At 37.6% G+C, this 72,089-nt stretch overlaps 1 protein-coding gene and 1 non-coding gene across 2 annotated transcripts; one reads left to right on the forward strand and one right to left on the reverse strand.

Moving 5' to 3' along the window:
- Positions 1-15,639: 15,639 nt before the first annotated feature.
- LOC149213612 (uncharacterized) lies at positions 15,640-18,859 on the forward strand. The gene has a single exon (XM_089389088.1). The coding sequence runs from the start codon at positions 16,772-16,774 to the stop codon at positions 18,857-18,859; it is 2,088 nt and encodes a 695-aa protein (XP_089245214.1). The 5' UTR covers positions 15,640-16,771.
- Positions 18,860-71,133: 52,274 nt separating this feature from the next.
- On the reverse strand, positions 71,134-71,236 carry LOC149213613 (U6 spliceosomal RNA). Its single transcript, XR_016251474.1, has one exon. It is a non-coding gene; the product is annotated as a U6 spliceosomal RNA (small nuclear RNA).
- Between the last annotated feature and the right edge of the window lie 853 nt (positions 71,237-72,089).

Below are 72,089 nucleotides of genomic sequence, written 5' to 3' on the forward strand. Positions count from 1 at the left end.
AACAGATTTCAAGTGTAATTTGTAATTTTGTTGAATGGTTGAAAATAACATAATGTATTATGTGGCATTAATTTTAATTAGAACATTGGTATTCACTTTTATGAGAATATTGGTGAGTTTAATTGGAATGGTTGTGATATGAAGTATTATGTAAAGTATCAGATCTAAAGTTCAAATCCCGGTGATTAGACCATAAGTCATTTGTGGGGGTGCTTATGGTTCACCTTAGGGTTATCTGGTTGGGGGATTGCAACATTTTCATTAGATTTTGTCAAAAGCACCAAGCCCTCTACATACCTTGATGTTAGTGGCATTGATTGTTGAACTCTGATGACCCTACTAAAATTGTACTCATCACTCACAATCTTGACTTAACATGCTAAGTTTTTTCTATCTTATTTTAAGGCTTAGAGTGTGATATTGACGATGAAGATCCCAATAAAATCAATGATTTTGATGATATGTAGGGTATTTGTTGTAGCATAAATTTTTTTGGATGTTAGAGGAGGGCTTGTTTGTTGATGTATTTTTGTTTCAGAGATGGATTTCACTTAATGCTATTTTGGTTATGTGCACCTTTCCATGCTATATAAATGAGAACTTTTGCTTATTTGTGATTCACAATTGAATATTTATGTTTTTCTTTAAAATTTAAATATTTATATATTTTTGGTTGATAGGTTTTTTGGTCCAGTGTTTCACTGGTTTTGGTCGATTTTTTTTTACCGATTCCTGTCTGATTCAGACTAGTAGATGATTCAGTTCTGACAACATTGATGTGTAATGAGGACCTTTTGTCCACTAATATAATAGGATTTAGAAGACAGACGGACGCCTAGTTAATTTAATAAACAATTAAAATCCAAAATAGTTTGGTTTTCTCATCAAAGCCTAGAAACTTGAGCCAATCTTTTCCCTTCATGCTATAGACTTAGGAGTGATTTGGAAAGCCCCTTTAGAACCAATGAAAGCATGTTTTCGTTGGTCCTTAGTCAATAATAGCGTGGCCTTAGGTCATTGTATGTCCCACTCTACACAAGGAATTGGACAGCTTGCTATATATGCTAATAAGAGACAAGCAAGTTAATAACTATCAACTATTTGTCGGGCAGGAGGAGATCAAAAGGATCAAGGAGATCAAAAGGATCCTTCAGGACATACAATACAATTTGGATGATTTAGACTCTAGGATGACCCAAGTGGAATGTTGTGTGGCTTTTAACTCAGACTATGGCTCGAAACCTCCTACTCCAATTGTCATCATCGCACTGACAAAAGATATTCCTCAAGGCAACGTTAATGAAGTTTCTCCAGTTATCAATGGAATTTCTCCAATTATTGTTTGTTCTAGATTAAATATCACTGCTCTTAATCTATTTTGGTCTATATTTTAGTTCTTTTCCTTTACTCAACAGTTATGGCTACTTAAACACTTAAACTTTCATTGTTTACTAGACTATAAATGTTCATGGTTTTGTTTCTGTGGTCAAGTCCCTAATATCCGGATATTTTGGAAAGACCACCTTGTATTATGCTACTATGCATATCCATTTTGGTTAGATGTGGACTACTTGAAACAAATAATAGGGAGTGGTATTACATTGCACGAAGTCCACACAAATTTTTCTCAATCTCATTATTGATATAAACTTGGTTTTCTTATAATATTAATTTTATCTTCTAGCTTTAAAAAATTAAAAAAAAAATTCATTATATGTCCCATCTGGGTGTGATTGTTCCTTGCGCTTTTTGTGTGGGTTAGATAGCGAAGAACATATTTTGCTTATTAAAAAAAAGCCAAGATGTTTAGAGGTAGGTTGAGTTACTGTATGGCCATTTACCCTTTTTCTGGTAACCTGGATTTCTGACCTCTTACCATCCATGGAAGACCATATTTACCAAAGCACGACAGAATGTGAATTGAAACGATAATTTTCTCAATAGCATTATCTTTTGCTTATCCATCAGGTAGTTTAGATTTTCCTTGGACCAACAATATTATGGCAATGAAAAATCTGTGCTTGCAAATTTAGTTCCAAGAGAAGAATGTTACAATCGAACTTCAACCACCTCAAACAGTTGTCTTTACATTTGAATATTGTGCCCTACCCTAAAAGCAGGGAGCGCAATGGAGGCAGGATGACACAACCAGCCTAATAACTCTCGATCCCCCTAGAGTCACAGCTGTTCCACCCTGAAATATTCCCATACTAAGCCACCACCCCCCACCTTCGTCTTAATTTCTTCTTCTACCAAATTCCTGCCACACAGGAATTCTTACGCCAACAATTTATCGGGCTTCGAAGGTGTCATGGTTCAATGGCTTGTGGGGAACAGAAACAATGCAGAGATGTTAGCGAGGGTGAGTGCGGGGATTTGGGGTTCGAAACCCCAACAGTATTTCATGAACAGCGGCAGATAGCGAGGTTTGAAAGCGGGTGGTCAATCAACGATGGAGGTATCCCTGTGAAATCGACGGCCTACATACACCACGGGGGATGGCCGCGAGGACTTATGCCCGTGTTCTTTATCTACAGTGGAGGTTCGGATGGTTGGATCTAACGGCAATCGTCCACCGCGGAGCCCCCTTTGGCAGGGGAGGTATGGAAAGGGTTGGTTAAGGAAAACCCCAAATTTCAACTCGCTTTTCGTTATGGTGCCCAATTCCGGCCATTCTTAACAAGAAGTCACCCAGCACCCATTGTTGGGTTGGGTGATGGGTTTAGTGGGTGATGTGCTTAGTGCACGGTCCTATGTTGTCTAATAATAAATGGGATAAACTACAATGTCTCAGGCTGAACGTCCCGTATTTCGTCCACCAATCTATTATGAAAATAATTGCTAAACTCTGATTTCGTTCAAACCGATCCCGAAATCCTCCAACACAACTCGAACCCCAAATTCAGCGAGGATTAACTCCTCTGGCCAAACCCCAAATATTTACGAAGCGCACTTCAAAGTTTGCACGGACCTCTTGCTGGCCGAACTCCCCTCCAAGCTTTGATTGGATTCTCTGAACCTTCGAGGCTCTGGCCTCTATAAATACCATGCAGAGCTCGTTATTAGTTATCACACATTCTAGCAGAGACACACACATAGGCCAGTTACATCAAATATATACACAAGTCCTAGCAAGGAATTGAACAGACAGGAGACATACAGGAAAACCTCAATGCAATCTGTTACTCAAATAGTGTATTTACAGAGAACTACAGAGTCTTCCCTCTCGAGCTGCTTGAGCTCTTGTGCTCTGCCTCGATCCTTCTTCCTCAGAGCTACTTGATCTCTGCTCCTATGCTGATCAAGCTCTACTTCTAAGCTGTTTAGATGCTCTATCTGTACACACCTATATAGCTTCTTACATTTTAAAAAATATCCTAGCAGAACAAAGACATATCGGACGTGTGTCCCAACTACTAGAAAACAACTTAGCACCTCACCCTGCAATTTTGTCACACTTATTACGTGCCACATGGCTAAAATGCTAACTCAACAAAACTTCCTAACATCCTAGATTCTCTCTAGACCCTGGACACACTTGTATTTACATCAAACTTTCCGACTTTTGGATTTATACACATTGTATTTGGGAGAATCTCTCTGCTTTTGGGAAAATTTCATGACCCTTTTGGGTCTAGGCAAAATGGTTGCCCAGAGAGTTGATTCTCCTGCATCAGACTACCCCGTTAGAAAATATATGACCTCCTAGTTACATGTCTTCAAACTATTCCAATCATCTTGGATCCCAAACCGATCCCAAACCTTATGATGATGTTGTCCACAAGCTTGTTTCAATTGTTCTGCTGCTGCTTTCGACACTCCTGGATCCCATACCTTGATTTGTTGTTGTCTTCTTACTTTGCTGATGCAATCCTTTATAGTTAGCCTGCTCACTACCTCCTTTCTTTGGTGGTTGCCATACTCATAAGTCTGCACAAATATCATGACCTGTTCCTTACTCATTATTGGTTCCATTTTGTCATCATTATGCAAAGGTTGGTTTTCAACCTTTGTCTCTTCTTGTCCTACCAAAACTTCCCGCCCTTTCATATGTTGTCCAAAACTCACTTCAATCATGATTTCGATTGTATTAGTCAAGGGACTTTGGAAAAACACTATTCCCACATACTCTTTCTGCAGGACTTCCACTATACCCATGCACCATCGATTTGGTGTGTCTTTCTTGCCACTTCCTCAAACTGTTACTTCATTTTCAGAAAGCTTCATGCTTGCACTAAGACAGAGTTGTACATCTCCTCTCAAGATACTGATTACAGTATCCTTTAGCCAGCTCAGAAGGCCTTCAAATTCCTGGTTTCTTTTTGAAATTCTCTGGTTTCCCTTCTCTTTATCTTCCCTTCCTTGAATCATTCCTCCTTTAGGCTGCCCTTAGATGAGTTATCTGTCTCATCTAATGCTATCTCCTCCTTTCCTTTACGGAGCTGACTTTTGTCTTTATCTCCTTCATTGTTTTCTAGCTTCCTGCAACTTTACACAGCCTCCATTTCTTCCTCAATTCTAGAATTGCATTGCTTCGTCCATATTTCTCTCTTGTCATGTCCTTCATTCTTTTGACTTTCCAAAAGATACTTGTTTTTTGTTAGGGTGCATTCTGGACTACATATGCTAAGCCTTCTGACTTTCATGGCAGCTTGTACAATCCTCTTTGCATGTATAGTTCCAGAAATACACAATGTGCTTTGATGTTTCCTCCACTGCCACTCAATGGAATAAAGATCTCCATTTTCACCATCTCGGTTTCTGCCTAGACTCGCTAGCCTCATTCTCTATCATCAGCCTTTTCTGTTGTTGAACTTAGCACACAATTCAGGAGGCTCTTAATAGTCCTCTCCACTAAAATAGCTTCATCTTCATATTCACCTTCTCCAAGGAATGTCCCTTGTTCTGGTTCACAAGAATGAATTCTCTCTTGCTCATCATGTTCTTCATCTCTGAACTGAGCATTCATCAGGTTCCTTAGCTTCTCCTTCAGATTCCTAGCATACAGTTGCCTAGTAGGCCACTTAATTTTTTTCTTAAGATCCTATCCTATTCTCTGGTTTTCATTCTCCATTTTTTGTAGCAGCATACTCACCACACAGTCTTTCCTTTAAATCAACCATTTATTTGTCAAACTCTTCATCATTCATCTTTATGTGGCTTCTTTCTGAACCCATCATATGACTATGCTCTGTCATCTCTTTTTCCTTCTCAATGAGCTTCTCCATGCTCATTTTGAGTTGCAAACAAGAGTCCACAAAACACCTCACCAAGCTTCTCCCCTCTGGGCTTTGGTCTTTTGGTATCACAAGTTCTCCTCCTCTAGATCCTTTCTTCTTGCCTCTGGGCTTGGCCTTTGGTATCACAGGTTCTCCTCCTCCAGAACCTCTCGAGCTTACTCTTCTCCTCTGGCTATTGCACATTGCTTACCTCTCAAGAACTTCGCTTTCTGCCTTGAGGACTTCCTATCTCATGCCCTCAGCTGGAACACTTCTCTATCTCTTTGCAGCTTCTCCGCTACAAGGTTTTTTTGCCACAGTTCTCTTCCCTTCTGTTGCTGCCTACAACCACCAATTTGTTCACTAGGTTAAAATAAAACCATAAGACCCGTTTTACCTGCCAGGCTCCTCATATTGAGATTTCAACCTCCTATATTCCTTGCTTTAAATGCTTTGATTGTCTTCAACTCTACTTCTTGACTAAATGCTCTGTCCGAATCCTTCTGTGTTCTGGTTCCTTCTCCAATCTCTGTCCTGAAATTATAATTCCTTGTTCTGCCTGTACTACTCTGCTCCTCTACCACCAACTACCCTTGGTTCTTTGACTCGCTCTCTCATCCATGAGAAGTCTTTTCAATTTTCTTCACCGGCTGAAATTCTTCCGTAACACAAATACTTTATATCAAAATCTGTTGTTAAAACAAAATGCCACTAATATCAGGGACCTTTTAGCTTCGATAGACATGGAATGATAGTAGATATGGAGATTGAGCCTTTCAATATTTTACTGGAATGAAATATTCACCACTAAAAGTGGGTAAGGAAATGAACGGAGGGCTGATTTAGAAATACGTCCCGTTACCTAAAGGTTTCAAGAGATATCTGAGCCACAACTGACCGCATGCAGGGCATAATAACAGCCAGTTAACCCTCAGAATGACGATGAATCGTTCCTCTAGCCATCTTGGAGAATGAATTCCTGCCCGCCACCAGAGGGAACTAGTCTCAACTGTAAATATCCCTATTTTATAGGACACAATACCCAAGAATGATGATGAACACCCCAACCTTCAAGAGTTTCAACACGGCGGAGGCGTATTTGCTTTCTGTTTTAATCTCGGCTCTAGGATAGTGGAGACTAAATGCTCTACAGAGCTTCAGAACTATGTAGTATTTTGGACTTTGTGATGTGTTTCCATAGTATTATCAGACATCAACAGCCTGGATAATTTAGGGAGTAGTCTAATAATTTTTGCCTTTCTTGTCTAAATTTTAGTTGTTTAAAAGGTGTTTTAAATGAATAAATAAATTTAATTTTAGTTGTTTAAAAGGTGTTTTAAATGAATAAATAAATTTAATTTTAGTTGTTTAAAAGGTGTTTTAAATGAATAAATAAATTTAACACTATAAAAAATTATCATATTTACTAAGATTATTTCCCCACTGCCATATAACAAGAAATCCAGTACAATATATGATCAGCATGATCTTTCTTTGCATTTAACATCTTATTTGAGGGATATGTCAAATTATAACTATCATTCTAATCCAGTATATTGATCAGCATGATCTTTCTTTCTATTTATGATCTTTTTGAGGGACACATCAAATTATAACTATCATTCTTTCTTTGCTCTGAAAAACCAAATAGGAAGTCAGAAATTTTGAGATGTTATGAAAATTCAGATATGTAAGCATCGTGACAAACCTCTTGATGGAGTTCCTTGTGCACAAAATTCAAAACAAGATATTTAGATGTTATGTTTTCCAGTTAACAATATACACTTCATTTCACAGTAAAGTAATTAATATCTGGGATATATATCATCTAATCTTAGATTACTTTAAATCTAATAATATATAATTCAATTTATATAATATTAATTCAACTTTTAAAATATTAATTACTATACCATGAACTGCATATAATCTTTGATGATCTAACTTCAAAAAATTTGTAGATCAGACTAGGTGAGGCCTGCCCATCTTAACCCAAGTATCCTTAGGTAAAGATCCTTGTCCCTTTTCTTTGAGAATAAGATGGTGTTAGTAATAGTCAGTTCGTTAGGGTTGTGAGTGAGTAGGCTAAGTTAGGAGAATGTGAGCCCTTTGTATTTGAGAATGAGTTAGTTATGTTGTCTCTTGATGATCCAATGGTTGAATGAACCAATGAACCCCTAATCACACTTTCCAAAATTGGGAAAAAAATTTTACATGAATATCTTACGATCACTATTACTCTGCTGTCATTGGCAATCAGACAATGAACTAGCACATCCTTATTGCAAGAGTTAAGCAGGAACACAGATGGTTGTCATGGAATGTGCTGACTTCCATTATCCGATGTTTCAAGAAAATCCATTTCATTGTCCTCCTATGCATTGAATACATTGCTTCATTACAGAAGACCCCTTAATCTTATCTTAATATTCTTTTTATAGTTGTTTAACTAAAAATGGGAAGATTAATTTGTCCTCAAACAGGATTTAGTGCAGAACCTATTGCATCCCTCTGTTAATGTTGGATGACACGTAACAGCATGGGAGGATGTGTCTCTTGGGCTTAATGGTAGATGACACCATGGGAGGATATGTCTCTTGAGTTTAATTAGCTTAGTGTTAATGTTAAATGACACTTAACACTATGGGATGTCATACAAAATGACACCTGACAATATGATGTCTTCTAGTTTAAGACTTGATTTTGACATTTAATAGGAACACAATCGTAGTCAGTTAACTTTGCTTCAAACCTATTAGATGACCAGAATCTGCAAGATGTTCCAAACCCATTAAATATCCAGAATCTACAATTGTAAATGTACTCAGTCGAAGAACCCAGTATGAAAACACACTGATTAATGCAATCGAGTGTATGCTTACTCTTAATCCAAATAATGAGGTTGAAAAGCTTAATAAATTGTCATAGTGGATATCAAAGTCATCGAAAATTAAGAATTCAGTCAACAAACCACATACATGCTTAGAATTCAATGTGCAAAATGTTTGTCATCGCCCATTTTGACCATAACCAATGAGATTTTTATTTTATACACCTGAAAAAGTGTTTTTTCACTAACAATGTCCACTGAGTTTCCTATAGTATGATAATGTGAAGATATGTTTCATATAGTTGGGGTTATTCATATTATACTATTCACATTTACAAATATACAATCTCAATGGCAAGATCACAGTATCATAGTCAGAGTAATGTCAAGGTCTTGGTACCTCACCATGATGATGGAAAGATCTTATCTAGTTATCTCAATCTAAATTCATAATGTTACTATAGTTATTATCTCGTTCTCGTGGATCTTGATGAAGGCTACAATAGTGATGAAGATCGTAATGGAGCAATCATGGTTTAGCAATGACCTAGTTGAAGGAGCAACAAGAGGATGATCTTGGCCGTGATCGAGGAAGAGGATTGATGGCTTGGTCTTGGAGAGGTAGATTGTGTCAATGGTCATGGTCTTGGCATTCGTCAATAGAATCTCTATAAGAAGAATTTACGCATGGGTTTTCCTCTCCAAGAGGGAGAGGTTTTGGCCTTGGCAGAAAGACAAAACATTTGTGTTCTTGTCTCTTTTGTTTTGATGGTAGAAAGCCAAAACATTTGTGTTCTTGTCTCTTTTGTTTTTATAGCAGTTTGATGAAGATAACATACTCATGCTAATAATGAAGTAAACATCAAGCTAAGATAAATTGTTTAAATACTTCACAAATTGTTATCATGTAACGAAGAATCAACTTAACTATGCATGCCCCAGATTCTTCAACAACAATTAGGTATAGGGACTTAACTTCATGTACAAAGTTAAATTGACATAGATTTTCGATACAAGTTGTTTCAAGTAATGTGGTTTTCCTTGAATAATGGTGATAATTCAACCTACATATATGCATAACAACCACAAATGGTTGTCCTTACTACACTAACAAGTGCCTTATGGTAGGTTTTGCAACCTTCTAAAAAAAGATAAAATGATGAGTTACTTTTCAAATACAACATAAGGGATTCATGGGTGATTTATACTAGTGTTTTTTGAATTGTATCGCATTTAATTATATATTATTAATCATTAGTATGGTCTTGCAAGGCTACATGTCTAACTCATTGATTTATAAGTCTAAAAAATAAACTCTTATACTTCTAAAAGTTATTGCTTAAGAATCATAAACTCTTATTTTCTTTTGCATGTTTTTTCCTTGCTTTTTTTTAGTCCAACTTAACACTTTATTGGGGGCTATTGGAACATTGATAACCAATAATGGCTAAGTTGTCACATTCACTGGATCCATAAGAGTCTACTCCATTTCCTTATTTGAATAATTCAATCTATGGTTTCTGCTACATGTGCCCCAAGAGACTTCCTACAATGGGAGGGGAGTTTCCTCAAAATTCATGATTGCGTTAGTGTTTTTCATGCTCCTTTAGAGAGGGAAAAATAATATTTGTTATAGTTTTCATTGAAATTTTGTTTGAGGTCTTGCTAGGTTATGTGTCATTGCATACCTTCAAGCCTTTCCACTAAGAGAGATTCCTATTTTGCCTTCATACTCTAGACAACAAGTATGATCATGACCATAATAGACTCTATGTCAAAAGGTGATATGTTTGTAGCATTGAAGTTATGTCTAATGTGGATCTTCATTAAAAAAAAATCCAAAACAATTTGGTCAAGAAGATCCTTGATTAAATCAAGATAAATACATATCAAGAGTGGTATCCACCCTAATCATCAAAGAAGCTAACCCTCTATTAACGAACCTTGTGTATATCCGACTTGGGACCAAAGAAACAACTTTATTTTCAAGGGAAAAAGACAACTTTTATTGATATAAAACATGTTACATGTTTTGTAGATAATAAGACAACACACTACCAAAAACAAAAGCAAACCATACAAACATAAACCAAGGGCATAAAATAAACAAAATACACCTCGAAGACTAAAACACCACGTAACTAGAGAAAGTAGCCCATAGAGGAACCAAAAGAGGATGCAACAAAATGGCAACAATGACCTAGATCTAACTAGAAAGCTACAAGAAAGATAGAAAGCCAAAATGAAACGTCAGATTCAATCAAAGACGGAAAAAACCAAATGCATGGGTTGTTCCCCGGATCCATAGGTTGTATTGAATGAAACCCATAGCTGACATTTCACCACACTTAGAAAACACATCAACCATTGAGTTATGTTCTTGATATATTCGGGAAAAAGAGATATTATTGAAAAAGAAACAACTTAGTGTCCCACTCCTTCCACAACTTTCCTTCCATGCAACCCTCCAACTCACCATGAGGCTACACAAAATAATTTCTTCTCTAAATATCATTAAACAAATGCCTTTAGCACCCCGACAAAAGTTAATCATTACCACCCTTTCTTGCTTCTCCAAATCCCCCCTTGTAATGGACTACAACATTAACAAGAACATATCTACAACAAATCCCCACCACGTCACGACTCTTTTCACTCACTACTCTACTTTTCATATCTACCACATTGAGTATAAGCATAAGGAAGTGTTCACATGCTCTCAAAATTTCTTCCTCCCCTTCAGGAAAATACTTTCCACCAATGCAAACATATCCCCTCCTCTACCTTAGCCCATTGCCATGCATGTGAAAATTATTTCTTCTCTATAATAAGTAGAGAATTGACTTGATGAATATGCAGTTAATCTTTCATCCCAATAATAGTGAGTATAAGAAAATATATGGATGTATCTCTAACACTCTCAAGTAATAGGGTTTATCGATAATGGGAGACATCTACGAATATTCATATTCAACACCCCACTATTAGTAACAAAAAGGGACAAAGGAATAATTAGATGTTACACTTGGAGTATGTAAAGGTCCAATGCCTCTTACATTGACAAGCCAATCAAAATGTTGAGCTTATTGATGTTGCTTTACTAGGATTTTGGAATTGTTTATGAGTAGGATGATGTATGTAATTCAAGTGATGTGATTGTAGATGGATCTATTGCAACAATGAGTTCAATAGAACAAGTACTTATTGATTACAAGCTATAAAGAATGGAAATGTTGTTGGAGAGATGTGATGAGTTGTACAATGGGAATTGAAAACTAAAGGAATGGGGAGCAAAATATTGATGCTTGATTGAGAACAATAGAGGTAATAGTATAAGGAATTTTGAATGTGGAAAGTGAGATAAAAGAGAAGAAGAAAAAACTAGCAAAGATGACAAAAGTTTGTATGATTGTAGAGACACAGGTAAATCATCTTAGTATGCACCTAAATGATTTAGATGCTCAAATTGAATGCTTAGGGGTAGAAAATAATTCCCTGTCAACTCACATGACTAATTCCTTTTACTGAATAGACATAGCACTACAAAAATCTAATAGACCACACATGCATAGTCTACATAGAGAAAACTAGAGAAATTGATACAAACCTATCCTCTCCTCTACCTTGAGCCTACTTTCACCAAAACTATACTAGCCATCCTTCCCTTTTAGAAAATTTCTCAATTAGACTCTTTCTTATTTCTACTTTGGATCCTTTCCGACTCTTAGTGACACAATTCCTAACTCCATAGAAGATTACATAGACATGCAATGTGAACCATTCATAACCAACAACTAGTAATCACGAAGTATAATTGAAAGAATAATAATCGTTCTTGCCAAAATTTGCTGGTGAAAGTGGTGTCTCGATCAGACACAATGGAAGTCAGCATGTCATGTAGTTTAAAGATTTGGTCCATGAAAACTTGAGCCCCCAATGTTGGGGTAAATGGGTTTGGTAGAGCGCAAAAATGAGCATATTTGGAAATATTGTCAACAACCACCGTGATGATTGATTTGTTTCCTAACCTTGGGAGACTTGTAATGAAATCCATGGAAACATCTGTCTAGATGGAAGCAGGGAGTGGAAATGGTTGTAAGGTTCCTAGTAGCTTGATTGTTTCCCCTTTGTTGCATTGGCATACATTGCATTCAACTATAAATGTAAGAATGTCGTCCTTCATGCCAGTTCCAAAGAAAGAGCGACGTGCTCATGCATAAGTCTTTTGAAAGCTTGAATGACCTGTAGTCAAAGAGGAGTGCAACGTTGCAGTGCTCTTTAGAGAATCATAATAGTAGGAGGCTTATTGGAAAAGCCATAAAATGATGTTTAAAGTGATGGAAGTCCATGGTAGCTGCAGGCTTCATGTAGAGAATCATCAAAGTAGCAGACTTAATAAAGAATCCATAAAATGATCACCATGGTGGTTGTGAGTTCAGCTTTCCAAAGAGTTAATGAGCCGAGATGTTTGCAGTCATCTCGGCTATAGCAAAAGGACTCAAAGCCTACATTGGACCATATCCAATGCGAAGTGCTTTGGAAAATTTTTCCAACGATATGTGGAAGTTCAGAAATGGGTTCCTGGATCAAAAGATATGGTCTGCTAAAGTTCAAGGTTGTGAAGCCTTAGGAAGGAAGGAATATTGACATATCAAAGGTCTGGGACATCGGAGTATCGACATATCAGAGATTTGGATACCAGAACATCGGGGATCAGAATGTTGGAGGTCAGCATATTGGCACATCAGAATATCAGAGGTCAGCATATTGACGCATCGAAATATTGGAGGTCAGCGTATCATCTCATCGACATATCAGAGATTTGGATACTAGAACATCAAGGATCGGAATGTTAGAGGTTAGCATATTGGCGCATAGGAATATCGGAGGACCATGACATCGGGGCATCAGAACTTCTCAACTGTGTTACACTAAGAAGTTATGATAGCATTAATAGTGTCGAGTAATGCCAAAAAAGATTAACAAAGGATTTTTTTACAAATTCTAGGGTTGACAGGCCTTCTTCTCTCTCCTCCTAATAGGGCACCTGGTAGCATGAGATTGGTTATGATAAGCTACAGTTTCATTTGACGTCAACATGACGTTACGATAGGACATGTGGTAGGTTGATGAACGATATTGGGTGCTCTAGTGTGCCATATAAAGGTGACACATGTCATCGCTATAAAGATGCCACGTGGAGTGATGATGTCATATTTGAGCTTGGCATATCGGAGGATGAAGACCTCAGAACTCTAGAATAGATGGTTGTTGAAAAGTTCCGATGGAGGGTACTTTCAATATTGGGTTGGCTCTTGGTCATGTAAATACAAAGAACCAACGACGCAGAGAAGTAGAAAAGGAAGATTGGCCCCTGACAAGAACAAAACACCTTAGCATCTCAATGCTAAGTTGTAGGTCACAACTCTCGATACTGTGGAGGAGAAACACTCAAGGAGATCAACATCAGAGGAGCTAAACACACTAGGACTGATAAGTTTCATAACATTGCACCATTGTGAAGTTACAACATGGAGTTTATCTGATAAGGAAGTATAAAGAGTTAAAGGATGTATGGGTTGGCAGTTGTGAAGTTGAATGCAGGCACAATAGAGTTGATAGTTGAAAGGGGTTAAACCCACAGCAGAATTTGTAACAAGAAATCAAGGACAACATTTCTGGCAGAGACTAATTCGAGAGAATGAAGGAAGCAATCGACTGCTTCGTGTGCATGAATGATTGTGCTAAATGAGAATAGAGCAGTCACTTTTGTGATCTGTTAAAAGATCTATGGTTTGATAAATGAAATTGGGGTTCTCAGAGGAGTGTGCAAGTCACCTGAGAATTAATTTCTCATCACAAAATCTCTATGCAGTTAGACTATGAAGAACTCCAAGTTCCATCTCTTTTTTGGGCACTATGACAAGAAACTATCAGAAGACACAAGAGCAGAAAGTGAATCCATGCCTAAGTACAGATTGGAAGCTAAAGAATAGAGTTGAGAGACTCCCTTGTGTAGAGTGCCTAAGTGGAACAAAACCATCGCCGACAAAAAAGATAGTAGGGGAATTGAGCATGTGTGTGTGTGTTGTGTTGTGAGACTGTGCATCGAAACAGAGAGGTTGAAGCACTTGTAGCACACTATTGAATACAACATCAAGAGCAGTGAGAGAGTTCTGCGGAGAATTTCAAGGGTAGTGATGAAGAGAATTCAGTGTAGAGCACTTGACAGAGAAGGTAGAGCGCAGTTAAAGTGTTGTTGTGAGCAGTGAAAAGAGACCTGCTCCAAGTGAGCACAGAAGGTAGAGTGTAGAAGTCAAATATGCAAACAACCATTGTTGGTATTTTACTTGTATAATTGTATGCCTCTAGTTTCAGTTTGAAAATTGTATGAAATAGTATAGCAGTGGCAAGAGCAATTTGGTGCTTGCATACTGAAGAGGTCGGTGCCTCTAGGAAAGTTGGTGCTTGCTAAACAAAGTGTTGAAAATAGCAACAGGAAATGCTAAATATAGAAGTGCTAAAAATAGCATTTCGGGATACATTCCAATTTTAGTTAGTCCCTGAACTAAAATTGAGAATTAAAATTCGAATTTGTTCTTAGCAGCTGTTTGAAAAATAATTAATTAATTCATCTTGAGTTAATTAATTGGAGAAAATCAAACATGAAGTCTATGTGAAGACATGCAACAGTTATCCCTTTGACTGAGGAAGTTATCCATTAGTTGAGGAGATAAGGATGAGTTGTACTTTGATTTGTAATTAGTTAGCTCAGTTAACTGAGTTAAGTCTAGTTAGATTAGTTCCAACATTTTGTGGAACTGATTGTGAGTTCAGTTATGTATGCATGCATGTAACTAGTGTACTTCAGATAACTGAATATTCCCTCATAAATAACTCATGCATGTCAGTTCAGTTGAAGACCCAGTTAAGATTAGAGGATGGGACAGTGTACTATTAGTTGCAGGAATATTCCATTAAGGATATATCTTGCATGCAGAAGGAATTCATTCCTTGAGGATAACGCAGTTATTTCTGAGTTTGGTGTGTTGTGTGAGAGGTGAATTCACATAGGTGGCAGCCAGAGGACCCAGGAGAAACTGCGTAAGGAAATAGGAGGCTTGGAGTACTGAGGGAAGGCATATGTTGTGTATATTCATTCTATGAGCAGCATTGAGGGATTGTACTGAGAGCTGGATAACTTGTGAGCTAAAGCTTTGTGTACCCCGGAGATATTTCCACTTGTATGATAATGTAGAGATCGAGGTTTTTAGCTAAGGCTTTACCCAGAGTATTCTTCTATGTTCATGTGTGATTGATTTATCATTCTTTGTTATATGTGTTCTATTTGATCTTGCTCAAAATCGATTAAGCTTTCGCAAGTTTGTTTGTAGAAGTAGATCAAGTATTTTTCTTTAGTATATTGCATTATCAGGTGATCTACAGTGAGAATTTCTACATGGTATCGGAGCAAAGGTGATCAAAGCAAAGAATAGTATACAAAGAAGGGAGAAGTTCTAAGGTTGAAGTTCTTGATTATAGAAATCGAATTCTTAACCAATGGCGGTCAACGATTTGAGATTCGAGTATGCTTCCAAATTCCTTTGGGAAGTTATGTAACCTCCGGCAGCTTAATTTAAACAATTGTGGTTCATTAACGGAGCTTCCAGATTCCTTTGGAAACTTGAGGAATCTCCAACAGGTTAATTTCTCCTACTGTACTTCATTAAAGGGGCTTCCAGATTCCTTTGGAAACTTGAGGAATCTCCAACAGGTTAATTTCTCCTACTGTACTTCATTAAAGGGGCTTCCAGATTCCCTTGGGAATTTAAAGAACCTCCAGCGTATTGACTTGTCTTCTTGCTATAAACTAGAAAAGCTTCCAGATTCCCTTGGCGAGTTAAATAATCTCCGGCGTATTAAGCTCCATTTTTGTGAAAAACTACAGAAGCTTCCAGATTCCCTTGGTGAGTTAAAGAACCTCGAACATATTGATTTGTCTTGGTGCCGAAACTTAAAATGTCTTCCAGATTCCCTTGGTGAGTTAAAGAACCTCGAACATATTGATTTGTCTCGTTGCGGTAACTTAAAGAAGCTTCCAGATTCCTTTGGGAGGTTAAAGAACCTCCGACATATTGACTTGTCTTTTGCCTTTGAATTAGAGAGGCTCCCAGATTCCTTTGGGGAGTTACAGAACCTGCAAAGTTTGGTTTTGCTCTATTGTCGAAAGGTGCAGATATTTCCTGAAACTCTTGGAAAGATAAGTTCCCTTGAATGCTTAGACATCTCAGATTGTCCGAAAATTGAAGTATGGCCTCCCCAAGTCTCACATAACCGGTCATTGCTAAAATTATTTTTATCTGGTACAAATTTAAAAGAATTGCCAAGTGCTATCGGAGAGCTAAGTGATTTGCAAGTTCTGCATTTAGGAAGCCAATTGAAACGTCTGCCCGATAACATCGGTGACTTAAGGAGCTTACAGGAATTGGAGCTTTCTGGTTGCATTCAGTTGAAACATTTGCCGGATTCCATTAGATTGTTGACCCAGCTGAGAGAGTTGAAAATCAAGAATTCGGGTTTAGAGTACTTACCACCATGCCTCGTGGAGCTGAACAGTCTTCAGCGGTTGGAAATAAAGGAGTGTCCATTGAGTGAACTGCCACTCAGAAAAGTTGAAGGGGGAATAGTGTTGAATAAACTGGACGCTTCCATTGTCAACTGTATGTTTGGGCTAAAATACTTAACACTGTGCCGGACAAACATTTCAGGGTTATCATTTTGTGAAGGCCTTTGCCCAAACCTTCAACATCTCAGCATTCTTAGATGTGGTTTTTTGGTGGAGGTTGTAGAATTGCCAGCAACACTTATAGAGCTAGAGTTGAGCGAGTGTTGTACATTGAGGAAAATAGGACTTTGTGGTCTTGAAAGGTTCGAGAAATTCCAACTCGTAGCATGCCACACAGTTGAGGAGCTGCCAGGTCTTGAAACGCTGGGACGTCTGAAGGAGCTGAAGGTTAACTGCCACTATCTGAAAAGAATAGACGGGTTGGCGCAGTTGACAGAACTTCAAGTGCTAAACACGGAAAAATGTTGTTCGTTAAAAGAACTTCCAGGTCTGGAACAATTGACTTTGTTGAGGGAGCTTAAAGCCAGTGGTTGTGGGAAAGTGCGGAGCATAGTGGGGTTGGCGCAGCTGCCAAAACTGGATGTGCTAGAAATGGAAGATTTCTCTGAGCTGGAAGAAATTCCGGGTCTCGAACGTTTGACATCATTGAGGCGGCTTAATGCCAGTGGCTGTGGGAAATTGCAGAGCATAGAGGGCTTGGTGCAGCTGACAGGACTTCAAGAACTAAACGTGGCAAACTGCGGTGAGTTAAAGGAAATCACAGGTGGTCTCCAGCATCTGACAAAGTTGAGGAAGCTTAATGCCTGCGGATCTGGAAAACTGCAGAGCTTAGACGGGTTAGCGCAGCTGACAGGACTCCAAGAATTAAACGTGGCAAACTGCTGTGAGTTACAGGAAATCCCAGGTGGTCTTGAACATCTGAAGTCGTTGCGGAAGTTTGATGCGAGTGGCTGTGGGAAACTGCAGAGCATAGAGGGGTTAGCGCAGCTGACAGGACTCCGAGACTTAAACGTGGCAAACTGCTGTGAGTTACAGGAAATCCTAGGTGGTCTTGAACATCTGAAGTCGTTGCGGAAGTTTGATGCGAGTGGCTGTGGGAAACTGCAGAGCATAGAGGGGTTAGCGCAGCTGACAGGACTTCGAGAATTAAACGTGGCAAACTGCTGTGAGTTACAGGAAATCCCAGGTGGTCTTGAACATCTGAAGTCGTTGCGGAAGTTTGATGCGAGTGGCTGTGGGAAACTGCAGAGCATAGAGGGGTTAGCGCAGCTGACAGGACTTCAAGAATTAAACGTGGCAAACTGCAGTGAGTTAAAAGAAATTCCAGGTGGTCTCGAACATCTGAAGTCGTTGTGGAAGTTTGATGCGAGTGGCTGTGGGAAATTGCAGAGCATAGAGGGGTTGGCGCAGCTGACAGAACTTGAAGACTTAAACGTGGCAAACTGCTGTGAGTTACATGAAATCCCAGGTGGTCTTGAACATCTGAAGTCGTTGCGGAAGTTTGATGCGAGTGGCTGTGGGAAACTGCAGAGCATAGAGGGGTTAGCGCCGCTGACAGGACTTCAAGAATTAAACGTGGCAAACAGCAGTGAGTTAAAAGAAATCCCAGATGGCCTCAAACATCTGAAGTGGTTGTGGAAGCTTGATGCCAGTGGCTGTGGGAAACTGCAGAAGATAGAGGGGTTGGCGCAGCTGACAGGACTTCAAGAACTAAACGTGGAAAACTGCAGTGAGTTAAAAGAAATTCCAGGTGGTCTCAAACATCTGAAGAGGTTGAGGAATCTTAATGCGAGTGGCTGTGGGAAGCTGCAGAGCATAGAAGGGTTGGAGCAGCTGACAGAACTTGAAGTGCTAAACGTGGTGAACTGCTGCGAGTTAAAAGAACTTCCAGGTCTGGAACATTTGAGATCATTGAGGAAACTTAGTGCTGGTGGGTGTCGGAAACTGCAGAGCATAGGGGGGCTGGCGCCGTTGACAAAACTTAGAATGCTTAACGTGAAAGACTGCTGTGAGTTAGAAGAACATGGAAATCTGGAACATATGGGGTTGTTGAGTGTGCTAGCAACAAAGCACTGTGGGAAACTGCAGTTGCTCGGTAGGGGAGGATGGAAGTACTTGCGGCAAGGACGGAAGAGTAGGGAAGCTGTTGCGACGCCGCTGGAAGAAACAGGCGCTTCAAAATGAAAGGTCAAGAGCAAATATTGGGATCAGAGTACGTCATTATTATAATGTTCACCGGTGGCCCCAGAATGGTCATTGCGGTCTGTGAACCGCAGCGAAACGAAGCCCTGTAATTGACATTTTCAACTATGCGTTGTTGTGATATCTCTTTATAGCAGCACTGTTAGTAAAAATGCTCTGAATCATACAGGTTATTGTGAACTTAAATCTTTGTTCTGTAATTTGCACTAGCAAATACCAAAAATTTTGGAAGACCAAATTTGAACGGTTATAAGGTGAAATTTGAAAGTTTCACATTCAAACAATATAAAGTTATAAACATGTTCAATTTCAATTATACATTACTAAGGATGATCAATAACATGTTCAATTTCAATTATACATTACTAAGGATGATCAATAAATTAGAGTGATTTTCTTCTTTCCTTTTTAAATGAAATACGTCATTTCATTGACATTTTGATGTATTTCAACCATTAACAGTTTCATTTACCTTTATTGAATTGTATATTTTTTTAATTGGTGTTTCATTTTCTTTTATGATATTTAAGATATACAATAAAATGTTTATATTTTTTATTAAAAAATATAATATATAATATAAATTATATAAATTTTTTATTTATTTATATTTTTTTCTCTTTTATTATAATGCTAAAAATAATTATTTAAATAAATTTAATATATATATATATATATATATATGAAAATTGAATAAATAAATAAAAGCTTTATAATAAACCAATTATATATTATATTTTTTTAATGATATCTTATTTTATATAATTAAATATATTATTTCATGGTTCACACAAAATGCATTTTAAAATAACAATATATTAAAGATATTATTTCATGGTTCACACTAGATGCATTTTAAAATAACAATATATTAATAGTTTTAATGTAATAAAGTAAAAAACAAAAAATGTTATTAAAATAAGTTTGAAATTAGAATACTTTGGAATGGGTGTTTTTTGAAACGTGGGGGAGTGGGTTGCATGGGTTGTCGATGTCCCACCTAGCCAAAGGACCAAGGGACGTGGAAGAACACCCCTATGGCAAATATGAATGTTTCAATCCAGTTACATGTCAATCATCATTCGAAACAATAATACTCTAAGCACCATGCACTTAGATCTTAATTGTATTCCCTGTAAAAATCTATCAATTGGGACTCCTCCTTTGTGAAGTCCTAGCCAATGGTGATTTTGGCTATGCTTCTCGCATTTTCGCCCAAATCGAGCTCAACTTCACAATAGATGGTGGCTAGCACAACTTGTCTATCTCGCCATTGGTGACCCGTGATAGCTTCAATTGTTGTTCTCTATTGTTATGCTCCTCGACACTCCGTCTTAGCAAAAATCGACATCACTTATTGGGCAACTACCATTTTAAGGGAGTTGCTCCTACTTTTTCTCTATGGCACTGCAATGCATATGGTAGTTTCCATACTTCCTGTAGCCTTTAGTTTATTTAGCACTTATCTTCCTCTTGTAGGTCAAACAACCATCCAAAAGCCTTTACACTTAGGCTCCTAGAAATTAGAGTTCATATACTCATTCCTACTAGTTGAAGTCTTTAGATGCAGCATCATTGGACTTCTCCTGACTTCGCAATATTTTTTGGATCCACACTTCGTCTTTGTTATGAAACTAGCTCACAAAAAAATAGAAAAGATAGATCAACGCCTTAGAAATAAGCCTCTTCGAGGGGGCAACCTCCTTTACATTACACAAATGAACCATTCTTAGATGATACAACTAACAAGACCTCCTTTCTATATAAAGGAGTTTAAGGGGTCATAATATAATTAGAGCAGAAATAACAATAATAATGTAAGGGCACAATAATAACAATATGGGAACTACATGGGCACAACAATATAATAAAGGGGTTGTACTAATAACAATAAGGGGTTACACTAGTAGTATAGGGACCTAACATGCCCCTCTCCTTCAAAAAGTGTTGTCCTCAACGCTTGAGTAGTTCTTGCTACTTCTGTATAGAGTTCTTGTCCTCCCATGTGGAATCTTGAGCGGGTAAGTTCTTCCACTTGATGAGATACTCTGAAATTGATCGATTTCGTAGTTGTCGGGTTCTTGTTTCTGTGACTGCTCCAGGTTCCAATATGATTTTTCCTTCCTCGTCAAGTTCTGGCAATATTGTTTGAACTGAGATCTTCTGCAACTTTTGAATGAGTGGCCACACTTCTTCGTCCTTCTTTCATTCATCCCTTGCTTCGTTTATCCAATCTAGTTGGATAATAGAAATAGCACAAAACAATGCTTCCACATCCTCATCCTTTCTTGAGAGTGCATCTGCAATGACATTTTGCTTCCCTTTTTTGTAGATGATTTCAAAGTCATGACCCAACATATTTGTGACCCATTTTTGTTGCTCTTCAGAGGATAATCTTTGTTCTAAAAAGTATTTAAGACTATCATGATCCGTTTTTACCTTGAAGTGTCTTCCCATTAGGTAAGGTCGCAATTTCTTAAGTGCATGTAGTATTGCCAACATTTCCTTCTCATAAATAGCTTTCTTGAGATGTAGTCGTAAAAATACCCAATCGCCTACATCAAAACTTCTTTCACTGTGATGTTGATCTACCTGTTGTTTCATTCGATTCTACACCGAAGTGGCATTATCCTTTAAAAGTTAGAGAACTTGTTGTTGATGCTCGATGTGATATTTCACTGCTTGAACCTTTTTCTTCTTGATATGTCCTTCTATCTTAAGAGTTTGAGGAGTGGTAATTTCTTACAATGCATTACAAGATATGGTCGGATTTATTTCTTGATGCTCGATGTGATGTTTCACTTCTTGAACATTTTTCTTCTTGCTATGTCCTTCTGTCGTGATAGTTTTAGGAGTGGTAATTCTTGCCAATGCATTACAAGATATGGTCGGATTCATTTCTTCTTTCTCAATGTGATCTTTCACTTCTTGAACCTTTTTCTTCTTGATATGTCCTTCTATCTTGAGAGTTTAAGGAGTGGTAATTCTTTCTAATGCTTTACAAGATATGGTCGGATTTATTTCTTCTTTCTCTGGGGTTGGTTCCTAGTGTATATCCTCTTCTTTTGATGTTTCTTGATCCTTTTCTTCCTCCTCTTCACAATCTATGTAAAATAATTTCTTCTCAACACACTTATGACCTTTAATGTATTTGTTATCACAATTGTAACAAAGCCCTTTTGCTCTTTTTTCTTCCAATTGTTGTGGTGTCAACCTTGTAGGTTGTTGAAGGCTAGGAGAAACAACACTTCCATCTTTATGGTTGTGAGGGGTAGACTTCCTTGTTGCCATAATTTTTCTTTCCACTTTTCTTACCAACCTGAATGCCTTGTCCAATGAATCAGGTTCTCAAAGATGAACCTCATGTTGAATGTTATCCTTTAAAGTCCCTATGGATACATCAATCCTCTGCTTCTCTGGAATATCATTTTCCTTTATATTCAATTTTTGAAAGTCCTCAATGTGCTTTGCCATTGAACAATTTTTTTTTTAGATTTATCAATTGGCTAAAGAAGGTGTTGCTCTTTGTATCCTCATAATGTGCTATCATTTCCTCCTTGAAAATTGACCACGTAACAAGTGGTTTATGAGAACAAAGCCCTTTATACCATAAAAATTGATCCTGTTCTAAATATGAAGATGCAATATGTACCTTTTGTAATAGTTGCACCTCATGTAAATCAAAATATTGCTCCATCTGTAGACTTATCCAATTTACTGCATCCTTGTCACCAAACTTCCTCATATCGCATTTTCTTGATTTTAGGATCTCGATCTTGAAACAACTGTAACTCTGTAATTTCAGATCTCCAAGTTCTGAAATTGCATCCTGCAGTAGCTCTCTGCATTCTCTTTCTAACCCACAAGTCTGAGCAATAGTGGATTCTGCAAGGAAGAGTTATGTCAAATTTCCCACGGTGGCCTGATTATAAACTAGTTCAGTAGAGCGCACTTATACAAAGTGCCACGTGTCATTGTTTCAACCTTAGGATATGAAAAATATACACAAAAAACTACAGTCCGTCCTCTTTCTATAACTTCTTATGAAATTTCAATATGATTCTCAGAGAGAAAGTTATGACGATTTTCCCAAGGTCACCTATTTAGAATGTAATTCGGGAGTCTGCAAAAACCCTAACTTCCTCAGATTATATCTCCAAAAATATAGCGATAAAAGATTTGAAATTTGGACCCGAGCATCACTAAGATTTCGGTTCAAATGAGTTTTAATTTCAGAGTCTGAACCTTCGCAGAAAAAATATTATAACGAAAATTCCACCATGACCTGTTTGAGATGAAATTATGGAGCTTGCAAAAACCCTAAATTACTCAAATCACATCTCTGACAATATAGCAAGACAAGATCTAAAATTTGGATGTACGGTTTAACGTTACTTTGTCTCAAATGTGTTTTTGTTGTAGCTTCTGAAACGTCGCAGAAAAAAAGTTATAGCGAAAATTTCACGATGACCTGTTTGGAGCAGTGAAACCCTAGAATCCAAAGCTCATATACCAAATGTTATGAAACCAGCTCACAAAAAGATAGAAAAGATAGATCAACGCCTTAGAAATAAACCTCTTCGAGGGGGAAACCTCCTTTACATTACACAAATGAACAATTCTTAGATGATACAACTGACAAGACCTCCTTTCTATGTATAGGAGTCTAAGGGGTCATAATATAATTAGAGCCGACATAACAATAATAATGAAAGGGCATAATAATAACAATAGTGGGCTTCTATGGGGCACAATAATAACAATATGAGGACTACATGGGCATGACAATATAATAAGGGGGTTGTACTAATAACAATAAGGGGTTGCACTAGTAGTATAGGGACCTAACACTCTTTCGTTCTCTGGTCTTCTTATTTTCCTTATGCACTTCTCTCTTTGTTTTGTTTTGATCGACCCTGCTCTTTGTAAGCTCACATACCATGGATTTTGCTTTGTGAACTTAGTCATCGGTCTATGTTGAAAATGCAACAAGAAAATCCTGATTTAATTTTCCCATGAATTAAATTAGGAATAAAATTGTAATTACATATCACAAGACAACTTGTATGAGTTAACTAAGTTAATTTGACTTAGTTGGTTCAATTAATTCGAGTTGAGGGTCTAACTAGAGTAATGTAGAGTGTCTCCTACTTTATAGGAGCCCTGGTTGAGTTTATTTTGAGTTGTAATTAATTAATTCAATTTAACTAAGTTAAAGTCAGTTAAATTAGTTCCAACTGATGGAGGAACTAGTAAGACATCAAACAATGGGGTGTTGCCTTCTGTGTTCAACCAATTAACTGATAATTCAACCATAAATAACTCATGCATGTCAAATCGAAGAGTTACCCAGTTGAGATTGGATTTCAAGGGCAGTGCACTATCAATTGTATAAATATCTGAATTATACAGATGGTGCATGTAGTCAGAGGAAGATCCTAAAGGGACTGCGCAATCCAATGGAGGAAAGCTCTTGTTACATAGGGGCCTAATTCCTCATTGATCAGTGCAAGGAAATAGGAGCTTGGCAAGCAACAGAATAGGCTAAGTATTGGCCAACGTCAACTTGTGAGGTAGTGAGATAGATTGTACTAGTGTAGAGGTTGCTTATGCTTAAGCAAACATTGTAAATATTCTTTATTTTTATGATCTAATTCAATATACATATAGGAAGGGGTTTTGAGTAGCGAGCTTTCCCCTTAGATAAATCTCTGAGAATATGTGATTGAATCTTGTCTCATGTTTATGTTGTGATTTTTCTATCGATTAATTGTTTCTGTTGATGAGTAGAGTAGATTCAAGTCTATTGTTTTAGTAAATTACAAATAGTAATTTGAATCTACATAGGAATTTCTACATGGTATTAGAGCTTTGAAATCACATTAGGACCAATCCTTGAAGTCCTTATGTACACTCATCATTAAAGAACTAATGAGTTGTTAGTAGGCAAAGTTATGGAGCCCTAGTTCAGGGCAGATCCTGAAGACCCTATATGCAGATTTCTTAATGGAGCTAGAAGGCTGCTAGTGGGCAGATCGGTGAGCCAATTTTTAGTGACATAAAAATTTGTGATCATTGATATTGGAAGAATGAGGAGCAGAGAGATTTCCCACAGGGAAATCGAGACTCAGAGGGAGTCTAGTTTTAGAGGGAGCATCCCTATGGAAGCTAGTAGTTTAGGATCTGAGGAGATCAAACTCATTATTGCAGTAGTTGTAGCAGCAATGCAAAAGAAACAACAAAGTAGTAGCAACAACAATATGATTAGATCATATTTTGCCATGCATGCAACCATACCCCCAAGAGTCAGGTGGGGCGATGTAGATCCTTAGTCACATAATTGTAGAAATTTGGGTAGGGTCCATTGAGGTGTTTTTGCCTCATGGACCATTACCTTGCTACGGGGGCCCACAGTATTTAGTAGCAGGATGATCAATGTCAGTCAGATAGTGAGGAGTGTAGAGCAAGACACTCAATAGAAGATTCAGCAGTAGCACAATTTTCCCAATAAACAGTGGCAGATTGATTCAATGATTATTTATGTTTACTATTCTCAGTTGCATATGTTGCAGTAGAAGCAACAATAGTGAGAGGTGTTGCATGCAATACATTCCAAAGGTACTCTATCGGGGTAGATGAGAATCCCTTTCTTGTTGAGAGGGAGTGTTGAAAATGCAACAAAAAAATCTTGATTTAATTTTCCCTTGAATTAGTCTAGGAATAAAAATGTAATTCCACATCACAAGACAACTTGTACAAGTTAACTAAGTTAATTTGACTTAGTTGGTTCAGTTAATTTGAGTTGAGGGTCTAACTAGAGTCATGTAGAGTGTCTCCTACCTTATAGGAACCATGGTTGAGTTTATTTTGAGTTGTAATTAATTAATTCAGTTTAACTGAGTTAAAGTTAGTTAAACTAGTTCCAATTGATGGAGGAACTTGTAGGACGTTAGACAATGGGGTGTTGTTTCATGTGTTCATCCAGTTAAATGATAATTCAGCCATAAATAACACTGTTATGTCATATTTGAGAGTTACCCAGTTGAGATTGGAGTTCAAGAGCAGTGTACTATTGGTTGTATAATTATCTTAATTGTATAGATGGTGCATACAGACAGAGGAAGAGCCTAAAGGAACTGCGCAATCCATAGAGGGCCTAATTCCTCATTGAACAACATAAGGAAATAAGAACTTCGCAGGCAACAGAATTGGCTAAGTATTGGCCAGAGTCAACATGTGAGGTAATGAGATAGATTGTACTAGTGCAGAGGTTGCTTGAGCTTGAGCAAGCATTGTAAATCTTCTCTATTTTTATGGTCTAATGCAATATACAGTTAGGAAGGGGTTTTGAGAAGCGAGCTTTCCCCTTAGATAAATCTTTTAGCATATGTGATTGAATCTTGTCTCGTGTTTATGTTGTGATTTCTCGATTGATTAATTGTTTTCACTGATGAGTAGAGTAGATTCGAGTCTATTGTTTTAGTAAATTACAGTTCATAGTTTGAATCTACAAAGGAATTTCTACATGGTATCGAAGCTCTAAAATCAAATTAAAACAAATCCTTGAAGTCCTTATGTACACTGATCATTGAAGAACTAATGATTTGTTAGGAGGCAGAGTTATGGAGCCCTAGTTCAGGGCACATCCAAAAGAACCTATGTGCAGAATTCTTAATGGAGCTAGAAGGCTATTACTGGGCAGATTGATGAGCCAATATTTAGTGACACAAAAAGGGGTTGTGATCATTGATATTGGAAGAATGAGGAGCAGTTATATTTCCCATAGGGAAATCGAGACTCAAAGGGAGTCTAGTTTTAGAGGGAGCATCCCTATGGAAGCTAGTAGTTTAGGATCTGAGGAGATTAGACTCATTATTGCAGTAGTTGTAGCAGCAGTGCGGAAGAAGAAATAGGGAAGTAGCAACAATAGTACGAGTGATCATATTTCACAATGCATGCAACCATACCTCCAGGAGTGAGGTTAGGTGATGTAGATCCTTAGTCTCAGAATTGTGGAAATTTGGGCACGGTCCATTGAGATTTTGTTGTCCCATGGATCATTACCTTGTTATAGGGGCCCACAATATTCAGTAGCATGATGATCAATGTCAGTAAGATATTGAGTGTAGAGCAAGAGGCTTAGTAGCAAATTCAGCAGTAGCATAGTTTTCCCAGTAAACAATTGCAAATTGATTTAGTGATTATTTTTGTTTATTATTCTCAGTTGCAAATGTTGTAGTAGCAGTAGAAATAGTGAGAGGTGTTGCATGCAATACATTCCAAAGGTACTGGATTAGGGTAGATGTGAATCCATTTCTTGTTGAGAGGGAGTGTTGAAAATGCAACAAGAAAATCTTGATTTAATTTTCCCTTGAATTAAATTAGAATAAAATTGTAATTCCACATCACAAGACAACTTGTACGAGTTAAGTAAGTTAATTTGACTTAGTTGGTTTAGTTATTTCTAGTTGAGGGTCTAACTAGAGTCATGTAGAGTGCCTCCTACCTTATAGGAGCCTTGGTTGATTTTATTTTGAGTTGTAATTAATTAATTTAGTTTAACTAAGTTAAAGTTAGTTAAACTAGTTCCAACTCATGGAGGAACTAATAGGATGTTAGACAGTGGGGTGTGGCTTCACGTGTTCAACCAATTAAGTGATAATTCAGCCATAAATAACTCATGCATGTCAGATTTGAGATTTACCTAGTTGAGATTGGAGTTCAAGGGCAGTGTACTATCAGTGTTATAATTATCTGAATTGTACAGATGGTGCATGCAGTCAGAGGAAGAGCCTAAAGGAACTGTGCAATCCAATGGAGGAAAATTCCTATTAAATAGAGACCTAATTACTCATTGAAGAACACAAGGAAATAGGAACTTGGTAGGCAACAAACTTGGCTAAGTATTGGCTAGAGTCAGCATGTGAGGTAGTGAGATAGATTGTACTAGTGCAAAGGTTTCTCAGGCTTGAGCAAGCATTGTAAATCTTCTCTATTTTTCTGATCTAATGCAATATACAGATAGGAAGGGCTTTTGAGCAGCAATTTTCCCCTTAGGTAAATCTATGAGCATATGTGATTGAATCTTGTCTCATGTTTATGTTGTGATTTCTCAAACAATTAATTGTTTTCATTGATGAGTAGAGTAGATTCAAGTCTATTGTTTTAGTAAATTACGATTAACAGTTTGAATCTACATTGCAATTTCTACAATCTACGTCTCTGGTTGACTTTATTATTTATGCTCTACTTCTCTTCAACCAACTCCCTTCCCTTATACCTTGGACATTGTTGGAAGCCCCCATTCACTGTAGCTCTTGTTACATTATCTCTATTCGTCACGTCCCTAATACATGGCTTCCCCCCAACTTTCTATAACTCTTGTCTTCCCTCCCCTAGACCTCTACTTTCTTCTCCTTTTTAACCCCTCCTTTATCCCTCATCAACGTGTTTGTGTCTATAGGGGAGTGACCTACTATCAGGATTGGTCCCATCGGGGCCACACACAGATGCACCACCGCTTGGAGGAAATTGTTGCTCGTTTTCATCAAACCACAACAAGCCCCATCCAAGAGAATCTAATTCATGCTAAGGAGGAATGTACCTCTCACAAGCCCCAACTCTTGGACATGGAGGAACTTGCTAAGATGGAAAACTGGGTACTAAACACTAGGCACATTTGTGAACAATTCAACCAATATATTTACATAGTTGATTTATATTGCCACATAAAGTTCCTCCTTGGAAGAACCTTATTGGACTTGCACAAGCATTGGGTAGATGTCCTTCATTCACTTGATCATATGCATTTTCATATGAAGGAATTGGACTGACAGATGGAGTGCACTGAACAACACCTAGGTATCCCAACCTCGATTGGAGACATTCTAGGTGAAAACAATTACCCTATCTAGGTTACAACCATAGATTCTAATCCTTCTGCTTAGTTTATGCCATGCTTCTGCTTTATTGATTTTTTGTTCCTATTGTCCACTTTAAAGGCTATTTAGGCTATCTTTTGAGTTTTTGTATGTCAAATGGACTATCTCAATACTCTATTTTTCTTTTTCCTCCCTACATATTTTTTTTTTCAATAAAGAAAAAACCAACAAGTTTTGTATTAATAATAGAGATTTACATATGTCAAGGAGATCTAATTTCCACATATAATCAATGTTTTTCTTGTTAATCACAAACATGGTAGAAAATGTATGAAAGATAAAAAATGAGAGTACATTTTTTATTAACAAATGATATACATTTATAGTACATGGTTTGACCGTTGGGTTCCACATCCCAAGGTCTCTTGGACTCCTTTAGTCTATTCAACTTCCACACTAACCCTTAGAGGATTAGGTGTCTAACATTCCCCCCTTTAATCCGAAGGGTTATGTATGAGTCCAAAAAGAAAGCTGTAATACAAAACGTGCAAAAAATGCATGGCAGCACTAGGTTGAGTGTGCTCTCTAAAATGTTGGTATAAAGGGCAGTGGTTTAAGGATGACCACCAACACTGGAATGTGTTAGTGTCAGTGTCTTCACACTACCATCAGTGATCAAAATTCACTCTTTTGCATTCATATTAGGAGTCCCATTCTCAATGAGTTGTATTCCATTAAGTCATGGATCAACTGATGGTGGGCACATTTCAGTTTTCCCCTCATGACACATATCTGCTGACCACTTTCCATGTGTGATTCAGTCAATGGTTCAGGTTCAGGTTCATTTTTAGTTTATTTCATCAAATAGGTCTTAGGTCTTAGGGTTTCAATTTCTGTAGGTATTAGGGCTTCACCATGTCAAATTTTTGGTAACCATTGACCAATAAGGATTAGTAGACATATGAGGATGACAATAATCATTAGGAAAGCTTTAAAATCATAATTTGTAAATTTAATAAGTTTTTCACCTCAAAACCAGTTTGAGGTGAAAACAGAGCATTGTTTTTTTGTTTGTAATTTCATGTAATTTCATCATTTCTCATATGTAATTAATAAGTCTCACGCTGCTCCTGGTCGCCTACTGATATTTCCAAATACATGTCACTACAAAAGCAAAAGATCATCAAATATTAGTTCACCTATTTTAAGCAAAAATTCAAGCATCCAAAAAAACAGAGTATTTGAGAAAGCCAAAAGACATTATAAAGTGGGTTTTCGAGAGTGAAAAATCAAAAGTGCCCAAACCATATAAAGGTCATTTCTTTCTCAAGTTAATTCATTGTTAAAGTTGAAGTTCATGAGAAAAATCATGATTTTAAGGGGTTATTGAGCAAAAGGAGGAAATTGTTGTGTTCTTGGAGGAAATTGCCTGGTGCTATGCACCATAATTTGGTACTACGCACAAGAGTTGCGCTACACACGTGGGCTTTTTCTCCTTTATTTTTATGAACCGACACTATGCTTTTGACTGGGAGACTTTTTGGAGAAATGGTTTGCATATTTAGATTCATCATGATGAGAACATCAATCGCTGAAAGTTTCAGCATTTTTGGAGTAAATATTGGTCACTTATAGGTCAAAAAACCATCAAAAAATGCCCTCTGCCTCTTTTAGGGCACACAGGAAGCATCCTTGGGAGATTCCACTTTTGAGGGGGCAAATGACCTCCAAATAAAAAAATTGAAGATGTTCCAAAAACTAGACAGGAAGACCTTTCCAATGAGCTATCTTGGGCTCAATTTGGCTAAGGGAAATACCTCCAAAATCAGTTGAGAAGTGGTGTTACGCACAAGACAAGTAGCACTACGTATAGAACCAATTTGCTAAAAAATCCAAATTTCGCCTAGTTTTCCTACAAGTTGACTTTTTCTTTCATCTTGGATGAATTTATGATTGTAAATGATGCTATGCTATGTAAATGTAAGTGTAAAATGACCTTAGAGGGTAGATTCATCATTTTGAAGTGGTTTGGGGGTCAATGAATCAGTTTCCATGGTTTTAGAGGCAAGCTGTTCCACTGCCTATATTCCTGTTCCTAGTTTAGATATGGTTGAAACAACTCATTATCTCTTGGATTCGACCCCTGATGGCTAGCATAGGTGGTTTTCATGTCTATATTATGTATTTTCTTTCTCATTTGTAAAGGTTGGACTCTTGTGGATGTTTTGAGCTACATTATACATCTCTACAGTAGTTTGGCAAGGAAATAAACCAAGATTTGCAGCTATTTTTGTGGGATTCTTGTGGTAATGTGTTTTTGCACTGTTTCTCCTTCTGTCATAGTTTTTCTCATGTGTTATATGTGCCAAATTCTATTTCATTCTTCTTAACTAAATGAAATCAAGATAGATAGGTGGAATACATTGGTAACAATGCTTTGCCTTGGGAATACATTTAGTTTTTGATGTTTTCAACTGTCTGAAGAGGACTCATGATCCTTGCATTCCCTCCTCAGCTCGTCACCAATATTAGACCTGCGATATCACTCAATTCCAAGTGCCAAAACACCTACCTACGTCGCCACACAGAACACCCTGCAATTATGACTTGGTTTCCCGGACCCAAAGTTGCCTGCTCCATTTGATCCAGCAACAAAATCATCAAAATCAACCAAAAACCCTAGAGCTACTATACTTGGCCTAAAATCCATATTCAATTCAGTCATCTCAAGTGAGATTGACAAGGAGAGAGCCCTCTCCCGACCTGGTAGGGCTAGCTACCAGGTTAAGCTTGGTTTATGGCTATCCTAGGATTGCCTTCCTTCAGCCTGAGGTCAATCTAGGCTCTAACATAGTGGCGAACATACTGGGGAAGAAAGAAAAATCACCCTAGTACAATTGAGAATTTCTGAACCTTTGGATGATAGAGTTTAGAATTCAGTAGGCTGAAAAGTGGAAAGTTGTAAAGCAATATCAAACTCTTGAGAACTTTGAACACACTGGCTTCAAGAAGATACACCAGGTCCAATCATGATCCCAATCCTCCTCCTGTATTAGAAAATCCTAATCTTATCCCTCGGATACTCAGGCAAGAAAGTGTATCAAGTCCTAGACTGGTTTTCAGATCTCATTCATGCCCGATAGAGTGGTTGTTCCTTGAAGATCTTCCTATTGACGAATACTTTGGTCTCTCCCTATTTAGAACCACATCTGATAGTGAATTAATGGATATAGTTGCAGACCGAGAATTCACCAGAGAGCTTGAAATCCAATGAGCCAACTTGATAAGTAACTGAAATCTTCAAAACTCTCCTCAGTCATCCATCATCGTTGATCAAATTCTTGAGCTCTCTGATTCGGCTTCAACATCTTTTGCCTCATCCTCAATTCCCCATATTCCAGTAAGTCATTCGACATCTCCGTTTATACCTTCCCTCCCTCGTTAGCTTATCATTACCCCTCAAATTCCCATTACTTCTGCTACATAAACAACTCTTGTTGTCATAAATCCTCCTCTTTCTCCAAGACCAATTTCAAATCCGCCTCGAGTCATGGCTGCCAGATATGCACCTCTCGTTCTACCTCAGAATTTGGATGATATGCCCATTGATTACCAAAGTAAAATACCTCTGTTCGATGCCACCCAAAGTATCACAGTGCAGCATCATGTTGATAGAATGAATGACTTCTTTGATCTTCATGAGGTAGATGCCGAAAATGTGTCCATGAGTTTATTTGTGCAGAGTTTTGGAGGCGAGGTCTGAAAGTGGTTTAGAGCATTATGTTAGGTCCCTATAATACTAGTGATTATCCCATTACTATTGTAGTTATATCCCTTATTAATATTGTTGTGCCCCTATTGTCCCCATATTGTTATTACTGTGCCCCATAGAATCCCTCTATTGTTATTTTTGTGCCTTTCTATTATTATTGTTAGGTCGACTGGGTTATATTGTGACTCCTTAGACTCCTGTATATAGAAAGGAGGTTTTGTCATTTGAATCATCAAAGAATGATTCATTTGTGTAATGTAAAGGAGGTTTCCCCCTCGAAGAGGCTGAATTCTAAGGCGTTGATCTATCTTTTCTATCTTTTTGTGAGCTGGTTTCATAACATTTGGTATCAGAGCTTTGGATTCTAGGGTTTCACTACTCCAAATAGGTCATTGTGGCATTTTCGTTATAACTTTTTTCTGCAATGTTTCAAAAGCAAAATAAAAAACCATTTGAGAAAAAAACACACTAAACCTTAGGTCCGAATTTCAAAGCTTTTCGCACTATATTTGCGGAGACATGATCTGAGGAAGTTGGTCTTTTTGCAGACTCCTGAATTACATTCTAAACAGGTCACCTGGGGAAAATCGTCATAACTTTCTCTCTGAGCATCGGATTGAAGTTTCATAAGAAGGTACAGAAAGAGGACGGACTGTAGTTTCATTTTTATATTTTTCAGAGCCAAAGGTTGAAACAGGGACACGTGGCATGTCATACAAGTTCGCTCTACTGAACTATTCTATAATCAGGTCACTATGGGCGATTTGGCATAACTCTTCCTTGGAGAATCCAATTTGGATCAGAGTGGTGGCATTGGAAAGAGGACACAGAGGGCTACTGTAAGTCGCAATTTTAGAACTGGATGATCCGAAATTATAGAGACACATCAGAGGCAATATCAAGCTCCTACAAAGTGAAAAAAGGTGTGTAGATTTTTTAAAATTTTTGCTTAAGCTTGGTTTGAAAATTTATTTTGAAGGAATTCAAAGGGCATAGTAGAACATTATTATCGATAACTGATGCCATGAGGAAAGAAAATGAAAACACCTAGTAAGCAACCTGAAAGCTCTAGCATGACTCATGAAGAAGAGGAAGAAATGCTACATGATATATCAAAATTACAAGACCAAGTGCAACAAATTTCACTCTCACAAAAGCTAACAGAAACTAAGATAAATGGCGTGGAATCTAAGATAAAGGGCATGGAAGCTAAGATGAATGGTGTGGAAGCCAAGATGGATGATTTGAAGATATATTTGAAGACAGATTTGAAGAGAGACATGGCAGATTTGAAGACAGATTTGACAAATTTTGTACAAGAAATACTTACAAATGGTGAAAGGGTAGTAAAGGAAACTCATGATGCAAACAAAAGAAATGTTAATCATGATTTCATAGACTATAATGTTGGATTTAAGGCCCACCATATTCCAAAAATCGATATGAAGAAGTTTGATGGCAAGGATCCCGCAACATGGATATTACAGATGGAGCAATTTTTCAATCTCAATAATGTGCAAAACACACAAAAGGTACGTATTGCAACTTTATATTTGGAACCAAATAAGTTTGTATGGTATCAATGTCTTTGCTCTCATAAACAAATTATCATTTGGGCAGTTTTTACGGAAGAATTGACAACACATTATGAGGATACAAAAAGAAACACTTTTTTTAGCCAATTGATAAGTCTCAAACAAAAGGGTTCAATGATGGAGCACATTGAAGAGTTCCAAAAATTGACCATAAGGGTAAAAAATATTCTAGAGGAGCATAGGATTGATGAGTTCATAGGGACTTTAAAGGATAATATCCAACATGATGTTCGCCTTTGGGAACCTGATTGATTAGAGAAGGCATTCGGGTTAGCAAGAAAAATGGAAAGCAAAATTATGGCAACCAGGAAGCATACCACTCACAACTATAAAGATGGAAGTGTTGTTGCCCTTAGTCTTCCATGACCTATAAGGTTGACACCACGACAATTGGAAGAAAAAAGAGCAAAAGGGCTTTTTTACAGTTGTGATAGCAAATACACTAAAGGTCATAAGTGTGCTGAGAAGAAATTATTCTACATAGATTGTGAAGAGGAAGAATAAAAGGAGCAAGAAAGGTCAAAAGAAGAGGATATACTCCAGGAACAAAGCCTAGATAAAGAAGAAATGAATCCGACCATATCTTGTAATGCATTGGCGGGAATTACCACTCCTCAAACATCAAGATAGAAGGACAAATCAAGAAGAAAAAGGTAATAGTGTTGATTGATTCAGGAAGTACCCACAATTTTATTCATTGTAAGGTAGCAAAAGAATTGAATTGCTTCCTATATCCAGCACCAGAGTGCCAAGTGATGGTTGCAAATGGAGGAGCAATAAATTGCTCTCGAAACTGCCATAATATCAAGCTATCCATGGGAGAATATGTATTGACTAGCCCAATGCTTTCCATTCCAATGGGAGGTGTTGATGTTGTACGAGGAGTCCAATGGCTATAATCCTTGGGTACAATAGCTTTTAATTTTCAAGAACTTTTCATGAAATTTTCTGCAAAAGGAAAGGAAGTTGAATTAAGGGGTATTGCAGGAAAACCAGGAAAGATAATTATCTCTAATGGTATGACAAAGCTTCTAAAAAAGGAACTGTTGTGCTCTACAACAACCCCCCATTTCATACCATTTTATTCACAAAACTATAATATGAAATGGGTCCCTTTTTATTTTTAGTTGGTATCAACTTTGTATTATTCAAAAAGGTCCGAAAACAAAATGAAAACATTACAAAAAAACCTTTTTGACAAACCAATTATTTGGTCTTACAATATAAATGATTAATCTTTTATCATTGCGATAAAGCGATCGCAAGATCGCATATCGCAATGACAAAGGAGGCATAACTTAAAGGCCCATTGGTTTTCTCTGACGCGATGACATGCAATAGGCTATCGGATATCGGAAATAATAAGCTCCCATAACTCAAGTGCCTTCCGCTCCGATGCGATGTGATCAAATGATTTTCGCCCCGATGCGATGCAATCATGTCCCTTTCGCCCCAATGCGATGCGATATCGCTATTAGCGATCGGGGATATACCATACATGCTTTCTAAAGTGCCCCAGTTAATACTCCCGATGCGATGTGATGCGATATCGCTATCAGCGATCGGGGATTCCAAAAGGTGTCAATATAAAGATTTAAGTTTTCCTCGATGCCCGATTGCGATAAAGCCAAAAGCGCAAACTTCAAAAAAAACTGTTAAAGCAGGGATATTACGATTAATTCGTATTAAAGGCCTTATCTTTCAAATAGTGATTCACCTGCGCTCAACCGCCAAAACATCCAAGGCACGCTTAAACAAATAATTCGGCCGATAAGCGATATGATGGGCATTTAAAGGATTGGCAGGTTTTAACGGTCATTTAATGAAATAGTAAATTTAAAAAATCTTCTCATAGATTGTATCCACGGCCACTTTAAGTTAATCCTTCATCGTGCATTGATCAATATATCTCACTCGTATTTGGCTTTTGCTATCAATTCTCTGTATTACGCTTATTTCCACTACTGTGCAGAATTCTTCCGAAGTAATAGATTCAAGCAGAATGGGGAAGAATTCTAAGAAAACCGTAATCGCTTCCGCTGCACCAGCCACAGGACAAGCCGTCGCTGATCCAGCAACTAAAAGGAAAGGATTGATATTTGATACTACATGTTCAGGACTTGGCAAGACCACTTGGCTAAGTACCTATAATTTGATCGAGGCCGAAGAACCAAAGGTGACGACAGCACAAGCTACAGCGGGTTCCAATCGAAAATCTGATGGTACTTTGAAAGACTTGGCCGACTCTTTCCTTCATCAGATAGCGGCTCGGGAACAAATTCTCCCATATACGGATGTAGTGAGGTGGGCAATTGAGGAAATCCCAATCACAGACAGAACCTTCTGCACCAGAGATGGGAGAATCTTCGGTTCATTCAAGGCTAATGATTTGAGGCAAATGTATCATTTGCCTGAGCCAGAGAAGAAGTACAACAAGGCATTTCTGGAGAAATTCCGAAATGAGAACGAAACTGAATCCGAACCCATTCGGGATTGAAGGCAAAACCCGGCGAAACACAAGCATGAAACTTCAGGTAAGTACTCTGTTGATTCTCTATGTTCTCCGTATTGTTATGCTGGGATAATGATGTGTAGACTATGGGGGTTGCACGATTCCGCTAATTTCACTATAGAAATGGTTCCCTTGATGGAAGCGGCATGTAATAGTGAGATAATGGATTGGGAAACCATACTATCAGATAAGCTAGCGACAGTAGTTCATAATTTTAGAACTAAAACTTCCATCTCCGAAAGGCTTATTCCCCCATTCTACTACAGTGCTTATATACAAGATACCCTGTGTTTTAATTCTGAGTTTCCTGTACTCGGCTGGAGGTGGACTACACAAGATCCCACGCCTATTCACATATACCATCAGAAATTGTGGAAGACTTCCTATAAGCACCATTTATACCAAGTCTGCAACGGCTTCATGTTACCCATTCATTATTCTATTTTTAATAAACCTGCTCCCAAAATTTCTTACCAAGCAGGGATTGATTTGACATCAATAGGAAGATGGTTCAGAGAGGAGAAATTTACTTATATAAGAATTTTCGACAGCCAAGCCGAACCTCATGTCCTTCCTTTGTACATACCTGATAAGCTGCTGGCAAGGGAGATAGCCTATCAGATCATTGCCGAAGGAGTTACACAAACTCTGAAGAAAAATAAGAAGCAGGTTTGGCCCTCTTTTCCTCTGAGATGTGGTGTCTACACTTTGCATTATTTCAAACATGCAGAAAAAGAAGCTATGAAGATGAAGTCATTAACTCTAGCGACTCTCCCTAATAGGCGATTTGATCCCAACAAAGTCGCCTATAATGCACTTGAACATGCCAAATTGACAAAGTTTGATCATATAGAAGATAAGTTTGATGACCTGTTCTCCTCTGTTGAATCAATGTATCAAGTTAGATCGCTGGCCATAATGGAGTACAAGGATGAAGGGTTAGTTGAATTCAACAGACTTAGAGAACAAAGGTTGCAAACTCTGCCTCTAGATCTGTTAGTGACAACCCCAACAACAGGATCAAGCGAGCCTGAACAACGACATACTAAGGAACCTCCGGTTATAACGAAAGAACAGGAGAAAGTGCAAGAGGAAACCTAGACTAAAGAGCAGGAACAAAGCAACATAGAGGTAAATGTAGATACTCAAATTGATCCCAAATTGCTCCAGGAATGGCAGCAATTTGATTCAATTATCAGTAATCTTGAGTGCTCAAAGGACACCAAAACTTCAAAAGCGGCAGATACACAAGAGACCACTTCAAAACAGGTTCCAAGTGGAACCAGCGGCCTACCCAGTTCAAAGGAAGTAGAAATAATCCCAAAGGATCCCTCCGATCAAATTATTTTGCAGATAGAAGAAATTCCTCCCTTGGATGTCTTCTATAGCCCAAGACACAAAGTTGTGGTAAAACGACAAAGGAAGAGGAGAAGGACTGATCAACCTTCCCTATTCCCAGAACAGACGGTCACGGGAAATGCGGTTTGGAAGGAGGAATTTGACCCCTCTGATGACCTAACAAAACTATCAGAATATGCTGGAGCCTATTCGGCAGCAATAATAGACAAGGCATCAGAGGTGAGTCTTTTATTAAAAACAAAAGACCAGGAGATCTTTTTATTACAAGCACAGCTAACAGAAGCACAATAGAAAGCGAAGCAAGCAGAACAGCAATTGTTAACACAACAGCAAATAAATAATCAATTAAATCAACAATTGCTGGAAGAGAAACAGAGGATTAATCACAGCGCAGTCCAGAAGCAGAAAGAGTTGTCTGAGGTCTTGGCACAACTGAGGGCAACAAATGAACAAATGCTGAAGTCAAAAGATGAGCAGATTGCTCAACTATCAGCACAGCTTGAGAAGACAAAGGATCTTCCACAGATAGCCGAATTCAAATCAGAAGCATTACAGATAAATAAGGCATTAATAACACAGATCAAGCTTTTATGTCAACAAATCACCCAGGCGGAACCATTATGCGATTTGACGACATCAATAAGTAAACAAACAGAAAAGGCTAGAACAGACTTGGATCAAGCTGAAGAAACATTAACTGAATTTCTTGAGTGGCAAGATACCGATCAGGGACAAGCGGAAAATTTACCAAGGATTTTAGAATCACATAAAGAAATATTATTTACAGAATGGCAGTCCCAGTTAATGAAAGCAGAGAGGGCAATTTCAAGATGCAAATCAACCACAAGTAATTTGGTTGAATTGGTTAATAATACTCTCTACTTGTCTAACATGATTTCCCAATGCACTCCAGGTAAATTGATAGCGGCAAAAACATTGGAGTAGTCATGTTATCCAGATCTACAGAAAAATGGGAGATTAATTGCTGGAATTAACAGTTTAACATGGGACGCCTATTGGTTCTTCTTGGTAAAACCGCACAGTCAAAGAGCCGCCCTCAAATGCCTTACAGATGCAATCGGGTATATTATTCCCGATATTCAGGATGCCACCTATGCCGCCCAGCTCAATTCCCGGCTCAAAAGACCGCCGAAAGTGGAGCCAATGCTTGCGATAAGTCAGCTCAAGTTTAAAGGCAAACAGCCTACTTGATGATTCATGTTGCCGACTGCCAGGTTGCTGAGAAGGAGATATTCAAGATCATTTGATACCAATTAAGTAGGATTTCAGTTTCATAGATAGTTAGTTTAATTCAATATTTATAGACCCTTTCATTGTTTTGGAAAGGGTCGTAAAGTTTTGTACTTGACTTAAAGCCTGAAGTTGCACTACTGTACTTCAGGCATATTCTTTTATAAAACTGGACCAATTATTCTAATTTTGGCAAGGAAGCTTTTATGCAAATGTGCACTACTGTCTTTGTTTGAAAGTATTTCCGCGTTGAAAGAAGAATCTCAAACAGCGATTGATATCGGGAGTGACTAGCAGCTCATATGGTACAATTATCTATGTCTGAATTCATTCCTTTTATATGAATTGTCGTTTGATCGCCTTTGCTATTATCGAATATATGTATGTGTTTTAACAACATTTCTTTATTTCCTCCACCATTGGATGTTTATGGTAATGCTTTTCTTTTGATCATATATGTATTGATGATATAAATGATGAGTGTAGCAATATTGCGTTAATCACTTTGTTTAACTATTTAAGCAATGTAATCTTTGAATGAATAAATGTCCATGTTTATTAGATGGAGTCATCTATATGCCTATTAATAAACATAGATCATCAAGTGCTACACTTCAAAGTACAATAGTTCCCGGTATTAGTAGTAGTTATTTTATTTTGCTGATAGATTAAGTTATTCGCCTATCATTAGATTAGACAATCAATCATTCATCCATCCCATTTACTCATTACTGGGAAACTGGTCCCATTATCCCCAGTCAGAGCCACCATTCCAAATAGAAAAGGAGCTGTATTAAGGTCCGGACCGGGTGGTCCCTTTTTATTTTTAGTTGGTATCAACTTTGTATTATTCAAAAAGGTACGAAAACAAAATGAAAACATTACAAAAAAACCTTTTTGACAAACCAATTATTTGGTCTTATAATATAAATGATTAATCTTTTATCATTGCGATAAAGCGATCGCAAGATCGCATATCGCAATGACAAAGGAGGCATAACTTAAAGGCCCATTGGTTTTCTCCAACGCGATGACATGCAATAGGCTATCAGATATCGGCAATAATAAGCTCCCATAACTCAAGTGCCTTCCGCTCTGATGCGATGCGATCAAGTGCTTTTCGCCCCGATGCGATGCAATCATGTCCCTTTCGCCCCGATGCGATGCGATATCGCTATCGGCGATCGGGGATATACCATACATGCTTTCTAAAGTGCCCCAGTTAATACTCCTGATGTGATGTGATGCGATATCGCTATCAGCGATCGGGGATTCCAAAAGGTGTCAATATAAAGATTTAAGTTTTCCCCGATGCCCGATTGCGATAAAACCAAAAGCGCAAACTTAAAAAAAAACTGTTAAAGCAGGGATATTACGATTAATTCATATTAAAGGCCTTATCTTTCAAATAGTGATTCACCTGCGCTCAACCGCCAAAACATCCAAGGCACGCTTAAACAAATAATTCAGCCGATAAGCGATATGATGGGCATTTAAAGGATTGGCAGGTTTTAACGGCCATTTAATGAAATAGTAAATTTAAAAAATCTTCTCATAGATTGTATCCGCGGCCACTTTAAGTTAATCCTTCATCATGCATTGATCAATATATCTCACTCGTATTTGGTTTTTGCTACCAATTCTCTGTATTACGCTTATTTCCACTACTGTGCAGAATTCTTCCGAAGTAATAGATTCAAGCAGAATTGGGAAGAAGTCTAAGAAAACCACAATCGCTTCCGCTGCATCAGCCACAGGACAAGCCGTCGCTGATCCAGCAACTAAAAAGAAAGGATTGATATCTGATACTACATGTTCAGGACTTGGCAAGACCACTTGGCAAAGTACCTATAATTTGATCGAGGCCGAAGAACCAAAGGTGACGGCAGTACAAGCTACAACGGGTTCCAATCGAAAATCTAACGATACTTTGAAAGACTTGGCTGACTCTTTCCTTCATCGGATAGCGGCTCGGGAACAAATTCTCCCATATACAGATGTAGTGAGGTGGGCAATTGAGGAAATCCCAATCACAGACAGAACCTTCTGCACCAGAGATGGGAGAATCTTCGGTTCATTCAAGGCTAATGATTTGAGGCAAATGTATCATTTGCCTGAGCCAGAGAAGAAGTACAACAAGGCATTTCTGGAGAAATTCCGAAGTGAGAACGAAATTGAATCCGAACCCATTCAGGATTGGAGGCAAAATCCAGCGAAACACAAGCATGAAACTTCGGGTAAGTACTCAGTTGATTCTCTATGTTCTCCGTATTGTTATGCTGGGATAATGATGTGTAGACTGTGGGGGTTGCACGATTCCGCTAATTTCACTATAGAAATGGTTTACTTGATGGAAGCGGCGTGTAATAGTGAGATAATGGATTGGGAAACCATACTGTCAGATAAGCTAGCGACAACAGTTCTTAATTTTAGAACTAAAACTTCCGTCTCCGAAAGGCTTATTCCCCCATTCTACTACAGTGCTTATATACTAGATACCCTGTGTTTTAATTCTGAGTTTCCTGTACTCGGCTGGAGGTGGATTGCACAAGATCCCACGCCTATTCACATATACCATCAGAAATTGTGGAAGACTTCCTATAAGCACCATTTATACCAAGTCTGCAACGGCTTCATGTTACCCATTCATTATTCTATTTTTAATAAACCTGCTCCCAAAATTTCTTACCAAGCAGGAATTGATTTGACATCAATAGGAAGATGGTTCGGAGAGGAGAAATTTACTTATATAAGAATTTTCGGCAGCCAAGCCGAACCTCATGTCCTTCCTTTGTACATACTTGATAAACTACTGGCAAGGGAGATAGCCTATCAGATCATTGCCGAAGGAGTTACACAAACTCGGAAGAAAAATAAGAAGTAGGTCTGGCCCTCTTTTCTTCTGAGATGTGGTGTCTACACTTTGCATGATTTCAAACATGCAGAAAAAGAAGCTACGAAGATGAAGTCATTAACTCTAGCGACTCTCCCTAATAGGCGATTTGATCCCAACAAAGTCGCCTATAATGCACTTGAATAGGCCAACTTGACAAAGTTTGATCATATAGAAGATAAGTTTGATGACCTGTTCTCCTTAGCTGAATCAATGTATCAAGTTAGATCGCTGGCCATAATGGAGTACAAGGATGAAGGGTTAGTTGAATTCAACAGACTTAGAGAACAGAGGTTGCAAACTCTGCCTCTAGATCTGTTAGCGACAACCCCAACAACAGGATCAAGCGAGCCTGAACAATGACATACTAAGGAACCTCCAGTTACAACAAAAGAACAGGAGAAAGTGCAAGAGGAAACCCAGACTAAAGAGCAGGAACAGAGCAACATAGAGGTAAATGTAGATACTCAAATTGATCGCAAATTGCTCCGTGAATGGCAACAATTTGATTCAATTATCAGTAATCTTGAATGCTCAAAGGACACCGAAACTTCAAAAGCGGCAGATACACAGGAGACCACTTCAAAACAGGTTCCAAGTGGAACCAGCGGCCTACCCAGTTCAAAGGAAGTAGAAATAATCCCAAAGGATCCCTCCGATCAAATTATTTTGCAGATAGAAGAAATTCCTCCCTTGGATGTCTTCTATAGCCCAAGACACAAAGCTGTGGTAAAACAACAGAGGAAGAGGAGAAGGACTGATCAACCTTCCCTATTCCCAGAACAGACGGTCACGGGCAATGTGGTTTGGAAGGAGGAATTTGACCCCTCTGATGACCTAACAAAACTATCACAATATGCTGGAGCCTATTCGGCAGCAACAATAGACAAGGCATCAGAGGTGAGTCTTTTATTAAAAACAAAAGACCAGGAGATCTTTTTATTATAAGCACAACTAACAGAAGCACAACAGAAAGCGGAGCAGGTAGAACAACAATTGTTAACACAACATCAAATAAATAATCAATTAACTCAACAATTGCTGGAAGAGAAATAGAGGATTAATCACAGCGCAGCCCAGAAGCAGAAAGAGTTGTCTGAGGCCTTGGCACAACTGAGGGCAGCAAATGAACAAATGCTGAAGTCAAAAGATGAGCAGATTGCTCAACTATCAGCACAGCTTGAGAAGACAAGGATCTTCCACAGATAGCCGAATTCAAATCAGAAGCATTATAGATAAATGAGGCATTAATAACACAGATCAAGCTTTTATGTCAACAAATCACCCAGGCGGAACCATTATGCGATTTGACGACATCAATAAGTAAACAAACAGAAAAGGCTAGAACAGACTTGGATCAAGCTGAAGAAACATTAACTGAATTTCTTGAGTGGCAAGATACCAATTAGAGACAAGCGGCAAATTTACCAAGGATTTTAGAATCACATAAAGAAATATTATTTACAGAATGGCAGTCCCGGTTAATGAAAGCAGAGAGGGAAATTTCAAAATGCAAATCAACCACAAGTAATTTGGTTGAATTGGTTAATAATACTCTCTACTTTTCTAACATGATTTCCCAATGCACTCCAGGTAAATTGACAGCGGCGAAAACATTGGAGCAGTCATGTTATCCAGATCTACAGAAAAATGGGAGATTAATTGCTATAATTAACAGTTGAACATGGGACGCCTATTGGTTCTTCTTGGTAAAACCGCACAGTCAAAGAGCCACCCTCAAATGCCTTACAGATGCAATCAGGTATATTATTCCCGATATTCAGGATGACACCTATGCTGCCTAGCTCAATTCCCGGTTCAATAGACCGCCCGAAGTGGAGCCAATGCTTGCGATAAGTCAGCTCAAGTTTAAAGGCAAACAACCTACTTGATGATTCATGCTGCCGACTGCGAGGTTGCTGAGAAGGAGATATGCAAGATCATTTGATACCAATTAAGTAGGATTTCAGTTTCATAGATAATTAGTTTAATTCAGTATTTATAGACCCTTTCATTGTTTTGGAAAGGGTCGTAAAGTTTTGTATTTGACTTAAAGCCTGAAGTTGCACTACTGTACTTCAGGCATATTCTTTTATGAAACTGGACCAATTATTCTAATTTTGGCAAGGAAGCTTTTATGCAAATGTGCACTACTGTCTTTGTTTGAAAGTATTTCTGCGTTGAAAGAAGATTCTCAAATAGCGATTGATATCAGGAGTGACTAGCAGCTCATATGGTACTATTATCTATGTCTGAATTCATTCCTTTTATATGAATTTTCGTTTGATCGCCTTTGCTATTATCGAATATATGTATGTGTTTTAACAACATTTCTTTATTTCCTCCACTATTGGATGTTTATGGTAATGCTTTTCTTTTGATCATATATGTATTGATGATATAAATGATGAGTGTAGCAATATTGCATTAATCACTTTGTTTAACTATTTAAGGAAAGTAATCTTTGAATGAATAAATGTCCATGTTTATTAGATGGAGTCATCTATATGCCTGTTAATAAACATAGATCATCAAGCACTACACTTCAAAGTACAATAGTTCCCGGGATTAGTAGTAGTTCTTTTATTTTGCTGATAGATTAAGTTATTCGCCTATCATTAGATTAGACAATCAATCATTCATCCATCCCATTTACTCATTACTGGGAAACTGGTCCCATTATCCCCAGTCGGAGCCACCATTCCAAATGGAAAAGGAGCTGTATTAAGGTCTGGACCGGGTGGTTATCCCCCAATGTTGATACAACAATTTTCGAGGCATCAACAGGAACAAAGAGGTGTAATCTCACAATTATGTTCGCTAGATGTTTCCACATTGAAATCATCTATTTCTCCATATCTCCAAAAAGTCTTGGATAATCATTCCAAGGTATTTGAGACTCCCAAAGGTCTCCCACCTATTTGTGATCTTGATCATGCTATTCATCTGATTCCAGGAAGTGTTCCTCCAAACATCAGGCCATATAGATATCCTTATGCCCAAAAGAGTGAAATTGAACGTATGGTTGCACAAGAAGGATGGATCATGGCGCATTTGTTCGAATTATAGGGAGCTCAACAAGCTCACTATTAAAGATAAGTTTCCCATTCCTGTCATTGATGAATTACTGGATGAATTGCATGGATCAATTTACTTCACCAAGTTGGATCATCATTCAGGATATCATCAAATCAGAATGAATATTGAAGACATTCCAAAAATAACATTTAGAACTCATGAGGATCATTATGAATTTTTGGTCATGCCTTTTGGCCTTACCAATGCACCTTCTACATTTCAAGGTTTGATGAATTCCATTTTCAAACCCTTCCTTAGAAAATTTGTGTTAGTATTTTTTTATGATATACTAATCTACAACAATTCTTGGAAGGATCATGTTGAACATGTTAATAGGGTGCTACAACTATTGGAGGAAAAACAATTATATGCAAAAAGATCCAAATGTTTCTTTGGAGTACAAGAGGTGGAATATCTAGGTCATATTGTATCTCATGAAGGAGTTAAGGTAGACCCTAGCAAAATTAAAGGCATTAAGGAATGGAAAATCCCCACATCCATAAAGCATCTGTGAGGATTTCTCAAGTTGACAGGGTATTATCGCAAGTTTGTTAAGAATTATGGGAGAATAGCAGCACCTCTAACAACATTATTGAAGAAAGATGCATTTTCATGGACTATAGAAGAAACAAAGGCCTTCGAACATTTTAAAGAGGCAATGTGCCAAGCACCAGTCTTAGCTACACAGGACTTCAAAAAAACCTTTATTGTGGAATGTGATGCTTTAGGAAATGGAATTGGTGCTGTTTTAATGCAAGATGAAAGACCCATTGCTTTTGAAAGTCGTCCAATCAAGGGAAAGTTTTTACACAAAGCTATTTATGAGAAGGAAATGTTGGCAATACTACATGCACTTAAGAAATGGCGACCCTACCTAATGGGAAGACACTTTAAGGTAAAAACGGATGATGATAGCCTTAAATACTTTTTAAAACAAAGATTATCCTCTGAAGAGCAACAAAAGTGGGTCACAAAGATGTTGGGTTATGACCTTGAAATCATCTACAAAAAAGGGAAGCAAAATGTGGTGGCAGATGCACTCTCAAGAAAGGATAAGGATGTGGAAGCATTGTTGCACGCCATTTCTATTATCCAACTAGATTGGATAAACGAAGCAAGGGAGGAATGGAAGAATGATGAAAAAGTGTGGGCACTTATTCAAAAGTTACAAGAAGATTCCAGTACATCTAATACATTTAGCTGGAAAAATGATTCGTTATGGTACAAAGATCGCTTATACCTCTGTAAGAATTACCAACTCAAACAAAAGATTCTTATGGAATTGCACACTTCTCCCTTAGGAGGGCACTCAGGATTTTTAAAAAATTACCACAGGGTCAAGAAGGATTTTTTTTGGGATGGCCTTAAATTAGATATTCAAAAGTTTGTGGCAGAATGTTTGGTTTGCCAACAAAATAAAGTTGAAACAATTAAGACCCCGGTCTATTAGAACCTTTATCCATTCCAAGCCAACGTTGGGAGGAGGTTTCAATGGATTTTATCACAGGTTTACCCAAGTCTGATGGAAAGAGTGTCATCATGGTGGTAGTTTACAAACTTACCAAGTATGCACACTTTTGTGCATTATCACATCCATTTAAAGCCAGTACAGTTTCTACTGCATTTATGGAAACAATTCAAAAGATACATGGAAACCCGAAGATTATTGTAAGTGACAGAGATCCCATTTTCACTGGAAATTTTTGGATAGAATTATTTTCTTGTCTCGGTACTTAGTTAGCTCATAGCTCATCCTATCATCCTCAATCTGATGGGCAAACTGAGATAGTAAACAAATGTTTGGAAGGATATCTTCGTTGCTTTGTATATGATAAACAAACACAATGGGTCAAATGGTTGCCTCTGGCTGAATGGTGGTATAACACGTCCTTCCATACATCAACAAAAATGACCCCATTTATGGCACTTTATGGATATCAGCCACCATCCATCACATCATATTTAAGAGAAAATTCTAAGGTTCAAGCAGTGGAACATCACATCGAGCATCAACAACAAGTCCTCCAACTCTTAAAGGACAACCTTGTGTTGGTGCAGAATAGAATGAAACAACAGGCAGATCAACATCGCAGCGAAAGAAGTTTTGATGTAGGTGATTGGGTATTCCTACGGCTACAACCATATAAAACAAATGTCCCTCAAGCAAGCTAAGAAGGATAATAAATTATCACCAAATTATTATGGTCCATACAAGGTGTTGCAAAAGATTGGTACTAGGGCATACAAATTGGAGCTTTCTGCAGCTTCTCGAGTGCACCCAGTTTTCCATGTTTCATGTTTAAATAAGGTTATAGGCGACAAGCTCCCAGTTCAAACAATATTTCCAGAACTTGATGAGGAAGGAAAAATTATATTGGAACTAGAAGCAGTCATAGAAACAAGAACTCGACAGCTACGAAATCGATCAATTTTGGAGTATCTCATCAAGTGGAAGAACTTATCCGCTGAAGATTCCACATGGGAGGATGAGAATTTTATACAGAAGCATCCAAAACTACTCAAGAGTTGAGGAAAACACTTTTTTGAAGGAGAGGGGCATGTTAGGTCCCTATAATACTAGTTATTACCCCATTACTATTGTAGTTATATCCCTTATTAATATTGTTGTGCCCCTATTGTCCCCATATTGTTATTATTGTGCCGCATAGAATCCCTCTATTGTTATTTTTGTGCCTTTATATTATTATTGTTAGGTCGGCTGGGTTATATTGTGACTCCTTAGAATCCTATATATAGAAAGGAGGTTTTGTCATTTGAATCATCAAAGAATCATTCATTTGTGTAATGTAAAGGAGGTTGCCCCCTCGAAGAGGCTAAATTCTAAGGCATTGATCTATCTTTTCTATCTTTTTGTGAGTTGGTTTCATAACACATTACCAGCGGGATCTATCAATACTTTGCCAGTTCTTCATAGACATTCCTGGACCAATGGGAGGTAAAGAAAAATCCTCTCCAAATTCTATCCAAGTATGAAAACATAAAAAGGAATGTAGGTGAAAGTGTCCAAGATTACTGCGTAAGGTTCACTATAGTTTACAATGCTATTCCACCTGACATTAAGCCACCGATGGGGTTAGACTTGATCAAATTTCCTGATGACTTCGATGCCGATATGGCATATCAGTTGAGAGAAAGAGATCCTACCACACTTGAGGATATGCAGAAGAACACAGTGAGTGCAGAGGAAAATCTGCTAGCCAAAAGAGCAAGGATGAAAACTGAAAAGAAGGTGACTATAAAGGAAGAAGCATCTTCCTCAGATGTTAAGGCAGATCATATACTTTGGAAAATTGAGAAGATGTTCGATCGGTTAACAATTACAGACAAGCTTGAAACCACAACCAGAAATCCAAACTTCAGAGGACAGCTACAACCTCAATTCAAGATTAAACAAATGGAGCTAAAGGCACAAGATCAGTCATCACAACAACAAGTCAAAACTCCTTTGCAGCAAAACTATGTACATGGAATGGAGAGTGAAGATGATGATGATCCAGTAGTGGAGGCAAATCATTTCTTTACTACTAATGGTTTACCTATCTATCTCACAGAAGATGAAGAATATTCAGAGATCCCTAATGTGCAAAAGGATGAGGATTATATATTGGAAAATGAAGCAGTTTTGGAGGATGAGTCAGACGATTATCAATGTGGATATATGAATGCATTGACAGCACAATAGAAAAAATATTCATTGAGAAGCAGAGATGTACCAGTCAGCCCGGTTCAAAAAGGAAAGGAAGTGCAACCTAAGAATGACTCCTCGAACATTCAGAAGAAAGGGAAGGAGCCCGTTGATCCAACTTCTAGCAAAGTATCATCTGCAAATGAGAAGACCATTAAGCAAAGTGCAGCAAAGGAAAAGGTCGAAAAGAAGGACCCTCCAGTCAAAGAGGTAGATAAAGTTTTAGCTTTTAGTTTAGAAAATGAGATTGCTATATTAAAAGTTCCAATTCCTTTGATTGAATTGATGAAGAACACCAGTTATAAACACCAAGTGTCCAAAATTTTGAACATAGATCCTTTATCTGATATGGTCAATGTAGAAGATGATCACCCTGAGCTCATCTTTGTCCCTGCTTTAGAAGGTCAGTCTGAGGATAGTGAAGTTCCTCCATTCTATATAAGCCTTAGATTGCATGAGTATGTACTCCACAATGCCATGTTTGATTCCGGAGCTTCCCATAATCTGATGCCAAAAGCCATTATGGAGAAACTGGGCCTTGACATTACTTGAAAGTATCATGACTTGTGTTCTTTTAATTCCGGTAGAGTTTGTTGTATTGGTCTTATCAAAGACTTGGTGGTGTCTTTAGACCAAATTCCGACACAGAATGTTCTCATGGATGTGGTTGTTGCAGACATTCTGCCACGGTTTGGTATGATTTTGTCCAGATCGTGGGGTGCAAAGTTGAAAGGAAATTTACAAATAGATTTCTCGTATGCTACCATTCCCGTGTTTGGTCAATTGAGAAAATTATATAGGGAGAAGAAAATGAAGTACATGATCACAAGCAAGGAGAAACCACTTAATCATCCAATTAATGTTGTATATACAAATTTAGAGTCATTTGTATTATATTCCGATAGTGGTTTGAATGATATTGATAGTCAGTTAGTTGAAGTAGAAGATGTGCCAGAGATTTCAGAAAATTTCAGAGAAGTCCTTGATCAAGAAAGACAAAAGATTGCAAGTACCTCTGAGCAGTCCACATTTCATCAACAACAGAAAGGTAATGAACAACACAAATTGAAGAGATCATTCAAAGTAAGAAAGAGGATGAAACAAAATTTCAGAACTTAGAAGAAGAAGTAGGCCTATGGAGCATGGATTTTGACGAAGCCGTGGGTAATGATGGTGCCGGCATAGGGATTTGGATTCGCAGCCCTGTTTTCCAGCCAAATAAAGTCCCTAGTAATGTTAGAATTTGTTCATATAAATTGGCCTTTGACTATTCTAACAATGAAGCCGAATATGAAGCGCTGATTGCAGGTTTGAAAATCCTTAAAAAGTTGAATGCAAAAAGGATATCAGTCTATGGAGATCCAGAGCTGGTAATCAAGAAAGTTAAGGGTGAATATCAAGCCAAACATCCTTGGATGAGGGCCTACCGTAATGCAGTTTTAGATATCTTAAGGATGTTTCCATATTATACTTTGACATGCATACCTCCTGCACAAAATGTAATTGCAGATTCACTTGCTACTGCTGCAAGTAATTTGAAGATCCCGATGAATTCCAACAACAAATTTGAGATCCATGTCAAGCACCGCCCAGCTGTTCCTGACAATCTAAGGTATTGTCAGGTGTTTTGGGATGATAAGGAGAACAATAATTTTTTGCAAATTGAAGGAAACTACAAGGATGCTTCCATACATTGTGATTATGATGATGATGAACTGGAAATTGAGGTGAATCAGATGGAAATATTGCAGCTGAAAGACAATGTCATTCCTAAAGGTCTTATACCGTTAAAAGAACTTTTTGATCAAGATGATGTGGCTAGGAAGCCAAGCTTGGTGCCAACAGACAAAGGTGTCGAGGATGTGAATCTTGGAACAGCCGAGAAGCCCAAGTCTGTGAAATATGTTAGATTGTTATCTGAATTTGCTGATGTGTTTTCTTGGGATTATTCAGATCTAAATGTGTATAACAAAGATATAATTCAACACACTATTCCCATCAAGCCAAATCATAAGCCATTCTGACATAAGCTGAGAAGAATCAATCCCAAGTCGTTGTCGTCCATTGAAAAAGAGGTAAACTGATTATACAAGGCTGGTATAATTGTCCCAATTAGATTTTCTAATTGGATTTCTAATCTTGTTCCTGTGAGAAAGAAGAACGGAAAGATCATATTGTGTATCGATTTCTGGAATCTGAATAAAGTGTCATTGAAGGACAATTACCCACTGTTGAAGATGGATCATATCCTCCAAAGAGTGGTTGGAGCATCGCGCATGTCACTGCTTGATGGATATTCCAAATATAATCAAATTTTAGTGCATGAAGATGACAGAGATAAGACTGCATTCACCACCCCTTGGGGAACATTTCATTATGCTAAAATGCCATTTGGTTTGAAAAATGCTGGAGCCACATTTCAACGTGCAATGGACATCGCTTTTGCCAATGAAAAGGATGTATTTTTGGTTGTATATTTAGATGATTTGACAGTGTTTTCAAATTTAGATGATGAGCATCTTCACCATTTGAGGATTGTGTTTCAGCGATGTAGGAAATTTGGGATATCACTCAATCCGAAGAAAATCCTTTTTGCTATGGATGAGGGGAAGCTGCTTGGCCATATTATCTCAAAGGAAGGCATCTGCATTGATCCTTCAAGGGTAGAAGCAATTCAGCAGATAGATTTTCCCCAGAATAAGAAGGAGATACAAGCATTTAATGGTAAGATGAATTTCCTATGAAGATTTGTACCCAATCTAGCTGAGAATTTGAGAGAAATTACTAATATGTTAAAGAAGGAAACATGGTAAAATGGATGTAGATGCTATGAAATCATTTAATTTGGTAAAGTATGCTTTATCTATAGCCCTAGTTTTGATTAGTCCCGATTATACACAAGATTTCATTTTATTCTCCTTTGCATCTGACCATACCATGGTAGCAGTTTTAATGCAAAAGAGAGATCAGCTAGAAAAGCCCATTGCATTCTTCAGCAGAACTATTAGAGATGCAGCTTTGAGGTACAATATAATTGAGAAGCAGACTCTTGCTCTTGTCAAAGCTTTGAAGGATTTTTGAGTGTATATTCTGCACTCTCACATCATAGCATATGTTCCTAACGCAGCAGTTAAGGATGTGTTGGTACAAACCAATCTAGAAGGAAGGCGGGGAAAATGGATTGCAGCAATGTTAGAATACAATCTGGAGATCAAGCCTACAAAGCTGATCAAAGGACAAGGCCTGGCGAGGTTGATGGCAGAATCAAATTTGCATGCATTAGATATAAATCTTATTGCAGCCATGTCTGAAGATGAAGAAGAAAGCTCCCTTATTCAAGTGTCTAAAATGTTCCTTTAGTCACCATGGTATTCAGATATTGTGTATGTACTTCAGCACCTCTCATCACCTCCGGAAATGTAAAAAAACAAAGGTAGAACTCTTAAACTTAAAGCTGCTAAATTCTGTATTTTGAATAATGCCCTTTATTGGAAGGATCCAGGAGATGTTTTGCTGAACTGTTTAATTGAAGATGAAGCCCAACAAGTGATGAGTGACTTTCACAAGGGTGATTGTGGTGGTCACTTGTTCTGGAAGACAACAAAAAAAAAAATATTAAGAGCAGGTTATTACTGGCTAACCCTATTTTCAGATGTCTATAAAACAGTCATGAGCTGTCATGAATGTTAAGTCTTTTAGGGGAAAAGAAAGTTGTTGCCTCTTCCTCTAAAACCGGTTGAAGTCAATGCACCATTTCAGCAGTGGGGACTCGATTTTATTGGGGAGATCCATCCAACATCATCAGCTCAACACAAGTGGATCCTAACAGCAACTGACTATTTTACCAAGTGGATTGAAGCAATCCCAACTAGACAGGCAACATACACGGTAATCATTCAATTTTTGGAATCAAATATTTTATCTCATTTTGGTTCTCCCAGTAAAAACATCACAAATAACATAGCTACATTCAAATCCAAGAAGATGATCGATTTTTTGTAGTAAGTATAAGATTACCTTAGGCCAATCCACAACATATTACCTGTAAGGTACTGGTCTGGCCGAATCATCCAATAAGTCATTGGTGAACATCATCAAGAAGCTGCTAGAAAAAAAAAAGAAAGGTTGGCATAAGAAGTTAATGAATGCTTTGTGGCCAGATAGGGTGAGCCAAAATAAGTTAATGCTTTTTGGGCATACAGGGTGAGCCAAAATAAGTCTATAGGTATGTCTCCATTTGAAATAGTATATGGCATTGACACAGTCTTTCCGACATCTCTAGTAGTCCCAGTAGTGAAACTTTTACAAGAGGCTGGTAGTGAGGAAGATGATTTTTAGTGAAGAATCAATCAGCTGATCCATTTACAATAGACAAGGGAGGAAGTCTTCCAAAATACTTTCAAATTGTAGGAGAAGATCAAAAAGATCTATGATCAGAAAACTAAAGTAGATAAATTCCAGCTTGAAGATGTGGTGTTATGGTGGGATGCTAGGAATGAAGATAAAGGCAAGCATGGAAAGTTCGAAAACTTATGGAAGGGACCTTAGAAGATTGCTACATACAGAGGAAAAAATGCATTCCTGCTCAAAGAGATGGATGGACAAGATTGTCTAGGAGGACTAGTCGATGGTAGGCTCCTAAAGCGCTACTTCTTCTAAGGTGATTTCTGAAATCATGAAGTGATCATTATATATATCGTTTTCCTTTCATTGCAAGTGTTCAAAAGTTACAATTCATTTCAGCCTGGGGCCCGAGGTGAAGGCTATAAAGTTGAGTGGTTTGTATCAGTTTTTGAGTCTTGAGTCAGTTTTTGAGTCTTGAGTCAGTTCGAGTCTTGAGTCCATTTTCTTAGTGTCAGTTTCAGTTCTTGAAGTATATTGACTTTGTTGCCCAATGGAAGAGGCAATAGTCTACTTATTCCAAATATCTATGGTTCTTGGCACCACCAAGGAGCTACCATCCCCATTGGAGCCAATGTTAGTGTCAGTTTCTTCACACTGCCATCAGTGATCAAATTCACTCTTTTGCATTCATATTAGGAGTCCCATTCTCGATGAGTTGCATTCCATTAGGTCATGGATCAACTGATGGTAGGCACATTTCAGTTTTTTCCCTCATGACACATATCAACTGACCATTTTCCATGTGTGATTTAGTCAATGGTTCAGGTTCAGGTTCATTTTTAGTTTATTTCATCAAATAGGTCTTAGGTCTTAGGGTTTCAGTTTCAGTAGGTATTAGGGCTTCACCATGTCAAATTTTCAGTAACCATTAACCAATAAGGGTCAGCAGACATATGAGGATGACAATAATCATTAGGAAAGCTTTAAAATCATAATTTGTAAATTTAATATGATTTTCACCTCAAAACCAGTCTGAGGTGAAAACAGAGTATTGTTTTTTTTATTTGTAATTTCATCATTTCTCATATGTAGTTAATAAGTCTCACGCTGCTCCTGGTCACCTACTGATATTTCCAAATACATGCCACTAAAAAAGAAAAATATTAGTTCACCTATTTTAAGCAAAAAGTCAAGCATCCAAAAAAACAGAGTATTTGAGAAAGCCAAAAGACATTATAAAGTGGGTTTTGGAGAGTGAAAAATCAAAAGTGCCCAAACCATATAAAGGTCATTTCTTTCTCAAGTTAATTCATTGTTAAAGTTGAAGTTCATGAGCAAAATCACGATTTTAAGGGGTTATTGAGCAAAAGGAGGAAATTGTTGTGTTCTTGGAGGAAACTGCCCGATGCTACACACCAAAATTTGGCTCTATGCATAGGAGCTACGCTACGCACTTGGGCTTTTTCTCCTTCTTTTTTTTGAACCAGTGCCACGCTTTTGACTGGGAGACTTTTTGGAGAAATGGTTTGCATATTCAGATTCAACATGATGAGAACATCAATCCCTGAAATTTTCAGCATTTTTGGAGTAACTCTTGGTCACCTAAAGGTCAAAAAACCATCAAAAAATGCCCTCTCCACCTCTTTTTGGACACACAGGAAGCAGCCTTGGGAGATTCCACTTTTGAGGGGGAAAATGACCTCCAAATGCAAAAATTATAGATATTCCAGAAACTAGATAGGAAGATATTTCCAATGCACTATCTTGGGCTCAATTTTGCTAAGGGTAAGGCCTCCAAAATCAGCTAAGAAGTGGCACTACGCACAGTACAGGTGGCGCCACACATAGAACTAGTTTGCCCAAAAATCCAAATTTCGCCTAGTTTTCCTACAAGTTGAATTTTTTTTTCATCTTGGATGAATTTATGATTATAAATGATGCTATGCTATGTAAATGTAAGTGTAAAATTACCTTAAGGGTAGATTCATCATTTTCAAGTGGTTTGGGGGTCAATGAATCAGTTTCCATGGTTTTAGAGGCAAGCTGTTCCACTGCCTATATTCTTGTTCCTAGTTTAGATATGGTTGAAACAGCCCCTTATCTCTTGGATTCGACCCCTGATGGCTAGCATAGGTGGTTTTCATGTCTATATTATGTATTTTCTTTCTCATTTGTAAAGGTTGGACTCTTGTGGATGTTTTGAGCTACATTGTACATCTCTACAACAGTTTGGCAAGGAAATAAACCAAGATTTGCAGCTATTTTTGTGGGATTCTTGTGGTAATGTGTTTTTGTATTGTTTCTCCTTCTGTCATTAGTTTTTCTCATGTGTTATATGTGCCAAAATCTATTTCATTCTTCTTAACTAAATGAAATCAAGATAGATAGGTGGAATACATTGGTAACAGTGCTCTGCCTTGGGAATACATTTAGTTTTTGATGTTTTTAGCTGTCTGAAGAGGACTCATGATCCTTGCATGCCCTCCTTAGCTCCTCACCAGTCTTAGACCTACCATCTCACTCAATTCCAAGTGCCAAAATACCTACCTACCTTGCCCCACATAACACGCTGCAATTTTGACTTGGTTTCCCGGACCCAAAGCTACCTGCTCCATTTGATCCAGCAACAAAATCATCAAAATAAACCAAAAATCCTAGAGCCACTATACCTAGCCTAAAATCCATATTCAGTTAAGTCATCTCAAGTGAGATTTACAAGGAGAGAGCCCTCTCCCGACCTGGTAGGGCTAGCTACCAGGTTAAGCTTGGTTTGTGGTTATCCTAGGATTGCCTCCCTTCAGCCTAAGGTCAATCTAGGCTCTAACAGAAAGCTTAGTGCAGGTCTCTTGGACTCCTTTATTCTATTCAACTTCCACACTAACCCTTAGAGGATTAGGTGTCCAATAGTTCTATAGAATCCTACATTTCGCCTTCATACTACATCACTTGTGTATCAAAACTCATTGTGTTACGATTATTTTATAAATATATAACAATAGGCCTTACATCAATATAATGCAGAGAAAAAATCTCTATCTTGGAGTGTGAACAAAAAAAAATCTAGTATCAACCAACCCCAAGCACCACTTTCCAAACTATATTGGCATGTATAGCAATATATAATACCAGAAACCATATTGTTCGATACATTGCAACCATTGTGCAAACAAAGATAGATAATGAGTGCAAAAAATGAGAAATCAACAATGTAAGTAGAATCCCTATATGACCAAGAAAATCTTATGAAACAAAGAGTTCATGTTGTAATATTAGTTTCCTCCTATACTTGCAACACCCACTACATCATATTTACAACCAATAAAATCAAAATGATGACAAGGTCACTAGCCAAATTGTTGGGTTATGTAAATGGGAATTTACCACTCCCTTGAAAAGTGAAATTATGATAATAAGTGTATATAAATTACCCAAAGTTATAATTAAGGATAGTCTTAGACAGAGTGTTTGCAATTTCATTTGCCTCCCTGTGAATGTATGTATAACTTACCACCTGCAATTGTCTCGAAATCATCCTAATTCTTTGTAAACAATTATGCAACAACAAAGAGTTGAATAATGTATGCTTAGTAGCCCACTCTACCACCACCTTCAAGTGACCAACTACTTCCAATGACTCAATATCAAGCCACCTTGCACAAAAAGGACCCCCCAAAGGGAAATAACCCCAAATCGAGTATTAGTGCCAACACCTCCATTCCATACGAAGTGGTAATGATGTCCTAGATTAATCAAAATATAAGCACCACATCCATGGTTTTTTTTTTCATCCCCAGGGGATCTTCCTGTAGAATTTAGTGGAAGAATGCTCTGCACCGAACATTTTCTCAATATATGCCTAGATTCGTTAAAATAATAAGCAATCCTAGAAATTTTTCCATTAGTATGTGGTGGAGAGTTATCATAAATAATGAGTTACGAAATTTTCAAATACCCCAGATAATATACAAGGGAAGAGAGCGATATACCTTTTTCCAAGTCATCCATTCTTTTAGATACTCTTCCATGGAATTGTTGTTCCACACAGATTAACGTTAAAAAATGTCAACACATCAAACAAAATTTGTATCATAAATGAACACTTCATAAAAAGGTGGACCACATCCTCCAAATTAACCCCACAAATAATGCATCTACCCGAAACTTTGAAACCTCTTCGACATAAACTCTCTCATGTTAACACCTTATTCTACCAAGTTAACCAGCTAAAACATTTGAGCTTAAGAGGGATATTCCAACCCTAAATCTTCTTGTACTGCCAATAAGATGTAGATAGTAAAATTGGAGGGGATATATACCAGTATGCCTCCTCGAAAACAGACTGACTCAAGACTAAAGCGCTGATCTAAGAGAAAGAATCATACTTATCAATAAAACCAGTACCAACCAAAGAAAATTTATGCACATACATGTCCCAATATGTAGCCAATTCACCATAAATACCAAGATCCAAGGAGCTCCCACGTAGGGAAGAGTCCATAGTTAACCCTGTTACGATTAAGGATAGTATATACCTTGATTATGGATATGTCTAATAAGGTTAGAATGAAGTGTATGGTATTCAATAAATATTTTAATGGGATCAAGCCCAATATCAACCATCATACCATTTTCGATCTTACACTTAATTTTCCTTAATATCCAATGCATGGATTTCATAAATCCATTTCATATGTAGGAGACAACATGTGGAAAACAAGCCCCCTCCTCGATCCATTCCACCAATGATAGATTCACCATGTACTTTTCCCTAATAATTTTCTATCATATTCCATCTCCAAATAATTCCCTCCAACAATTTTTCTCCAGAAGTGCCCACCCAAAAGTTTTTAAGTCCTTAATACCCCATCCCCCATCTTCCTTTCTCTAAGATATGACCTCTATACGAGCCATATGATATATATGTACACCGATGGACCCTTCCCATAGAAACTTTGAAATGATAGAATTGATCCTCCTGATGATATGTTTAGGTAATAAATAGAGATGCAACCAATATACCACTATGCTTTGAAGAACCGCCCGAACAATTCTTAATCTACCTCCTAGTGTAAGCCACCTATGTGTCCAAATTTATCAACAAGACAATGCCAGTCCTTATTTCCCTAATGGTTTAACTTCAGGAAGAATCCAATATATTTAAAGCCCATGTCTAATGACACATGACCCACATAATAAATTCCAACAATCTCCAATATTTGTACCTCACCGGGAAATGAATAAATCAACAATGATTTAGAATCGTTCATATATAATCGAGTCACATCTCCAAAAATGAAAATAATATGGTGCATATACTCTGATTCCATGATTGAAAGTTTCCCAAAAAGCAGAATATCATCCATGAATATTAACTAAGTGATATGATTTCTCCTAGTAATACCCACACCAATAAAATTCTATGGAGAGTGAGATTTTGGCTATGGCCCACTCTCCCTAGTGAGAGGTTGACCTAATATTTTTCCACATTATCATATAATTGATTGATTATAACGAGCCCCAAGGGTTAGCTCAAACGATCAAATCAGTGTCTCGTCGATCGGGAGGTCACGGGGTCAATTCTCCCTAAAGCCCTTGGGGTTAGGCCTAGTTATTGGTTGCAAGGCTCGATTCCCTTCGGGGTTGATCAACCCAAATATTTCTGTGGACGTAGTGGACACCCAATGACCAGGGTGTCCATTAACCACACCAAAAAACAAAATCGATTGCTGATGAGGCAATACAATTTACCCCACACACAAAAAAATATTGAAATTAGCATAGCTATATAACTCAAATGGATTAGGAATGTTGATAGGTCCATTAGCTTTATCCATCACTTTCTATCTAAAAATTTATACTACAATAACTAAATTAAAATTCCAAAAATCCACCAAATTATATTGGTTACCATAAATCCCTATTGTATGTCCAATTTAATAAATAAAAAACCCCTAATCACACCTATCTAAAGGACCAGGTAACATGGCAACACACCCCTATGGAAAATATGGACGTTTCAATCCAATTGTGTATTGACCATCATTTTAAAAAAATACTTAAAACACCCTACAGTCATATACTAATTGTATCTACAAATAATATGTAAGATTGCACTCCAATCATTCAAAGTACTATCTGTGGTGATTTTGGTCATTGATTCACACATTTTCACCCAAACTGACCTCAACTTCACAATAGATGGTGGCTAGTGTAACCAGCCTATCTCACTAGTGGTGTCCTAGAATAGCTTCAATTTGCATTCTCCACTGTTATGCTCCTTTGTGCTCTAGATTGGAAAAAACTGGCATCACTTGTTGGGAAACTACCATTTTAGTAGAATTTCTCATAAATTTCACTCTATGGCATCGTATTGCAGACAACAATTTCCATACTTCCCACAACCTTCAATTAGTTTTTCACATGCCTACCTCTTGCAAGTCAAATGGTCGTCCAAATGCCCTTGTGCTCATTCCTACTAGTAGATGGATTGTAATGTAGCTTCATTGGATTTATCCTCTCTTAACAATTATTTTTGGATTCATGTTCCCTCTTTCATTCTCTGGTTTTCTTCCATCCCTTTTTCTTTTCTCTCTCTATTTTATTTTGATCGATCCTACTCTTTGTATGCTAACATAACATGGTTTCTTCTCTGTGACCTTACCCACAGGTCTACATCTTTGGTCGACTATATTATTTTTTCTCCACTTATCTCTAGCCAACCCCCTTCCCTTCTACCTTAGACATTGTCAGAAATTCCCACTAGCTATTGCTCTTGTTGCACTATATCTCTTCCTCATGTCCCTACTACATGGTTCCCCCCTCAGTTTTCTACAACTCTTATCTCCCCTCCCTTGGCCCTTTTATTTCTTCTCCTTTCTAACCCCTCCTCCATGCCTCGTCAATGTGCCCGTGTCCACAAGGGAGTGACCTACTATCAGGAGAAGGCCCATTGGGGCAACATATGCATGTAGCACCACCTAGAGGAAACCAAAACCTATTTTTACAAACTTGCACCAAGCCCCATCCAGGAGGGACTAATGTGTGCTAAGGAGGAAGGCACCTCTCATAGACTCCAAATCTTGGACAAGAAGATACTTGTTCAGATGGCAGATTGGGTACAAGATACTAGGCACACTCACAAAAACTTTAACCAATATATGCACATATTTGATTTATATTGGCACATGAATTTCCTCCTTGGAAAAAACTTATTGGATCAACACGAGCATTAAGTGGATTTCCTCCTTTCACTTGAGCATTTGCATCACCATATGAAGGATTTGGACCAATGGATGGAGCACATTGAATAACACCTTGGTATCTCAACCCCAACTATAGGCATTCCAAGTAACAGTTAAGACCCCATCCAAGTTGCAACCATGGATTTTGATCCTTCTATTTAGTTTATAGCATGCTTCTGCTCTATTAGTTTTTTTTTTCCTACTATACACTTCTAAGGTTGTTTAAGCCAACTTTGAGTGTTTGTATGTTAAATTTGGACTATCTCAATACTTTGTTTTCTTTAGCATCTCTAAAAAGAGTGAAATTTTGGCTTTGGTCTGGTCTCCTTAATGAGAAACTGACATAATCTTTTTTATTATTATCACGCAATCCACTATTCAAAAGGAAATATAATTTACTCCACACTGTTGTGTGTGGAGCATGATTGTTCAGAGGTCTTTATTTCAGCCGGATGTATACCCTAGGAAGTTTGTACACCCCTCCACGCCGAGGGATGCGGGGGGGACTTGTCCCCCCTGCGGGGGTCCAAGGGGGTCGATCCCCCCGGGCTGGGGGGGTCCGGGGGCTCGGGGGTAGCGCCCCCAAATCTAAAAATAGATGTAAAATTGCCTTGTAAAAGTATAGTAATTTCTAGTCAATCTGGGCCGTTCATTAGGCGGATGATCTGACGGTAGAACTTATGTTTAGTTTAGGATTTTTTTCCCTTGAAGGCAACCCCTCTCTTTGTATGAGGGCATTGTATTTGAGGCTGTGTAATAGATGTGTATTCTGTGAGCGAGAAACAGAGAGGTGAGACTGTGAGAGAAAACGGAGGATATTACAACGGATTTGTTGTAGGTTGTGTCTCTTCATTTTGCTGGATAATAAAAAGGAAGGACTGGTTGTTCGGGGTGGACGTAGCCCAAACTGGGTGAACCACGTATATCTGTGTCTCTCTTGTTTTATGCGTTTTCTATGTTTATATTTCGGCAATATTTTATGTGTTCCATTGCTCCATAATATATAATTTTCTAACACAGACAAAAAAGATTGAAATTAGCATAGATATATAACTATTTTAGTTGACGAACGTTGATAGCTACATCAACTTTATACATCAGTTTCTAACTAAAAATTAAACTACAACAACTAAATCAAATTTCCAACAATCCATAAAAATTCTACTAGTCACCAAAATTCCTTTTTCTATGTCCAATTTAATAAATTTAAAACCCTTAATCCCACCTGGCCGAAGGACTAGGGGACATGGTAGCATGACCCCATCGAAAATATGAATGTTTCAAGATAGGTTCATGTTGATTTTAATTCAAAACATCAATATTTTGAGCACCCTACACTCAAGCCTTAATTGTAATCCATGCAAACATCTATTAATTGGGACTTCACTTACACAAAGTACTAGGAGAGTGATTTTGGCCATGGATTTGTGCATTTTTCCCATGCAAAGCTCAACTTCAGAAGAAAAAGTGGCCAAAACAACTATTATATCTCTCCAATGGTGGCTTTTGATAGCTTCAATTACAATTCTCTACTGTTATGCTCATCTGCACTCCAACATGGCAAGATTCGGCATAACTTGTTGGGAAACTAATATTTTAGTGGAGTTTCTCCTACTTTCACTTTATGGCACTACAGTGTAGATGGTAATTTCCATACTTCCCTCAAACTTCAATATTTTTTCATGAACCTTCCTCATGCTGAATCCCATACCTTCTACCTTGAACACTATTGGTTGTTCCCATTGGCTCTAGCTCTTATTGCATTGTCTCTCCTTCTCGTGTCCCTACTATGTAGATTCCCCCTAGGTTTCTATAGCTCTTGTATCCCCTTCCTTGACCCTCTAATTTCTTCTCCTATCTAACCCCTCTCCCATGCCTCATCAGTGTGCATGTGTCCATAGGGGATTGACCTACTATCAAGAGCAGGCCCACTGAGGCAACACATGATTACACCAATGTCTGGAGGAAACTACCTCGTGTTTCTTCAAATTCACATTGGGTCCCTTCCAAAAGGAACTAACCTTTGATGAGGAGGAAGGAACCTCTCATAGCCTCTATAGAAACATAGGTACTTACTAAGATGGAATATTTGGTACTAGACACTAAGCACACTTGTGAATGATTCAACTAGTGTATGCACATAGTTGAATTATATTGGCACATGAAGTTCCTCCTTGGGAGAACCTTATTGGATTGGCACGAGAATCGGGTGGATGTCATCCATTCATTTGAGCATATGCATTACCATATGAAGGAAATATACCAAAGGATGGAGAAAATTGAACAACACCTTGGTATCCCAACCCCACCTGGAGGCATTCCAAGTGACAACAAAGATCCCATCCAGGTTGCAACCATGTATTTTGATCCTTTTACTTATTTTATATCATGTCTTTGCTCTATTGGTCTTTTGTTCCTAATATCCACTTCCAAGTTCATTTAGGCTAGTTTTTAAGTTTTTGTATGTTAAATTTGAACTACCATAGTACTTTAATTTCTTTTACCTCTCTACGAAGAGTGAACTTTTGGCTTCAACCCGGTTTGCCTAGTGAAAGATTGATGTAATAATTTTTAGTATTATCATGTAATTTATTGTTTAGAAGGAAATACAATCTACCCCACAAAAGAAACAAATTAAAATTAGCATAGCTATATAACTCAAATGGATGATGAGCATTGATATGTCCATCAAATTTATACATCATTTCTAACTAAAATTTAAAGTATAATAACTAAATCAAAATTACAACTTTCCACCAAAATTCTACTGGTCACCAAAAATCCCTATTCTATGTCGAATTTAATAAATTAAAAACTCCCTAATCCTTCCTAGCTAAAGGACCACGGGATGTGGTAGCATGCCCTCGTGGAAAATATGAATTTTTCAATCTAGTTGCATGCCAATCATCATTCAAAAAATCAATGCCCTAGGCACCCCACACTCATATCTTAATTGTAATCCTTGCAAACAATCTGTTAGCTAGGACTCTAGTCGTCATGCAAAGTATTAGCCGATAGTGATTTTGGCCATGGATTTTCACATTTTTCTCCCAGGCCAAGCTCAACTTTGCAATAGATGGTGGGAAGCACAACTAGTTTGTTTCACCTTTGGTGGTGTTTGATAGCTTCAATTTTCATTCTCCACTATTATGCTCCTTTGTGCTTCGACATGGAAAAAAATGACATCACTTGTTGTGAAACTACCATTTTAGTGGAGTCACTCCTACTTTCACTTGGCGGCACTATAGTGCAGGTGAAAATTTCCATACTTCCCATAGCCTTCAGTTTATTTTGCACCTTCCTTCCTCTTGCAGGTCAGATGACCGTCCAAATTCCCTGCTCTCAAGGCCCCAAACAATCAAAGTTCATATACTCATTGCTACTAGTAAAAGTCTTTGGATGCATCTTAACTGGATTTCTCTTGGCTTGGCAATATTTTTTGTATCTGCGCTCTCTCTTTGCTTCCTTGGTCTTCTTCCTTCCCTTATGTGCTTCTCTCTATATTTTTTTTTAATCGCCCCTACTCTCTTTACGCTCAAATACCATAGGTTCTTCTTTGTGACCTTAGCCATTGGTCTATGACTCTAATTGGCCTTATTATTTCCACTTCATTTCTCTCTAGTTTATTCCATTACCTTCTACCCATGACATTATTATTGGTTCCCATTTGTTATGGCTCTAGTAGAGCTATCTCTCTTCCCCATGTCCCTTCTACATGGCTTCCCCTAGGCTTCATGTACCTCTTGTCTCCCCTCCCTTGACCCTCTACTTTATTTTTCTTGATAATCCCTCCGCCATGCCTTTCAATGCACCCATTTCTACAAGGGAGTGACCTATTATCGAGAACGAGCCCACCGAAGTAGCCTTAGTGAGATATTGATGTAATATTTTTTAATATTACCATGGAATCCACTATTTTTAGAAGGAAATAAAATTTACCTCACAAAAGAAACAGATTGGAATTAGTGTAGCAATATAACTCAAATGGATGACAAACATTGATATGTCCATCAACTTTATACATCACTTTCTAACTAAAAAATAAATTACAATAACTAAATCAAACTTCCAACAATCCACCATAGTCACCAAGAATTTCTATTATGTATCCAATTTAATAAATAAAATACCCATAATCCTAATAATTCCAAAATATTTTTAATATCTTTTATTTTAATAAACTTTTAGCTTATCAAAACCATAAAACCACTAATCTACTCCTTGTAAATTTGTTAAAATAACCATCTCTGCAACTATAAATTTACAAGTAAAAATGACTTAGGAATTTGTTAAAGAAAATACCTCACTTTTTAGAAAAAATGAAATTTTATTAAAATATTACATTGAAATTCTTCGATAAATTAAACTCATTTATGTTTTTCCTCTTTGGAGGATATTCCACATTTTAAACATACATCAACTTACTTTAAAAACAAAATAACAAATAAATGTTGATATTCTGATCAGTACTAGTTCAAATGGTAATTGATCAAACAATGAACCAAAATGAAGAGTCGGAGAGAAAAAATAGTGTCAACAAAGTTTGCGTTAATTGTCATAACTAGATGTTGGGAAAGTTATTGTAGGCATTCATAGTCATAATTTTGTTGATGTGAGTTTTTTCTAGAATACTTTGTAGTATCGTTGAGGTGTCTGACGTTGTGGGTGAACACTTCACACATCTTCAGGGACATAAAACTATAATATTGATACAAAGAGTGCTAGACCAAAATTAAATAGATAAAGAATATAAATGTTAGGGGATGTAAGGAAATTGTAAATGATAATGAATGAAAATTTTGATAGTAATATTGATTTCAATATACAATAACATAACTTGTCATCTTCTTCATCATAACAGATTTATTATAATATTTTATTTCCATTAATTTTTATTTAAAATAAATGATTGTTGAGAGTTCTTTTATAGTAAAATATTGAAAAGATGTTGTAATACTACATTAGATGAAATATTAAATCAAATAATAATAAAACATAATATCAACTCAATAAAAAAGTAACAAAAAATATAAATAATAAATTGATTTGATTCGATTCAAATTGTTTTATTATAATTTTATTTTTATTGCACCATGAGGTGTTTTACAACTCAATATAAGGGAGATGTGTAGGTATTAAACATTACATGTTAGATGTATGTAATTATGTCAACATTTTTTAAATGTTGGCTCTATAAAACATTACATATGATGAAGATACACATAACAAAATATATATAGATAAAAAAAATAGTTTAAATTTTATAATTTAACTAAAATATTCTTGATCTATCCTCGTTGGGGGCGACTAACTTGAGAAGAATGCCATATCAGGGTATTTCAAGCCCTACCATGTAGTCATAATGAGGACACTAAATGACAAGTACAAGAGGCCCAATGGCCTGTAGGAGAACTTTCTAGAGATTGCATCGCCTCTTATTGTCGTGGCAATGGTTGTGGTGAGCAGAAGCATCGTTTGAGAGATCAAAAGTTGGAGGTTGAAAGGTAACACCTACTTGTTTCATTCAGAGAGCCTCTTTGGAGAGTCAAGTTGGGGTATAGAAGCTGTTAAAGGTTGGCATTCAGAGGAAGCACTGCAAGCAAGAGTCGAACAAGTAGTTATATGGGATCCTGGGTCAGTGCTTGAGCGAGGATTGGCTCTGCCTGGATGTCTCATAGTGGCCCTCTATTGAAATATGGCAACAAGAATATTCCAATTTAATTTGTCCTTGAATTAAATTGTGAATTAAAATCGAATTTAGTCTTAACAGCTACTTGGAAATAATTAATTAATTTATTTTAAATAAATTAGTTGGAGAAATTCAAGTTAGAAGTCTTTTTGAAGTCATGCAAGAGTTATCCCTTAAATTAATGAGATAAGATTGAGTTATATTTGAGTTGTAATTAGTTAACTCAGTTTACTGAGTTAAGTCCAATTAAATTAGTTCCAAATTGTTTGAGGAACTAATAGTGAGTTAACAGTCACTTGATGCATTAATGCACTCAACTAGTGCTACTCCAGTTAACTGAAGATTCCCTCATCAGAAACTCATGCATGTCTATTCTGAGAAAGACCCAATTGAGATTAATGTTCAAGGAAAACGCATTATCAGTTGCATGTTTTTTCTCATGGAGAAAACTCATGCATGCAGTCAAGGATAAATCCTTGAGGATTGCACAGTTTTGGAAGAGAGATCATCCACTTGGTAACAAGGAATCATCCACAAGGAACAACGCAGGGAAATAGGAGCTTGGAGGGCAGAGAGGAAGGCTAGAGAGAAGCCAAGATTGCCTGTGAGCATCTATGAGGATTGTACTAAGAGATGGCTAGCTGTAAGAGCTAAGGCTTTGTATAATTCCTATGTATTTCCACCATGTATGATAATAGAATAGTGTGGGGTTTTTAGCTGAGGCTTTCTCCAAATTATTTTCATGTGTATTGTGCCATTGATTCTTCTTCTTCTATTTATATTGTTCAGCTCGATCTTTAAGATTTCGCAAATCGATAGTAGAAGTAGGTTATAGTATTATGCTTCGATTTATATTCCATTATCAGGTTAACCTACACAAATTTACTACACCCTCGACTCATCTAACAGGTTTCTAGACTTGTGACCCCAAATTTTCATTGCAAAGGTAACTGATGAAGTAATTCATTCATTCATGTCCCTATTAGTGTTTCTTGTCGATGCTTTACTTGTGCGGCTTTGGAAGCAATGTGAGCAACAAGTTTTGAACTTTTCGTCCGCTGGTGGGTGGTCTAGGCATGAGGGAGCCCTATTGATTTTTGAGGAAATATGTTATAGTGGGGGGAATTTCTCTCAACCTAGTGTGTTTTGAATTTGGAGGCTTGTTAGGCAACCAACGATCCATGGTAACATTGTGTGTTTGGGTGGGGTTGGGCAACAATGGCCCAAGCTAATAACGGTCCTTCACTTAAAGGTATTATTGCACCTTGTTTGATTGATATTATGTGCTGTCAATTTTGTCATTACTGAGATTTCTGGCCTCGTCTCACCTCTTGGGGAGAGATTTATTTTGTGCCAGTGTTGGGTCCTATGCCGTACAACATGCCTCTACATAAGGTGGTCCACTAGTGGGGTAAACCCCTTGTTGTGAGGCCTTGGTGGGGATTCCATCAATCGTAGGAGGAGCCAATGATATGCCAGCATGGGCATTCTTGATGGGGTGGAGGCCTCCGCGGTCAGCATGGTGCTCAAGCTAACAAGGCAGTAGAGCTGAGTGATGATGATGTAGAAGGTGTGGATATGGGAGGTGAGGTAGCACATGCCTAGACCCAGTCTTCAGGTTTTGTAAACAACCTCCCTCACTTGGAACAATATCTAATCATCTATGGGATATTTAGGCCAACCTAGAGATTATCCACCAATAGAGGTATGATGACCGAAATGAGATTGTAGCCTACATCAACAATGTTTAATATATCAAGGGAGAAATTCTAGAGTAGCTAGCTTCTATGCAACATAGCCAATGCCACAACAATGAGTGAATGGATGAGATTGAGGTGCGTCTGGCACACATCGACTGTCATGTCCATAAAAGTCATGACCCTGCAACAACTTCGAGGGGTCAATCTCTAAATCCCCCTCCCTAATATGAAAAATACAAAATGATTTCTAGATTTATATGTGTTTTGGTTAATCTGGCCATTTTGTTCTTGGGATATATGTAAGAAATGGACACATTGTTTATGTTTTTGTTTGGCTTTACTTGCTAACAAATCTAGCTTCTTTCCATGACCGACAAAAAAAATATTCTTGATCTAATTTAACATACATAACATTTATTATAATATATAATTTATAACCATAGCTCAGGTTTAAAGAACTCTAAGTTTGGTTTAAAACACCTATGTAGGGATAATAATTTATTTCTTAATATAATATTTTATAGTTAATATTATTTTACAACTTATACCTACATTTACAATAATTTAATATGATATATATATATATATATATATATATATATATATATATATATATATATATATATATATATATATGGAGCTACGTAACAACCTCTCTGCGAACCGGATTTGGATGTATGGACTGGAACGGAGCCATGGACATGAACGGAGATCACGCCAAGGGTTTGAAACTGAGACGTAAGATTGCCAAGCTTGGGAGAAAATTTCTGCGTTCAGGTCACATTAAGGCCTCGGTCAGGTGTTCGAATCTTCTTGCTCGCACGAAACGGCATATCGGCCGCCATTTGTGTTGGCGTAATTTCAATTTTGCAGGGCATCGGAATGGAAAGAAGTTCCCTTCGAAGGATGTTCCACAGGGCTTCGTGGCTGTGTACGTGGGGGACGAGCAAGAAGAGCAGACGTGGTTTGTGACCCCCATCTTATACTTCAATCACCCGCTCTTCCACCGTCTGCTCCAGGAAGCCGAGCAGGCCTATGGCTTCCACCAGAAAGGAGTCTGCAGAATACCTTGCCAGATTTCTGATTTTGAGTACCTCCAGTGGCTCATCGACAGGGATAGACAGATACATCAATTCAGAATAGATCTGGTGCTCCCTGAAATCGCTTGGAATCCGAAAAGGTTACAGACCTCTCATCGAGAAACCTCTGTTGGGCATGGCACTGGATCGATCTCTCTTATCATGGAAGGGTGTATTAACCTTAGATCGATCAATGATCCAATAGATCTGGTGCTAAACAGATGGATCAACCTGCGCCAAGCTCAGATCTGGAGGCATGCTCGCACAAAGGCTCTCTTCTACACTGGATCATAGTTCCAGAGCGTAGATCTGACTCTGGGACCTGCACCTGTTAAAGCAATAGAAGGCCTGAAAGGCAAGCTGAAAAGCAAGGAGCTAGTGGTCTAGAACAGGATGACCTGGGTAATGGATCGAGGGCTTTTGGCATCTGGAGCAACTCAGACAAAACCAGAACCTGAATCGCAGGTAAACCTGCTTCCCTTTCAAACTTCTGGTCAGGAACTGATACAAATTTTTATCAGAACCCTGTCAGGAAGAACGATCTGCAAGCGAACTGGGAAGGGGAGGTTGATAGAAGATATAAAGAATGAAATACAAGCACATACAGGCATACTAGCAAACATGCAAAGCTTGATATATGCAGGGAAAATCTTACAGGACCAATACACAGTACAGGACTATGGAATTGTGTCAGACTCAACTATCATCCTAAACACGAGGCAAAGAGGGGGCAGCTTTGGTTCTGGCTCAAAAGGAATAGGTTCTTTCAAGGATGCCGTCAAAGGGAAGGGAGAAGCCATCAAAAAACCAACACCACCTTTAGACCTACCTAGACCCTATATTGTGGAACAAAAAGTGCAGACTCCAGTACTGACAATCGATCTGCCTGAGGTAAATAACTTTTATACTGATTTTTCTACAAAGGCTGTCATATGCAGATTCAATGGTTTTTGGCCCAAAATAGATGCATTACAATAATGGATATTTTCCACGTGGAAAATGGAATGTGACCTCCATTTATGCTCCAAAGGTTTTTTTATTGTCAGTTTCGACACGGTCAAGGAAAGGAATATGTCCTCCATGAGGGTCCATGGTTCTGGGGCAATGCAGGACTCTTCATGACTCTCTGGTTCCCAGGTTTTGATGCCACTATTATGGTGGTTTCCAAAATGACAGTATGGGTCAGGCTACACAACCTCCCGCTACACTTTTGGCTACCCAAAGTCTTCAAATCAATGGGGAATGCGATAGGGAAATACCTCAAAATAGACGCGGAAAGAGTTTCAAGAGGCATACATACTTTTGCGAGAATTTTTGTATAGGTAGACCTCAATCAAGGCTTACCTGACAACATAATTCTGATACATAACAACACACAGTGGAAACAACCATTAGATTATGAGAATACGACATTCAGGTGTCGTGGCTGTCAACAAATAGGTCACCTTCTCAGTAATTGCCCACAAGTCAAAAAAGACACCAGAAGAAATAAAAATCAATCACAAAAACCTAGAGGCTGGCAAAACACAGTGAATCTATCTGAAGCAACAAAAGATGAGGAGGCAACTATCCCTCCACCAGTTCCTGATGATGGCCCATTTGAGGAGGTAGCTACGGAAACCATTCCCAAGACACACAAGGCGCCAAAAACCAAGGAACCTGTAGCACAAGATCTCATGGACTCTTTACCGGAGAAGATACTAGACAAACTAGACACCAGTGGAGCCAAAAGACATCATTCTTCAGACCACTTTGATTCAGACAAGGACAATCCTCACCTTGTGGAGGACATTTCTCTAGTACTTCTTTCGTCCTCACCAACTCAAGGGGAGTGGCGAAAGGTTGAAAAGAAAAAAGGGAGAAGAGCATAATTTCTCCCAATTGTACATTAATTTCTACTTTCTGGCTTTTCTTTTGACAACAGTCTTTTGATCTGCTTTTGCATATGCGATTTAGCATCTACAAAATGTAATTTTTTTATTTTTAAGAAAATTACGATTTTTCTTAAGGGAAAATAAACAAATATATATATATATATATATATATATATATATATATATATATATATGGGGTTAAAGCATCATAAATTAGGTTTAAAGCTCCAAGTACCTAATAATATATTTCTTAATACAATATTTTATAATTTACAACTATCTTATGGTTAATCTCTTCTCTCGATTTGTGCATGTCATCCTTGTGTAGGGGTCATGCTAATCTTCTCTGTATCATTCCAATTTTATTGGATGTCTCTGAAGAGACTCTTACAATTAATAATCTCATTTAATATATAAAACATTTATTATAGTATTTAATTTATACCTATAAGTCAGGTTTAAAGCACTATAGATTAGGTTTGCAGCATTAGTGTGGGCAAAGGAAAAAGCAATAATGTAGTCAATCTTGAAAGGATACAAATAATGCATAGAGTTTGAAGGTTATTACAAGGAAAGGATTGCACAGACAAAATTTTAGTACAATTTTGCAAGTCGTTAGGAGAAAAGGATTACGTAGACAAAAGGTTAGTAGCACTCAACCATTTTTTTATTTACCATGTTTTTACTCCTCTTTTAAACTTCTTCCCCCACATTTTTGGGCATATTTGGAATAAGATCTAGGGTTTAGCGTTGGGCATATTTGTGGCATGTTTTTTTAGGTTTAGTTTGTGTGTGTATTTTTTCATTTTACCAAAAAATAAAATAGATTGACTTCAATAATGCATCATAATTAATGGCTATTTATTTATTTTTTTCTATAGATTGAGGCTCATAATCAAGTTTTGAATCAATGATTACACTGTTTGCATTTAAAGTGATAACAATTAACTCTATAATGTTACCTATATATGAAGAATGTTAATAATATGTGAAGAAAATTCAAGGTTAGATATTTTTATATTTTATATGCTTTTGTAACAACTCAGTTTTTTTGGTTGCACCACAACTTACAAAAAAATTATAAATACAAAATTCAAAAGTGAGAAAAATAATTTTTAATTATTACTGTAAATACGATTTTATAATATTGTTTTGTTTAGGTTATTAATGTATTCAAATAATTTTATATATGTTGATAGAGGCATTGAAATTTAAAATATACTCTTTACTACATTCTT

This window comes from Pinus tabuliformis, chromosome 1_1 (genome assembly GCF_031772625.1).
Source record: "Pinus tabuliformis cultivar Carrire ecotype Pingquan chromosome 1_1, CPIR1, whole genome shotgun sequence".
NCBI lineage: Eukaryota > Viridiplantae > Streptophyta > Pinopsida > Pinales > Pinaceae > Pinus > Pinus tabuliformis.

Excerpts from the sequence above, each read along its gene's own strand:
- LOC149213612 (XM_089389088.1), top strand. The coding sequence starts at position 16,772 with ATGTTTGGGCTAAAATACTTAACACTGTGCCGGACAAACATTTCAGGG.